The following is a 72089-nucleotide window of genomic DNA, read 5'->3' as shown; positions in this document are numbered from 1 at the left end:
ACTGTGAGAAAAGAGAGAGGGGAAATAGATTTGTGCATTTCTATAACCATGACTTCTCTTATCTGTGGTTAAATAAGAGGGTCAAAGGGCGAGCACGAGCACCGAAACCATTATTTTGCTTACTGTCTCTCTGTGTGGTCCTGCACACCATCTCTTTCCTCCTCTCCCTCCCCTACGCGTTCGTAGCTCAAAGCTGTGGACACAACAGTCTTATCTAGCGCTGCCTCGCTGTCAGCGAGAGTGGTCTATTTTGGGCTTTATCTTGAGCAGAGGCCGGGCCGGAGCCGTGGGTCTGAAGCCGAGCCGGTGCACCAGGAGATAAGGCAGACAGGGACACTGTAACCTGCGTGTCTGTGGTCAGGGTGGGAATGGATGGAGCCTGCTCCACAATCAAACAGCTTCCTCTTCGCGTCCGATGGATCGGATCAGGATCACACAGCTGTGGAGGCAGGCGTGCAAGCCTCTTTAAAGGCACAGATTGTTTGAGAGGCCAAGGGAAGGTTTTTCAGAGCCTGCAGGTATAGTCTACCAGAATAGTGTTACACTGTGTTGAGTAGCATCACAGATCTGGATGCAGGATTAATTCCTCCTCATATCTGGATGCAGTATTAACTAGTGCTGCATTCAAAGTTGTGCCTGTATTTCCCTGGAGCAGTCTTCAGGCTTGTAGTTGGACAATTATATAACACGATCTGTGCAAATGTATAAAATTCAAAATCAGGGAATATTTTAATTTTCATTGACTGGCCTCCCCCTTTCAGAATTGACCTTGCACTGCACCCCTTCCCTGGACAGTAATTGTCTGATCTAATCATAATCGCCAAGCTTTGGATTTCTCAGTACGCCAAAGTGGTTAGCATGGGGCTTGAGTAAGAGCGATAAAGGGTCACATTTGGCATACAAAGGGTTTGGGAGGTGCTGTTTCTTCTTAGTCTTTCCCAAATAAATCACATAAGAGCACGTGTTTAGCTTGAGCTGCAACCACGAGCATGTCCAGGTTACTAGCTAAATATTATTTTGGGAGGTTAGAGGTTATGTCTAAAAAAAAAGCCTGATCCAGGACTGTAACTTTCACTTGGTGTGTGATAGCTGGTCCTTGATGATACTCTATCAAAGTGCATAGGTACGTTCGCCAAACTCATTACTCAAGAAAGTTTCATTTTGCCAAACTCATCAGTCAGCCCTCATTGTAAAAGCCTTTTCGCTTGTAAAAGTTAAATACACTGTTTGGAAAATATGATGAAGGGTGACATTTAGCAACAAAGGGTTTGATTGGCGCTGTATTTCCTCAACGATTCCCAAATAAATCACATAAGAGCGAAAGCGTAATTAAACCATGTGTTTGGCGGCTCTAACGTGAGCTGCAAGCATTAGCATGCCCGGCTAAGGAGCTTAGTAGCTAATAAGAATATTTTTGAGGGTTACCGGTTTTGTGTAAAAAAGCCTGGTCCAGGACAGAAACTTTCACATGGTGTGTGAGAGCTCGTCCTTGAGAGTGTGTAGCTACGTTCGCCAAACTCATTACTCAAAAAAGTGTTATTCTGCCAAACTCATCAGTTCGCCCTCATTGTAAAAGCCTTTTCTCTTGTAAAACTTGCCAGCTAACCAGAAGCTAACAATATTATTTTGGGGGGGGTTATGGGTTTCATGTAAAAAAAAGCCTGGTCCAGGACTGTGACTGTGGTAATGTATAGCCCCATTGTTACTCAAGAAAGTGTTATTTTTTCTTGTTAAAGTGGAATATAGCTACAGTTTTAGAATATGAACAATGAAGTATAAATCTAACCCTTTTCTGACTTGTCCAAGTTTTGCCATCGTTATAAAGCAAATTAAAGAGGGTTACATTAGAATATTTTTCATGTTCGTTACCCTGCTGACTTTTTGCCAGAGACATGTAGTTATAAGCTTGATTTATACCTCTGCGTTGGTAGCATTGCATTTCCTGGCTTCTCCTCGGATGCTTAGTGGCGGTGCTAATACAGGGGATTGTGACTTGTAGTTTCCCCAGCAAACACTCCAACTTCTTCGGCTGTTGCAGTCCCTCCTGACCGGTCGACTGCTGTTCCTCTTAGGTTCTACTTCTCTTCTGGAGCTGCTCTTTGCTGCCAGAGTGTCACTGGGCTGGGAAGAGCGGACAGGCAGGGTAGCCAGCTGGCGCGCTGCTCGTGGATATCCGTCCTGTCCACTCCGCCTAGCTTAGAGTCACAGCTGTGAGCTGAGGATGTTGGTGTTGATGTTGGCAAGCTATCAAGTGCACGTTTATAACCCTTTCGCTGGGTTCTTGCCACAGACAGTTATCGACCAGCTCATTGAACAAGGAGCTACCGTTAGCTAGCTAGCCAGAGCTGATAAAATCACTGTTGCTTGCAACAAATAATTTTGTCTACCTTTTAAAAGAATATCTCGGAGTAAATCTGCCGCTATTTCAATTGTTAGGTGTGACATGTGAGAGCAGCAGCTTAGCAACAGTAAGGGCTTAGCACTTGGGCAGCCAAATAACTAAATACCAAAAGACCAAGTGAACAGCACAGATAACTCCATTTATATGGGACGGGCAACATATACCAGAATGCGGCAAGATCATAAGAAGCTAGACTTCTAGGTACCATGCAACATTAACAGAGCATTTGCGGTCTATTGCTTTGTGCTAATGAAGTACGGGCCAGCTTCTGGACTTGGCCTGACATCGGCGAGGCAGCCAACCAAGAAAAGAGAAAGTGAGGCCAAGTCAAAAGAGAAAAGTCTGCGGGGACACTCAGGCAGCCTCAGCTTATAGCTTGCACAACACAATGCAGTAAGACTGCAGATGAGAATATGTCTGTCTGAGGAGGGGGCGGGGGGTGGGGTAGGGTGGCAGCGCGAACGATAGAGAGGGAGAGAAACCAGACGAGACTAGTCAGAAATACTCAAGCTCTCTCACTGATCGACACACTACCTCAGCCTGACAGTTTCATTTTCAAAGCCATTGTGTGCCAATGTGCCAATGCGCATTATCAGCCACTGCCTGTTTGAGTATCAGCCCCTGCACTCCTAATGAAAACCCCAGCAGCAAATAAATAGAGTTCCATCCCTGAGGCTTTTTCAAATACACGTATTTACTTAAACACTCTTCTCCTTGCTTTGATAACCCTGTGCTTTGACTGCATTGTCACAAGCATAATTCAGTTCTGCTCCACACCATGTTTTGAGAGCCAGAGTTATCACTTCGTGAGCCAACATGACATCTCTCTTTGTCTATGCTCTGTGATAGCATTCACAGTTCCTCTGAGGATTTTTTTTCCCACTGAATTGGTAGTTGTTATTTCAGTCCAGATGACTCAATTATGCATGGGCTTTATTTTCGGTGTTTGCTCAGTGGGTTCGAGTAAGGGCAGACGGCTTACAACGAGAAAGGGTACAATGAACCGACAGCACTGATGCCTCATTGAACCACTTCAGTGGGGAAAGAAGTACCAAACAGAGGCAAGCAAGTGTAAACCGCCCTCGGAAGAATTCCCCCCCATTAAGCCCAAAGTTTATTATCTATGCTTTCAGCATACAATATACTGTACAATTACCACAACGCTTTGTAGTTCTTCATCTATCTTAAGGTTTTCTCAATTTATTAGACTGGCGGGGGAAAAACCAGCCCAGTGCATAAACCACAGACACACGCTCAAATGTGTACATGTCAAACGTATGATTTCAACATTACTACAATACGTGGTAGAGGGGATGGAGGCGACGTGACAACTGGGCGACATAGCTGCCAAGCGAGAGACCACTGTTCAAGATGCCATTTGTAAGTGTGAAACCACTGGATGCTTTTAACGAGACTTGGGGACATTTTCCAGACATGTTAATGGCAACAAAACCAGATGTTTTTGATGAGACATCATAAATAAAGCCAAATATTTTTTGAAGAGATGTCGGGACAATTTCCAGCCATGTTTGTTGTGACAGAACCCAAAACTTGATCTTTTCCTAACCCTGACAAAGTGTCTTTTGTGACCACACCTAATCAGACCAGAAGCACATCGTTGTTGACTTTGTAAGCGTGAAATCACTGATATTTTTAAAGAGATGTCAGGACAATTTCCCTCACACTAACCAGACCATGAGCTCAGGCTCGTCACAAAATAAAATTGAAAATTGAACTTAAAGAAACGTAAAACTTGCAGCATAAAGAAATGTACATTGCCAACATTTATTCTGGCTAACAACTAACCAAATGGACCCAATTTAAACCAATGCTGTAGCTGACAATGAAAACAGAATTTGAAGTTAGAAGTTACTCCCCATAATCAAAAACCTTTGTGAAACTTTTCATTTCATTTTCATGATAACATTGGCAAAGGAATGGAATTTTGTCTGCAGACAAAAAATACAGATATGAAGGCCACAGCTACCCAGACTAATCAGATTTAGGTCAGGGTTCATTATTTTCTTTATTTCCTCATAAAGCGCTCATTTTCACTCAAATCTTTCAGCATTTTCATCTCAATTTCAGGGAAAAAACCAGAAATATTTGCAAATTTGGGTCAAAATGACTTGATTTGTCCCAATATGTTTTTCTTTGCCTTCAGTTGAGGCTGATTTACCAAGGACATGCTTAATTTCAGCGATGCCATAGGCCATGCTAATGCACATCTATATCTGGAAGCTTCCCAATCGAGCTGCAGTTGTCTCTTATTAGCCACTGTGCAACACCGCTGAGACAATTAGGTTACACATCAACGGGGAACCGTCTCAGCACGCTGACCCCTTTATCTGTTTGCGATGAAAAGGACGTGCTGTTGTGCATTTCCAACAGTGCGTGGTGCTTTGAAGATAAAAATATTTCAAATTTCAGCAAAAAGATGGCACGCTTCAAACTGGTTTTTCAATTGTTGCTAAGCAACAACAAGAGTCAAGACGAGCGCTTCTCCTGTTTGGTGCTGTTAGCTTAAAAACAGGTCCCTTGTGGACAGAAACATCTTGTTGTGTTGCTTAAAAGAATATTAGTTTTAAAGGTCTAAACACACCTGCTTATTCACTTTTACCAACAATGTGTCCCCAGGGATTCAGGCTAGCAACTTCTCAGTCATAAGATGGTTATAAATCCTTGTCTAGTGAATAAATGAATGCACCAGAATCAGATGTTTTTCATCCTTTAGAGCTGATCTCAGATGCTATTTTTTTTTTCACGGCAACCACAGAGGGTTTATCTGCAGGACACTCCTACATTATTATGCATGTATTATCCAGTCACCTCCATGTCAGGGAACAATGAGATCAGAGCTCTGAATGAGTAGGTAATCATATCACTGACACGCCACAGCCCTCAGCTGCCAAGCAAAGCTGCTGATGGAACTGATTATATTAACACTACAATCCCCACAGTGTTTTATGTAATGTTTCCCAACTAATCTCATACATACTGCCGTCAAATTTTTTTTTTACACATCATCCTGTAGTGCTGCTACCTTATATAAAAACAAACAGCTGGAATACAGCACTTTTTCAAAGGCTAATAGTCTGCTAGCCAGTCTGCCTAAAGGCTGCTATACATGAATCAATTAGAGGGAATGAACACATTGCTAATGCTTCAAGCTAATTTGTGCAAGAAAGTTCTTATGGCCATATAATGCCTGTTTCAATACCACTTTGACACTTGGCCAAAGTACTGGATAGACAGATGCACCAAATGGCTAACAGTAACACTAATATGACACACAGTGTAATTAAAGGTGCGATATAGAACAATTAAAATAGTAGAAGTCAAATAAAAACTAACCAAAATTATCAACAGAATGTGAAGAAATAACAGTTTTGACATTACAATGTCAATGTGTCGTTTTGCAGAGATATCTGCTGCAGTTAGCATGCTAACCAGCTAGCCCCAGCCTGTCCCGCTCCAAAACTGCCTTGCTAGTGGTGCTCCGAGTGCACAGTCCGGACCGCTAGCTGCATGGCTAACTAATGCTAGCTAATGGCAGCTGCATTTAGCAACAATTAGCAGTTGCTCCGCCTTTTTTTTTTGTTTTTGAGTATGAACTCAACAGGTGACCAACTCAAGGCTAATTGTCTGATTTATTTTGGATGCGCAAGAAATCATCACTTTTTCCTTTTATCCATCCACACAGAGATCAATCTTCAGCTCTCTTCTAGTTTCACCAAAACGAATAGCACATTGCTTTTCGCCGGCTGCTTGTACTGACGTGACCCAGTGTTCATTGAAATAATTGGAGTGAGTGATCAGAATTTCTGATCTAATAGAGCCAGGGAGAGCTCTTGACCCTGGAGAAGTAGCGAGGCTGTGCCACTGCTTTGCACCCAGTGAGATGGCTCCGTTAACTGGTGAGGGAAGTGTCGATAAAAGAGCCTCTTGGAAGAAATACGACTGTATTATTATTTTTAAAATAGTTTGGCAGTCTTTATGAGATTCTACACCATGCTTCAAACTCACAAAGAGAAATTTTATATAATTTAGTGTTAAAATAGTGTCAGAATGTGTATCTTATTGTCCATCTCCACCACGTTTTAAGCGATATAAGATCAAAAATGAACCAAGAACAGCCTTAATAGAACAATTACCCCAGACACTGAAGATGACATGGTTCTGCTTTGATCTTTGTCAGAAGTCTCTGCTGTAAAGATTGGCAAAATTACCCATCATCCATAATGAAAAATGTATGGACTCAAGTTGTTAATGCACCATTTTGAACTAAGGAGAGCTGTGGAGAGGATGACAGTTATTCATCGTCTAGACTCCAACCTCCCTGACCCTGACATTAAGACTCTATTAGCCTGGCAGCATGTTCCTGATGAAATCGCATTTGGCGTGTTTTCACGGGTAAAATGGCAGGTGTTTGCAACCGAAAAGAAGGCTGTGTATTTTCAGTTTACTTGCATTGATTTGTATTAATTTTAGCATCATCGTTGCTTGTTTTTAGGGAGTTGCGTCTGGTCTTTCAATCGCTTCCAAATACTTAATCCTGCATGAATGCCAGCTAGTGAGTAATGTAGTAGTACTATAACACTAGTGGCATGGAGGATACTGATATTTGTTCACACCATAAGCAACAGCATTTATGGAGACCCAAAGTGTTCAAAGTAAAATACATAAAACAGTAAAAGCAAATAAATTGTCACATAGACAACATATCTGATGGTGGTGATGATGATGATGATGATGATGATCTATGAACTTGTGAAATAATCCAATAAATTAGAAAAACTCAGCTAATTATTATGTAATGTTTTCAAATCTTTTCCAGAAATAAACATTCATTGTAGCTCATTTTTATTCCCGTTTTAGGAAACCTCACTGATGTTTTTTTTCCCTTAAATAACTGTGAAAATGTTTTAAAACAACAACAACTATCATTAACGCGTCCCTTGTGAGTAGAGTGAAGCACATGAAGTGATACCTTAATGGAACAACAGGTCCTACATATTAAAAAGCTAAGTAACTGATTACCAAATGGAAAAACAAAATATCAGACACTAACATAGCCAGATCTGCGCTGTCAGAAGAGAAACATATTTACTTACTGCAATGAAAAGATAACACAAAAATGACACACAACAATTTATAATAATTGATATGCTACTAAATTAGTTGGATTCAGACCCATGTATTTGCTCAGCCCTTCTGAAAGCAAAACAGTGTTCTCATAGAAATATTGAGCATTTTTTGACATTTACATCTTAAAGGAGACCTATTTTGCCTTTTCCGTTTTTTGCTTTCCTTCAGTGTGTTATATGGATTCTTGTGCATGTAAAAGGTCTTGAAAGTTTATAAGTCGCCACCAATGGGAGCTCCTCTCTCTGACAGAAAACAGTCCTTTAATTCTGTGACTTCCTGACATCACACTAGGTCACCATGTCACACATATTCACAATTTATGCCTATATTCATGGTAAAAGTGAAGCTAACTGAAAGCTGAAATCATGACAGAGCCAACTCTGTTCAGGCTCAGGCGTGTGTGAGCTGACCAATCAGAGCATACCTCAGGAGAGGGGGGCCTTAAAGAGACAGGAGCTAAAACTGAGCGACAGCATGAGAAATCTGATGTGTTTTTTGAACATTAGAGCATGTAAACCTATTACAGTAATAATGCACAAAATTATGGACCTGAAAATGTGCATAATATATCTCCTTCAACATAATTACTTGAATACAGTTTCCTAAATAAACCTTTATGTCACTGAAATCCAGCTAGCTTCATTGCACGTCAGTTAATGGCTGAGGTGTGAATTAACATTCCTTAACTGATGACTTTATGGTGAGCAAAGAGAATTCATGACACATCCTGCATTAATTCATGCATTAAATCATCATTATACACACATTAGTCAAGCAGTACTCAGATATATGATTTGTAAGTGTTACTGACTCATGCAATGTTGAAGTAGATTCATCCATTGAGGTCAGCACGCTGCAGTCTGCCCCAACATACTGAATACCCAACAAAGTAATGTGCCTTTGTATATGCCAAAACCCAGCCAGGCATGCATGCCGCTGTAACACGGGTTATATAATACGTAATTAGAGAGCAAGCGATCTGATGCTTTCCCACCGTGGCAAACGGTTGCTATGCTAACTCATGTGGTAACCAGGAAGCTGTGAGCGACGACTTGTTTATGTGGTAAGCGGGGAAGAAAAACCCTTTTAGGAGTTGTTTCTAAGGCATCAAACTAAGTTCATAAAAGTCGCCGCACAAGTCTTCACAGAAAGGCTGCCTGGCTGGAGAGGATTTAGCTAGATTTGAACATTTGCTGTTTTCAGCTGCTTCGCTCCTGAGCTTGGGGCAAAATTGTGAAGTAACATCTTCTAAGAACCAATCTTAGACTGAAGAGGCAATGAGGGGGGAGAGACGAAGGTCCTTTTTCATCAGCTGCCAGGATGTTCATTTATTGTAATACCACAGCTCTGTGTCTTCATGCAAAATGCCATGTAAGGTTTATCTTTTTACACCGACAGACCAAAAAACGACCCCTTTTCGGTGTTTCTAGGTGACGTGTGGATTCGGGGAAGGCTCAGCGAGGAAACAGAATGTAATTTAAACTCAAGTGTATGATAGATTTGGTATAAAAACAAATCACAAGGGAGGTGACTTGCGGTTCACCGTACTTAAACCTTTAAAATCATGTTGATAAATGGACATTCCTCCCGGGGCAGCGAAGGTCAAAACAGATGACAGCTCATATCTGCCTGAATAGTGTCGCTGGGATTTTTAAACCATTTAAGCAGAGGGTTGTAGCGGCTCCACTTAGGATTTTTACGGGTCGCATTTACAACATTATCCAATTATAAGACAACATAATTAGAGAACCAGCAGTGTACAATAGAAAAATAAGAATAATAATCAGCATATTACATACAACAGACAGAACTGTGCATTGTATATTCAATTTCAGTATAAGCTGAATATTATTACAAGTGTTGTTTGCGCAAATATCGTGTTAACTACCATAGCGGGTCCAGCAGTAGCAGGTTTTTCTGTTGCATTACATGAAGTGTCTGAAAGCATTTTGCCCCCACAGAGACCTGGGACAGACCGAGTGGCTGCAGGAATGGCTGCAGTGATTCAGAGGGAAACTTTCACAGCAGCACTGCGCTTTGAGGGGCCATGTGCTGTTGTTGATGACTAATGATGATGGCTCTCTGCGCTTGCTTTCGCTCAGGGCCTTTTTTTTGCTGTTTCAAGACTGTTTCACTGCACCACACGAAGACGCAAAATGGATCGGGGACCGTTCAGTGCGCAGTGGGTAGGTGCATCTCATCACAATTAACATATGGTAGACATCGCCATCTCAGATACATCAGGGCATGTATAATGCAAATGAAGCACACACGCCATCAGAGGTAAATAAACCACGCTACAAAGCCTTGACTTATACGGCACAGCTTGCACTACGTGTGAACTGGAGTATGGTAAGCCTATAAATTGTGCAAATACCAACAGTGTAATCAGTCTCTGAGAAGAAAGCTATTATATCTATGGAGCAAATATACTTCTTCAAGAGGAAAATTGGACACAGAAGGTAGAAAATTACTTTTTCACTGCAGTGAGCGTGTTTACAGTAGAACGAAACATTTTTCTAGGCAAGCTCATGGGCAACTTTGTTCCGAAAACTTCACTTGAGAAGTTTTTGATTACAAGGAAAAAACATTTTAAAAAAGAAAAGAAAAACACTTTTAAACAAACTTCCCCACGCCATCTCCTTAAGGATGCAGCAGAGACTTAAAGATGATGTCTGCAGAGGTCCTGGTTAGTTAATAGGTAATAGGGTCCATATAAGATGCTGACGAACATTTATAAGACTATATAGGAATATATATACCTATTATATCATTGTTAAAACTTTACTAAGCTTTTTTGTTGCGTTATCGAGAATAATGCATACTTTATTTTTGGTGTGTAAATGATTCATACTTACCAAAAGTTTTGGGATCAGTCCAATAGTTTGCATCAGCTGCAATGTAATATTCTGGGGCAACTGTAACTGTCCAATAAAAGTGTTTGGTTTTGCCACTGACAGGGTGAGGTTGTTCTTCTGAGTGTCTGACAACATTACAGAAACAATTCCTCCAGAGAGAGACCTCTAAATAATAACACCCATCTTGTAACCAGAAACACAAGTCTCGTCTTCTTCCTGGCAGTTTCTCCCAGTGAACTCAGTTTCATGTCCCCAACTCTGACCCACGTTTCCCGCAACAACTCATCTCGCGTGATATTTCCGTGACTCCTCCTTAAGTGAGACTTGTGTTTCTGGAAACAAAACAGATCTTTTATTTAACTAAAAACCTCAGCCTGTCAGTGGCAAAAACAAGCACTTTTAGTGGACGTAACTCAGTCACAGTTGCCCCAAAGGATTGCGCTGCAGCTATGTTGCGGCTGCTAGCTGAAGCTATCTACTGGACTGATTCCAAAACTTTTGGTTAGTATGAATCATTTGCACACCAAAACATGTAAATATAGGGTCCAACATACCAGAATTCCTGTTAACTTATTAACTATGCTTTTAGCAGCAGCGAGAACAAAGCCTGGTTAGTGTTACAGTCTTATTAATCTCTAAAAGCCTCTGATAAGGCCAAATTACCTATTAACTAATGCTTATTACAAGGACCTTGATATAAACCAGATATGCAACCATACAAAGTTCATATGAGTCTAAAGGGGAATGAATGCTCGGCCTCGTTCTCTCTCTTGATCACAATGTTACTTGTGGAGGAAACAACAGCAAAGCAAAGGCAACAAATGAACCCGTTCAAATACCGGTTTAACATTCAGCTCGTGGCCTATAGTCAAGTTAAACCCTCATCCAACACGACAAAAGTCCTTATTGTTATTTTTCAGTGGTGCAGAACATGTTTGATTCGTTACAGCAGGTTATCTCTATAATTAGCACGAAAAAAGGGGCATGATTCATCCTTTTTTTCCCCACACGCACCAACAGATAACGGAAACATTGTCTGACTTCAATATACTCTCCTGCAAAACGATAGGGAGCGCAAAACGAGCGAAAGTGTCCGTCTCGACGAGCCATTAAATCCTGCATTCAGAGCCCAAACTCAGCCAGCAGGGTGATGTAAGTGTTTTGTTGTATAATTTGGTGTTTCCAAGGCAACTTAATTTAGCAGATTTCCCTGGAAGTGATCTGCCTCATTGGCGAGGAAAAAAAAAAAACTCTTCAAAGCAGTGACTGCATTCCGAACGTGGTAATTAGCCTGTCCTTTTGGAGCCACTGCTGATAAGAAAGGCGGAAAGAAAATAAATAAAATAAACGTACGTATGCGGGTAAAACAACGAATGGACGACAGAAGTGCAGGTGACACGGCCATCAGTCAAGTCAGGTATCATCAATCAACTCTGCCATCGGCCCCGCGCGACAAATTAAGATGGATGCCAAAAATGTGGTTGCATCATCACATTGATTCTGAGCGTAAATGCGGTTTCGAATTTGCAGTCTTAGGTTCGAAAACGCCGCCTGTCACCTTCTCAAGGCCCCTTTTCTGCCAGTTATTACATCGGTGTTCGCCAATACATCCATCCCGTTACCTGTCAGCTATGCAAACGGGGCGAATTAAAAATTCGCAAAGCGTTACTTCTTCCCTCGTGGCCCTCGGAGTTGTGCGTCCTCCTTGCTCTCCTCCTCCCTTCTCCTCTAATATCATAAACAGCAGAGACACGGGGCAGAGAGGAGGAGGAGGAGGCGACGAGAGAGCTCGCTAGACCGAGCCTTTGTGAGCATGACGGGCCTGACTCACGAGAATGAGATGTTTCCAAAAATAAAGGAGGGGAGTGAGTTAGAGAGAGGGAAGGGGGGGTTGGGGGTGGAGGAGGAGAGGGGGGGGGGGAATGTGCTGAACAGGCTGGAACACAAGAAAACGAGTGGATTAACTCTCCTCCCTCCCTCCGCCGCCCCCTCCGCCTCCTTTTTTTTTTTTTTTTTCTTTCCAAAAGCCCTTGGATTCATCACAAAACATGCCGAATTAGTGGGAACAAATCGGCTGTATAAACACCCCTAAACACTTTCCCCAATTGCCGCTAAAAAACTGGAAAAGTAAATAAATAAATAATGATCCTCAGAACAACATTATCGAGAGCCGGAGAGAGTAAAAGATCCAAAGCTTTATAAAGATAAATTCTGCATCGAAACTGCCTTCGACCTCTTTAATATTCATTTTTTTTGCTCCTCTGGGGGCAAATGTGTCTCTTCGCTGCGAGCAGATGTAAGCAGTTGGTTGCATGTTGTAAATAGGCACCATAATGTACATGTTTGGCTTTTTCATCATGACAGATTGCCCTCTGCATATGCAACGCTGTGAGAATATGGTCGTCTCAGCCTCCTTGCCACGAATCATAATACTCTGAAAGCCCCTATAAGCCAGATAGCAGCTCCTGAATATTTTAGTCTGTTAGGAAAATGTTTGCAGTGCCTGCTAGTTTTGTCAGTTTTATCCTACAAGCTTGGTCTAATTTGAGTACAATACGAGTGGAATCAAGAGGACGAGCCTGCTCAATGGTGGAGGAGCATTTTACCACCAAAAAACCATCACAAAACTCTCCAGTTTTCATGTGACCCAAATTTTTTCTTCTCCTTTCTGCTGACTACTGGAGGTACGTCATCCAGATCTCCTCATTTCAGACTCTGGGTGCATATGTGTGTGTGTGTGTAGCGGCTGGTGGATAAGATGATTATCTCAACACACTCGCAGAGAGACACAGACAGCGAGAGACCACTTGGCTCGCGATTGGTCAGCCTCCCCAAATCTAGAGTATTGAAGAATGCCCCGCACAAAGGCGACCCAAATCACACTCGTTATCAAGCAGACAACGGTGCTGTAGCAAAAGATGACAGAGATGACGACGGGGATAATTTGTCATCCGGCGCATTGATTTCCCATCAGGACTCGGACAGCGCGACGGGGTATCATGGGACCCTTTAATCTAGCATGAAAGACACGGGTAATCCTTGTCGGAGGATTACTCCCGACCAGTACTCTCTCTCTTCGCATATTCCAACTTTGGTGTACATGTGCTTAAGTACCAACCCACCAATCGTGATCTATCCGTGGCTCCGTCACTCATCCTGAGTCTTAGCGGCGAGAGGGGACATGTTTACTCTCGACTCCAACCGCAACCGAGAGGATTTAACAGTAATAAAAACAGAACCTATGCAAGCTTACATCCTGACCTGTTACTCCAAACACACTGCAGCAGCCGTTTCTGCTGCTGAACCCTCCATTCACACAGTAATAACATTATGCTACAACATTTACAGCCCATGAACAGCTCAGTTCTGCACAACACAATGGACCTATGGATATCAAAGCGTAAAACATTGTGGACTCATTTTTTACATTTCAATGCAACCATGATAACCACATTTGCAGGAATAATCATAAACATATAAGCAGCTTGGAGCCCTGCATGTGTCCTGCCTGCACAGTGCTGCCGCATCGTTCACAACAGAGTAACAACACTGCAGAAATCATATAAGAAGCAAGGATCCTTACAAAGTGTTGTTGTTTAACTTCATGAAACAGTTTAACTGTTAGGGAAACACGCTTATTGTCTCTCCTGCCGAGAGTTAGATGAGAAGATTGATAACACTGTTGTTGTGTGTATACAGTAAATGTATAGCTGGGGTCAGCAGCCGGTTAGCTTAGCTTAGCATTAAGACTGGAAACAGGAAACAGCTAGCCGGGCTCTGTCCAGGTAGCAAAACCCACCTTAGAGAACCTCTAAAGATCAATAATTAGCACTTTTGGTTAGCTTATCTTTCTAGGCTTAGCAGGGGGAAACAGTTAGCCTGGCTCTGTCCAAAGGTAACAAAACCCACTTGACAGAACCTCTCAAGCTTAGTAATTAATATTTTTGGACTATTATTGGCTGGGACTAGTTGCTAGGGTTTGCTTATCTTGGCATCAAGACTGGAAACAGGGGGAAACAACTAGCCTGACTCTGTCTAAAGGTAACAAAACACACCAAAGAGAACCCCTAAAGCTCAGTAGTTAACATTTTGGGGTTATTTATTGGCTTGGACTAGTTGCTAGGGTTAGTTTAGCTTGCCAGGGCTATCTTCGCTCAGCACCAAGACTGGAAACAGGGGAAAACAGCTAGCCTGGCTTTTTCTAAAGGTAACAAAACCAATCGAGAACCTCTGAAGAGAACCTCTAAACTCAGTATTTAACATTTTGGGGTTATTTATTGGCTTGGACTAGTTGCTAGGGCTATCTTAGCTTAGCACCAATACTGGAAACAGGGGAAAACAGCTTGGCTTTTTCCAAAGGTAACAAAACCCATCGAGAACCTCTCAAGAGAACCTCTAAACTCAGTATTTAACATTTTGGGGGTATTTATTGGCTTGGACTAGTTGCTAGGGCTATCTTAGCTTAGCACCAATACTGGAAACAGGGGAAAACAGCTTGGCTTTTTCCGAAGATAACAAAATCCACCAGAACCTCTCAAGAGAACCTCTAAAGCTCAGCAATTAATATTTTGGACTATTAATTGAGTGGGACTAGTTGCTAGAGAACCTGCAGAGACTCTTAACACACGGTCAAATGACACAGATATGACAAATGAGATACTTAATCAGCTTATAGGCAGAATTTGTTATCTTCCCATAGAGCCGGCAAGCTGTTTACCCCTATTTCCAGCCTTTGTGCTAAGCTAAGTAAGCCAACTGCTGGCAGTAGCCTCATATTTAGTGTACAGACATGAGAGTGGTATCAATCTAATCATCTCGTTTTCGGCAAGAAAGCAAAGGGTATTTCTCAGAATGGTTAACCATTGCTTTAAACAGAAAGTACAATCTTAAAAAGGTGCAGTCTTGCTCGTTGTACAGCAAAACAAACTCTCAAATGATGAAGGAAAAAGAAAGAAGTTGATCATCTGGTAGCCTTAATCTACCAATTCTACAAGGACAGCATCATCCTGAACGTACAGAGCATGTGAAGGAACCTGATTACAGCCCAGAGATACCTTCAAGTGCATACAGGTGTGACAGCAAAGTTAGAAAGACTTCAGACATCCTACTAAAAAAGTTGCTCCTTGCAAATTTTCAGAGAAACGATCCAACCACAGAATCGCACATTACAGGAGCGAGATAGAAAAAAAATACTGTTTAAATATGCAAGACGGAACCTTTGAAGCTCCATCCGCAATTTAATCAGTTAATATTTAAAGCAGGGATATTCTTTATATAAGGCATTTGCATGATGGGCTGCATGAGTTAGGAGGGAGGGTGCTGGAAATGAAGACATGAAGTCTGGGGTATTATGTGGAGGGGATCTTTATCCACTTGCAAATTTTTATCAGGCATCCCGTTGATCATTGGTATTCAGAGGCTGCGCTGCCTATAATAGCTTGTCAGACAATAAATGCAGCAACATTTTTTTCTTCCCATGGCCGCCCCCCCGGGGAATAGAAATCATCATTACGTTGAGTTTTATTGGCCCTTCTCTCCTCCTGCATCTTTACCTAACGACATCTTATTCTTCATTATCTTGGGCACACATTATCAGACGATATAATGCGGTAGGGGGCTCGCTCGAGTTCGGATTCAGATTTTGTTTACATGACCCGCAAACTCGTTCAATTCCGCAAATGTAAAACCTCTTTTTTTTTGAGGGGTCCGGCTTGTTTGTAAAGGGATTTGCTCGCATTGTTTCAGATGTTCTAGTGGCAGACACAGGCCTCTTGTTGTTCGATCTAACAGCTCTGGAAAATGACAGGCATTTGTTCGTGAAAAAGAAACAATGGAGCATAAATGGTTAGAGAGCAGGACAGAAAAAAAAAAACTCTTACAGCAGCCAAAAAAACAGACAAAATAAGTGAAATTTTAGGGAACACCTACACAGTCGCACACTGGTTATCCTCGCTTTATCGCTCGTTTGACCGTTACCAGTTTGCCGAGGCGAAGCCATGAGAATGAAAACTACCGCAGCTCGGCACTCTGCTGATCATTAACCATGTAGTCTGCAGCTGGAAAGAGGAACTACAGCCTGTTCTGATAGTGTGTTTGACCTGTGAGCGAGGACAAACATAAATGCATGAGAAACCTGCGGCGACAAAGTCCACACACACACACACACACTGTCACACGAAAAGCAGAAAACCAAACGTCATTTGACCAAACATCGCAAGAAAAACTCCACGAGACACGTCGAAAGTAAATGTCATTTCACAAAAAACAGAAATAAATGCCCCGGAGGAGTTATGCAAAGCATATTGAACCGTTATATTTCCAGCGGTCACACAATCACACAAATATGCAGAAGAGGCTGATGCCAAGACAGAAAGCAATTCTTCCTTTTTCTCCTGAGTAGCTTGTCAGAAGATTGAGTCGTCCACTCCATTCCATTCAAGGCTGCTTTTCATATCTGAGTGCTTCTCGGCACAGGCCCTTTACTGCACTTTAATTAAGGTTTTGTATGCATTATACAAATAGAAAATGTTTAAGAGTGCAGAAAGGCGCACATTAGATGGCCCCCATCTCCCTTTCAGGAAAAAAAACAACAATGTTTCTCAGTCAACAGATGGTATTTGCTCAAATTATAGACAGCAAATGAGGGCTATGGTGAGATGCTTTTTTTCCCCGAGCCCATTGGCAGTCCATTAAAAAAACCAGAGATTGTGAGCGCGAATCCACCGAGAGACGAGGAGAGTGACACGGAATTAGGGATGGTCGCGCTATTCATCGGCGGCCAAAATCCAATAGAGTTGGTCCTCTGATCGTTACATGAAAAGTATCTCCAGCAAAGCATTGTAATTGCCTCACACACGACCAAAAAAAGAGAGCTTTCTTCCGTGATCTAAACACAAGCGCAAAGAAGCCTTCCCAGTCAGATGGTACAGCGGACTACAGCCCCCTAATTGCTTTGATTCTGAACAATATGTTTCTCGACGTATCTTGGGAGAGACGGTTACCTCGGAGGGGAAAAGGGTTCAGCGTTCCGAGCGTGTCTGCCAGAATGAACCGCTTTCAAGCCGACCACCTCTGCCTGTCATCTTCCCTCAGACGCAGAGAGAAACAGAATTACTGGGGCACTCAGACGAACGCGCGAGGAAATGGGCCAGTGCTCAAAAGTGGCACCGTTTGTGATTTTTGCATATGCTGAATGAGGCTAAAATATACATAAGTGAGACATTAATTCCCGCTCCGGTCTCAAGTAGCACAGTTTCAGCCCCAGTTTTTCGAGATTACATCCCACGAAATCTCATTTTTTTCCCCGCCCCAGCTAGCTCTCCATCTCAAGACGCGTTGCACGGGGTTCATGACAGCATAATGGACAAAAAGCAAAAAAAGGGGACTATGTAAAGCAGAGCTAACCCTTCCTTTACGTTTCAATAGATGCTTTCACAACATCCGGCGAGGCCACACCGGAATGATCAATGTCCAAAATAAAACAGTAATTGCCAACCTTGTAATGAAAATGGATCCCTAATAGATATTTCTCATCAGCGGAACCTGCAGCCCGGCATGCAATTACCTGGAGTGTTTACAAGCCATTTCAGCATCATATTTTGTGTTTTCAGACACCTAGGCTAAGGTCATTACTTAATTAAATGATTATTCTGGGGGGAAATGAATACATGTTTGGGGGAAAAAAAAAAAAAAGGCAGGAAGCTACAGTGATGTCTGCATCATACAAAAATTGGCCAGTTAGAAATGCTTTCATCAGTTAGCGCTCTATTTTCGGAACATGCACACGTTAGCTTTCAGACATTGTCAACACGGCGTAATCACAGTCTTATACAGAGGAATACCACTCAATCTGAGAATAAACATGGCGCGATCCTGTGGACTTTTATTACCCACAGGCCTTGAACAAGCTGATGAAGCGTTTGCATGGAAGTTATGGAGAATATTTATGCATTCTTAACTTTTCAATTCCATTTTCATTTCCAGTGCAGCTGCACTTCAATGTGACCTTAGCAACGTGAGCGAACGGGACAAACCGCCGTGTCATTTGTGGCTACGGGGTATAGTCATTAATCCAGAGAGGTTTCTGCCACTATTCCACATGGGAGTCGCATACATTACATCTGAAATTCAGTGGTATTCCCCTTTAACACGGATTGAAAGACTCGCCAGGGTGAGTGTGCCCGTGGATATATTCATGGAGATTATTCCCATTAAATGTCAAACAAACTTCACATTCAATGACAAGGTTTAGCATACATTCTGTTTCGACGAGCCGTCCCAAGGACTCGAGTGACAGAACAGATTGTGTTCCAGAAAAAGACACATTTGAAAAGTTGTATCACTTTTCTCATACAACATAAATGACACACAAAATCCTTGTAGAAACCAGCATTAGCCATTTGAATACAACATATGGACATTATAACATCTCAGCAGAGAATTTTTTGGGATTGTTTTAAGTGTTTTGTCATGAATTCAGGTGAGGAACAGACATTTTTATGACCACGTGACCAAACATTTCAAAACACCACCCGTGACTGCACCAATTCTGAACGGAGGGGGGAGCTTTGCGGATGTTTCCCAGCTGCCACTACGGCCGCACGTGACGCGATCTCCGCCCAATGAGAGGGATAAAAACAAATGTTGTAAAATGGAAACTTTTTATTTTCAAAAAAAGCAACAGATTACACAGTTAACTTTCAGCAAATGCAATCCTAACTGAAACTGTACTCACATTCGGGACTTCAAAAATGAAAGACTCACATACTTACACACAATCTATCTATAATATACAAAAAAGAATACATAATAAATATTAAAATGGCCACAAGAGAAAAAAGTAAGTCATCGAAAACAATCAGTAGAGAGCAAATGTAGGGAAAGTAGAAACAAGACGGTGTGCCTTAAATGTCTTTTTTTTTTTTTGTTCTTTCTTCCTTTTTTTTTTTTGTTCTTTTACATTTTTTACAAATTGTGCAAGATTTCATACTAAGGCTCTGGTCTTGAAGTGACTGTTGTCTGATCCACGCAGCACGCACGCTCAGAAACGCACACACATGCACCCACCGATGCACGCACGCACGCACGCACGCACACACTCGCTCACACGCACGCACACACACACTCCCTGTGCTCTGAGCACTCTGTGGGGTGTAGCAAACCATTGCAGAATAAAAATGGGCTGCTCAGTGTATGGCCTGTGATGCTCATGGGAGTGGACCAGCTTTTAAAAAATGGACATGCACTTCACATTGATGTGATAAAGAAAAAGGAAAAAAAAACTCCCCTTGCATCTATAAAAAAACGACTTCTCAGGAGTGAATGGAATAAAAAATAATTTAAAAAATAATAATAACCCAACAACCAAGAAACATGACAATATCATAACCATTAAGGCAAGAACACCTGGAGTGGCATCAGCAATACTGTAACAATATGATAGTGTTTAGGTACATGGATATGATTAAACATTTAACTACTTCTTCAATGTCTTTTTTAAGCACAAGGTTGTTCTTAAAAGCAACGTCTTTTGAAAATCCAAACATCATTTCATCTTTTTTTCCTCTTTTTTTTTTTGTAAAAGGTGATCAGAAAAAGAACAATGCCAGACACTAGGGACATATGGGTCGTAAAACTACAAGAAATCATTTCTAGTTTTTAAGTTGCAACTTCAAAAAACCACACATTGTAAATCCCCCGTCGTTAAAGCCCCCGCCCCCGGTAAATGAAAAAGATATCACTTACATTAAAACCATTTTATCCTCTTGTGATGGTGTAATTCCAACAGTCACCAAGTTTTGCTTTACTTACAGCGATTGTGTAGTCTGTTGCAAATTAAAGCATTCATTGTTTAGTTTGGGGGAAGAAAAAAAAAAGGGAAAAAAAGAAAAGTTGTCCTTGCAATGCAACTGTTGACCAAAAAAAGCATCTTTACATCTTCTTTTTAGTGCAACTCTTAAAATGTAAAACATTTCCAGTGACTCCTTGAGAGGTATCATTTCTTTGTTTTTTGTTCTTTTTTTCGTTTTCTTTTCATATTTATGGATTTCACACCTCACAGAATAACGCATCTTCGAAAATATCCAAAGCAAGAGGTCTTGTTTTTATTGTTTTGTCAATTTCTTTTTTCTTTTTCTTATATATTTTTTTTTTTTCAACTTTTTGCTTCTCTGCATTGGCATGGCCTTCCACAACGTCTGTTTACTAGAACATAAACACAGGAGGGGCATCCAGACCTCCTGCGTGTATTCCCATTTCCCTTCAGCCTCCATGTTTGATACGTTTTTGTACTCAATCGCCCCGGCGGAGCCTCGTGATTGGCAGTCCACCTTCTACCTCTGAAAAGAAGGGTTAGGAGGAGGAGGAACAGGAGAAAAAACTGGAGGGTGAAGAGAAGAGAGATAGAAGAGAGAGTGCGCTGTACAATGGGAGCAGGCCCAGATCAAGATCAATCAGGGAAATAGAGACATAGATGAGAAAAAAAAAAAAAACCCACAGCAAAACCTTCATATAACGCAGTAGGGTTCCCTTGGTAACCTGGATTTTCTGCAGTAGAGGAGTGTGGTGCTGAAGCAGCGCCGGAGCTCCCTGTTGGAGAAGATGCAGATGAAAGGATTGACCCCAGCCTGGGCAAAGCTCATCCACACGGCTGCCGTCAGGTAGCCCCCAGGGACCACGGGGCCCCTTGCAAACACCCGCCAGTAGCAGGCGACCAGATAGGGCCCCCACAGTGCCAGGAAGAAAAACGTCATGATGTAGAACATCCTACTAATCCTCTTCTCTGTTTTGAATTCATCCAATACCAGTAGACGCCTGCGGCCCGCTGCGTTGCTGTTCTGCCGGATGCCCAGCAAAGTAGGCGGGGTGGGGCCTCGGCCGAATCCGGCCAGCCAGTTGGCCGCCGCCTGCCCGCTTGCGCCTGGCCCGTGGAAGGTCCAGTTCTGGCTGACAGCAGGCACGAACTGGACAGGCTTCATCTTTCGACGGTCGTGGACGAAGAAGATGAGCTTGAGGTAAACCAGCTGTGTGGCCAGGAGGATGAGAGCCAGCAGGAGCATGAAGCCCAGCGAATCATTCGCCCTGAAGGAACGGTGCTGGAACGTGCACTGGTCCTCCTCCCGGATGAAAGAGTACGTCCCTACGTCCAGCACCGGCGGGAACGCCATCGCCACGGACAACGTCCACACCATGCAGATGACAGCAAGGCAGGTCCAGAAGGTCAGCCTCTTGGTGTAGAAACGGTGATGTGCGATGGCAAGGTAGCGCGTGACGCTGACACAAAACAGCATAAACGCCGTGTGGAAACAGGAGAGCACACCCAGGAAGGCGATCACCTTGCAGGTCAGCGTGCCATAGGTCCAGGCAGATCCATTCTTGACCGAGGTGAAGACAAAGGGGAAGCAGATGGCGGAGCGCAGGATATCAGATGCGCACAGGTCCAGCAGGAAATAGTAGGGCGCTCGGTGCAGGCTCTTGTCTTTAACCAGCAGGATGGAGATCAGGAGGTTTCCGACCACACCGACTCCGATGATGAAACCCAGAGAGGTCAGTTTGAGGAACGTGGCGAGAGGAGAGACATTCTGCAAGATGGTGTGGTCCCCTGCATGGCTATAGTTCGCCATAGATGGAGGAGGGATCATAAAGATAGCGGAATAGCTTCAGCCAAGTATCATGATCTAGAGGTGGCAGGGGGAGGCGTTAGATCCATTTGGCGGCGTGTTTTGAAGAGGTTTCCAGGCATGTAGGCAACCTCTCCTCTAAGGCATCCTTTGTTCCTTTGTCTCATCACACCTAAAAAAAAATATCATCCACCCATCAGCATTCAGTCCCATACAACAGCTGCATTGTTTTCAACTGCACTTGCACAATCTAGACTAGTGATAAGCAATAATTTTCCCTCTGCCTGCCTGACATCCAGTTATTTATTTATTTTGCATTTTAACATTTAGAGTGGCACACTGAGCGAGGGGGAGCTCTGCTCCGCTCTCCTCTGCTTGAATACTTTTGTCTAGATACAAGCAGACAGACAGACAGACACATAGACAGACAGTGATGGAGCTTGATTGGATAAAAAAAAAAAAAATCTGTTATTAAGAATTCGGCATTTCCTGAACAAAAGCGCTGATGGCCAAGAGCACTCTCCGCCAGACTCCATTAAGAAAAGACGCATTTTTACAGAAACAGGGTTAGAGCGCAGAAAAGGGGGGCTCGGTTTGGGATTAATTTGGAGATTTTGAGCGCTGTGAGACATTAAGGGGAGTGCGGTCCAAAAATAAGCTCTTCTTCTTCTGCTGCTTGTTCTTGATCACACCCTACACCCTGCAGAACAGAGGACGGCTCCTCTGAAAGCGGCGGATGCCTCGAACAAACTCGCCCTGCCTTTATGCCATTGTGGCAAAAAAAAAAAAAAAAAAAAAAGATCGACGGCGGGCGCATACATAATAAAGCATCCGTGTTTTTGTCTGATTAAAGGTTAACTGGATTACGGCTCTTAGCGTTAATAAGCGGTGCTCTCATTAGGACGTTTTTTTTATTGAGCCAGCCTCCATTTTACCAGATCATGCTTTCAGACGAGTTATTAAGCAGAACACAGTTTAATTCTCACACTAAAGCCGCATTTCGACATCATTTCGCGTGTTAATGCGCGGGTGTGATTATCAAGCCAGGATGGAGGTTTGAAGTGACAATAACAAGCCTGCTGGTGGTAATATTATGGGATGTTCAAGCCGACACATAGTCTAGTTATATCTGATTTTAACAACACTGGTCGTTTGTGCCTACTTACGTGTTTGAAATGCGTCCTCCCCGATCGTCAGTCGAGTATTTCTTTCTTTCTTTCTCTCTCTCTTTCTTTTCTTTCTTTCTTTTCTTTTTTTTTTTTTTTTTTTTTACGCGCGACAGATTTCAGCAGAAAACACAGCGCGTCAAAACCATCGTCCTTCCATCCCGATCGGCCGGGCGAAGCACAACACTGTGGCGGATCCGTACGTCCATTAGACTAGAATCATTTCCAAGTCCCCGGCTATGAATTGCCCAGAATCGCAGCCACCACACAAGACAAGGCCAAAAAAAAAAAAAAAAAAAAAAAAAAAGAAAAGGAGAGAGAGAGACGGAGAGAGAGATAGAAAAGAGAGAGCGAGAGATAGAGAGAGAGACAGACAGACAGCCGATCACAAGATCAATCAAAAATCCATACCTGTTGATAATCCGATTTCGTTTCCCTCCCGGACCTTATTTACATTGCACAAGTCGGGGTTTTTGCTGTTTTTTGAAAAGCCTGATTTGTTGCCTGCCCCCTTTTTTCCTCCACGGTGAATATCCTACAGTAAACGGAGCCCAGTGCGCATGCGCCCTGCATCCCTATTTGTGATCCAAGACGCGTCTTGTCTCTTGTTGCAGCAGCAGCAGCAGCAGCAGCGGCTCCCTCTCTCTCACGGCAACATCTGCTCAACGGGGCCGCTGCTGGTCGTTACAGCAGTAGTTATCATCTGCCCCCCCCCCCTCTGGTAACGTGGAATGTAACGGATTACTTTTTAATGCGATTGATTTTATAGTCCCGATGGAAAGGCATGTTTATAATGATCAGATTGAGTTTAAGAAAATGTGTTTTAAATCACGAGCAGGCCGAGATAAAATCGAATCATGTTTAAATCAGACAAAATCTAAATGAGGTTCTGCACAGGCTGGCCGTATCTCCTTTATTACACGATTCTAGCCCCCTCCTTGCTCATGTTTCCCTCATCAGATGTATTTAGCAGCAGCATTTGTTACTGTCAACATTACTCATATACAATAGCTCCCCGCCTGCCTCTCATCATGCTCATACATGTTGCACTCCACAGAAATGTCGACCATTATGTACAAAGCGAGGGGTTAAATCAGGCAGCCTAGTTCACCTCAAGCTAGAACGACTTCCCCTGTACTGTATATGCATAATTGACGAGCACTTTGCGCACTGTTGTTCATTCTGCCCGAGCGGCATCATAAATTCATGGGATCTGATTTCTCAGCCATGTATGGAAAGCTGTGATGTCATGAGCAGTGTAACAAGTGAATGATGTACACACTGAGACGTTGCTTTTGTATCTACCTGGGCTGTAAAACATGAATATTCCTGATCACACATGTGGGAAGTGTGTCACCACTGTGTCACACAGCAGGGGACAGTGTGAGCCGAGAGTCAACAAGTGCAGTCAGATGTGGTGGCGCAGAGACTGAGTGATTGCTCCAAAAGAAAAGTGTTCCTGCCCTCCGGCTAAATTAAACTGAAAGGCCTTCGTGATTTTGTGCACGGCCAAATACTTCCTAATGAAACGCCACTCATTTTGGCGCAGACCTTGTAATTATTTTGATGTATCATCATCCCAAGGTTAATTAAAGATCTTTAATCATCAGTTCAATCATCAATCACAAGTAATAAAGTTGATCATTTTTCTGTAAAAGTGAGTTTTATTGAAAATAACGTTGGTTAAAAATAGTGAAAATCTCATCATATTCGCTCCACTGATGGGAAGTACTGCGCTGGAGTACATTTGTTAAAGTCCTCGTGCTTTACTTGAGTATTTGAATGAATTGCTGCTTACTTTTTGTGATGGAATGTAACTAAATACATTCAAGAACTGCACTTAAGGTTACTATTTACTCAAATACTTTTACACAGTTGAAATCTTGTGGTATTTGTACTTTACTTGAATATTTGAGTAAGTGTACATTTCCACTTCTTTAGCTACTTTGCAGATGACGATTCTACATGAAAAACATTATAAACTGATAAAACATAATGCCTTGCCAAAGATTAAACCAGCCATTCCTTCCTTTTTAGCTTGACTCCTTACAATACATCGGTGTGTGGTCGGGCCCTATAGTGATGGAATGTAACTAAGTACATCTACACAAGTACTTAGGTACAACATAGAGATATTGCATTTCAATTTACTTTATACCTCCACTCCACGACATTGTTTTTTTCACTTCACTACATCTATTTGATTACTTTTGATTAGTTACAAGATATTTTGTAGATTATATGCTGCGTCAGAGCCATATTTTTAAATGAATTTATTTAATCAGATTAAAGAAAACAAATAATCTGAAAGTTCAGTAGGCTATATACAGTACATACATGTAAATATATGTGTCATTTACTTTTACTCAAGTATGACTTTTGGGTATTTATTTTTTCGACATTGCTTACTTTTACTTCACATTTCAGAGATGAACACTGGACTTTTTACTCCATTACATTCATCTGACGGCTAGAGTAACTGGTTACTATGCAGAATTTGACATTAAACCAGTGGGTCCTTGTCGATTCTGGCTTGTGACCCCTTTACAGAAAGCAGTGTCTACAAGGGGTTCCACCTTGTCATGGCCTGTTAGGCGTCTAAAGAGACCAATCCTCTCTAAACTCCTCTTCTGGTTTGATTTAAATTAATCCCACAGAGTTAAAAGTGTCAAATACTTCAGGGAAAAAGTTAAGCTTACTAAATTGTCTGAAAAATTGCATAGAGTTTGGTGTAGCAGAACTTTTTTCTTCTCACCTGCCCCTACCTCGACCAACAAGAACTCAACAGTATTAACAATCAAATAACATCACACATCTATGTGTCAAAAGGGGGAATGTCCTACTTTTCATACTTGAAGTATATTTTCTGTATTTCTACACTGTTATATTGCAGTTTTTTAGGATCCAGTTACTTCTTAAACCACTGATTTGCTCTAGGTTCAACATTTCTGTCAAAAGTAAACAGCAATAATAATGTTAATTTGGCCCAAAGGTGAAGTATGTGTGTGGCTACCTACAAATCTGCATCACAGTCTGCAATTAAAACCTTCTCAAAGTATGAAAAGTCTCGTTTGAGCAAATCCGGAAGTTGATCTGTTCCACATGTGGGCATTAAGGCGCTCTGAATGACAGAAAAGTGTGATTATACAGCAGATTCTTGAAGTATCATGCACACTGGGACTTGTGAAGAGCATCAGATGAATCAATTTATTATGCCCAAAGCCGCTGTCACACATTCAAAACAGCAAAAATCGCAACAACAGCTCAACTCATTTCATGTAACCACACTTCTTTAGATTATTGTGCTTCAAACAATGGCGATGCTGTGCTGCACAGTGCAGACATAAAACACATAAGGGAATCACAGTGATCGCTCCAGAAAGCGTGGGGGGGGGGGAACAATATGCGCAATATGCGAAAATGCAAGCATCCTCAGGAGAATACAACTGAATGTAACCGCAGCAGTCTTTTCCATACAGAAGGCAAGCTGTGTTTGGTCTCTTGATCTCAGCAGTGCAACAAATAACAGTTCCTGGTTCTGGACTTCCTGGATGTTCCCAGTCCACGTGCTTCCCGTTGCGCATTATCCCCCGTAAGGCACGTCTCTTATCAGTCGCTCCGACACAAACCTTGTGCCAAAAGGTGCGTATCAGGATCATCCGAGAGGTAATAATGCGGCGGGTGACAACATGACGGGACGGTGAGAGTCTCTCGCCTCTCATCACAGCTGTCCGTTCCGCTTCCGTGCGTACCAGCCGAGGCAGGCGCAGAAGCCCACCACGGTCAGGATGGTGCCCAGCAGCAGGGCCAACGCGTCGCCCGCGTCGTACGCCTCCGCCGGGGCGACCAGAGAGAGCAGCAGCAGGCAGACGACGGCTGCGGCGCTCGGAAGTTCAAGTTTGGGAGCCATGTTGAGCTTTTCACGCTGTGGCTGTCGACTTTCGGGAAGCCGGGTGCGCCTGCGTCACAGTCAGATGACGGCCGGACTTCCTGGTGCGCTCAGCCAATGGCAGAGCAGCTTTATTCTAACCCTCCTGAATGCTTTTTTTTTTTTCTCTTAAAGTAGATTCACTTTTTATTCCAGCGGCACAGGAATAAATGCACAATTCTGTCTTTTTTTTTATTGAAAAAAAAAATTCAATCTGTTTCCTAGTCAGACTAATTATTCTGCAGCGAGCGGATGGGTGACACCGCTGCTGCGATCGGGCTGACAGGCCGTCACTGCTTCTTGTCTCTCCCGCCCCCGGGCCCTGCTATAAACAAAGGAGACTCTTTTACATCCGTCAGGCTCATCAACAGCTCCTGTCTGAGGCTTGATATCTCCTCTGAAGACAAACACGTGTTGACACGCGCAGGCTATTACTGTATGTTGCGTGTGAAACTTGTTGGTCAAGGTCAGATCATTGGAGGGGGAAAAAATGCCACGAGACAAGCGTTCTCCTCGTGGTTCGCGAACTTTCCTTGTCCACGATTTGCACAATGTTCCGCTCTCTTATCTCCGCTTCCGACCCGGCTGTGCCGTGCCTCGCTACGCCCCCGATCTCCTGAAACATGTTGAAATTGCCTGAAATCGGCGTCGACGCGATGACTAAACATCTCGGCTCGCGCTACAAAATGTTTGGCTTGCAGAGTTGTGTGTGTGTGAGCGTGAGGGCGGGGTTGTGTGCTCTCCTGGGGCACTTTGCCTGTAATTTAATTAGAGCGCACAAGCCAAAGTAAAATATTGACCTTGTAAGGCTGCCATACCTCTGTACCTGCCTGCTCCGAGCGAGGAGATAAATAGGCGCAGGTTCCCCCTCTCCGCTCGCTCTTTCTCGCTTTTCTCATCGTACACACTCTCTCTCCCGCTCCTGCTGTCTGTTTGGCAGTCGGTCTCACACAGACACAAGTTTTTTTGAGCCTTGCCTGATCTCTTTGGCGGCCCACATGTCCATTACCAGCGCCCCCGAAGAGCTTCCTGTTTAGAAGATAAATAATAAGACAGTAATTTCGTACTGATTCCCCAAACTAAAGTAAGTTTCAGCTCTTAATAGCATCATAAAAAATCCAACTCAATAGATGTTTTAGCCATCAGAAATGTCCCCCAGACTCACACTGTGGCAGCTACACCAGCAGATACACACAGCAGCATCAGCAGCACTTACCCTGGATCTCGGCGGTGGAGGTAATTGATCAGTGGGAGGATGAGAGAATATCCAGAAATGAGAGTGTTTGTCTAACAGGCCAGGACAGTGACATCAATCTTCCCTGCTTATGCGTTCTGCATCGTAATGCGCTGCTCGTCACCTGAACGTCCCTAAATTTGTACACCGAAGAGACAGAAAAAGGACTCATTCTGCCTGACGAACTTTATTTTCGAGACTTAATTTTAAAGTCGAAACCGACATTTGAATTCTTTTCATTCTTCTGTGAAAGGAAACAGTAATGATACTGCAGCTACCGCGCAGACTTTTCCTTTTCTCAAGGGGATAAAAAAACGTTTGTGGAAATATGACTTTACGGAGACATCGGTGGCTGCTGTGAGCGCCTTCCTTTCATTCATGCTGACGCTAATTACATCCTCTTAGCTTCCCTCATTAGAGCTAGCCAGCTAACTTTGTTTGGACCTTCTCAGGCTGAACCCCAGGCACGTGCACAGATGACTAGAACCCCTCTTGTGCCCTCTCGGCTGGTTTAATATAACTTTTTACTAATATAATGAGGAAAACAAACATTACTGTCAACAAAAACAGACGCATTATCAAAACGAGGTCACTCCGCCCCTCCTTGCAATTTTCATTTGTCAATAAAAAACAAGACTTGGACCACTTTTTGTGGACTAACTTAATTTGCCATTGTCGGGTGGACTCCACTTTTCATTTATCCCTGAGACATTTCTTCCCCTCAGTGCCACTTCCTGCCAGGAATGAGCGGCGCACCCGGCAAGGAAGGCGCGCCATAAAAATGTCCGTCTCAGCCTGTGCTTGAATCCAGCATCGATATATTAAATCTTGTGCACTGTGTGTGTGTGTGTCGGCATCATGTTTCTGTGACTGGTGGTTGTCTCACAAAAAAAGAAAAGCTGCGCTCCTTTCTGTTTAATCGAGACAGTCTTCAACAATTTCAGTATCCAGTACTTACAAGACTTTATCCGTCCTCAAATATTTTAAAGGCAGGATGAACCGCAGAGGCCAGTTTTTAGAGGCCTTGGTTTTGTAAAGCATCATCCATTCTCAATTACTTTCCACAACAGTGAGGACAGAGCTCCACCTTTACCAACCAGGCACAAAACATCTCCCCCTGAAGATTAATTATGTTCTGAAATTGGTTTCTCTGAAAACACAGAAAAGCTGACCCTTTAAAGCAATCGTGGCTTTTGTAGTGGTTCAGTGCACCATCCATAATGAATTGTACTGTGAGGGACATGACAAATGGATTTTCCTGTGTCTTTTGTGGCGGCGTTGGAGACGTTGAAATACTTAAGAGGCCCTGAATCAACACCGAAAAAAGAAAGAGAAGGGCAGCTTGGTCGTGTGTAACATAGTGTTGGACCACACTGACTCACACACTGTTAGGGACGTGGGATGAGCTTAAAAAAAAAAAAAATCACAAACCTGCAACAGATGAATGACGCAGTGTAATTATCTATTCATACTGGAAGCTGAGAGGGAGTCTGAGGGTGGATGCTCGACAATCACGCATCTGAGTGTTACGCTGACAGTTGCATAATGCTTTAAAGGGTAATCAATTCATCCTTGCGCTCGCTGCTTTGTTTTTGCGGAGACTCGGAAATTTGCTTGAGATAATTTGTCACAGTGAATATTTAGTCCTCTTTTGCTGTCGTTGTGACGTCGTTGCGCTCGGCGCGCAGCATTCGCCTTCACTCTCGGTGCGTTCGAGTGATATTTGAGAGAGCGGCAGTGCATTCAGAGGCTCGTTGTCAGAATATCAAAACCCAGAATAAACCACTGATGGTGCAGGAAAAGCTTATGTAAATGTTTTGGTTTTTTTTTCCTTGGCTGAATAAGGTCACTGTTGAGCTGCTGATTGCCAAGTCTTAGATGTCCCAGAAGCTAGAAGAAAGAGAAAACAGTACCTGCCAAAGATGTTTCCTTGCTGCGATTGATCTGTTTACTGAAATTAATGTTAAAGTGATGGCCGCCTGGAAATTAGGAAAGAAAAAAACAAGTACTTTCTGATCCGTCTGATATTTATTGTAGGCAGGCTCGTTTCAAACATCCTTTTCAAGCCGGAATTCAATTTGAAAAGTTATCGATGTTCCTTTGAAAACAGTCAGCGGTGATGTTTCTAAAGATCTGCAGTTTTATGGGCTGAGTCAACACGGTTCTGAAAAGCAGAAAGACCCAACACAACTGCATCACCCGACAGGGTTCGTATGGTAAAATGCGTCAGCTAACAACAGCTGACTTAAACATCGAGCCGACACCGAGCAGGATTCATTTCATTCGGAGGGGTGAGAGAAATATCTGGCTCTACAGCTGCTAAATACTCCCACCTTGCGTATAACAGCCTGGTAATGTCGTGTTGCTTTCCTGCTAGAGGTGGCGCCGCCTTGTTGTTTTTAATTTAGGATGGATGTGTAAGTTCATTAAAACGGAAAAGTTGGAGGCTGCAACCAGTGGAGTTGCCCCCTGCTGGCCATTAGAAACAATGCAGGTTCAAGGCACTTCTGCATTGGCATCCCTTTTCAGATACCGCTATGTCCATTTCTATAATTACAGTCTATGGAAAAACCAAAACAAATTCTTGTAAGATGCTAAAAAGCTCCATAAAGCTGAGGGGACCTGCACGGTCCTGAGATCATTTTCTGTCAGGCTTCTGTCGTAATAGTGGTCTCCTTGCGATTTCCCCAATGGAGTTTCTTACGGTAATGAGTAGAGGCATAATTAATGCCTGCAGCGTGTAGCAGCACAATTCTAAATCAGCGTTAAGCTTAACAGAGCAATGTGTCAAATATATTTCAAAAATAAAATAGCCTGAAACAATGTCTACCAGCTTATCAGAGTGATATATTACACAAAATGTGAAACTAATCATAAAAAAAACAAATTACCTTGGTTTACAAAATGATAACTATTCAACAGTCTGGGTCCTTCACATTTTTCACATTTCTAGTGATGAATCTCCCACAGTGTATTTTCTCTTTCTATAATAGATTGTGTTTTGCAGAACTGTTCAAATAGATTCAGCTCTTCAGCATCTGTTTTACTGATGAGCTTCTCCGAGACAAAATAGATGAACGCCTTGGAAATAGATGGAAAACTGCACTGTCCTGATTGACTCAAGGTGATCAAGTTTTCCTCAGCCGCACACTAATGTGTAGCCTGCGTCAAATATGGCCGACAGCTGAGTACATCACAGTTATTCATGGCATGTGTGCGTGTGTGCATATGTATATGTATATGCATGGGAGATTGATAGCTCATCACATTTCCTGTCATGGTGTAAATGTCACCTCTGTTGCTCGCGATGATGAACGCAATCATGTGGTTGGTTCATCATCTGCCGTGTTCATTTCTGTGGAAATACACACACACACAAACACACACACATTATAAAGAAAAGCCATAGGTGTCACAGGTTCGAAGACGGAGAGCGTGATTCATTGATTTGACGCTTCAGTGTCTGCTGTCCATTGGATGTTCTCGGAATGGGTTTTGGAAAATACACTCATCTGCCTTCTTGCCGAGGCCGAGATGAAAACGTTGATACCACTTTCAAATAAATATAAAGCCTTAGCCAGCAGAGGGCTAGATTATCTTAGCATTAAGACTGCAAGCGAAGAAAGACAAAGCTTGCTTCTAAAATTCTATACTAACATGCTAGGCTAATCTGTATGCTAAAACAGTATGCAAGATATTTTTGTCCAAAACATTAATATGAAACCAATGGGCTATTTGAAGGGAAATATTACATAGCCTTAATATTCCACAATGCATTGCCCAGTGACAACAACATAACAGACAATGGTGGAAAGTCAGCTTCGCGGTAGGCTAACGTCAATAACACTTGAATTTAAGTGCAAGAATAAGATTTCACTTTGCTAGCCTAATATCATTGTTTGGTCACACCATTGTATGTAGATATGTCGATACACTGTTGTGGTTGCAATGTTTACTACAGAGCTAGCTAACGTTGAGAGGCTAGCATTAGTAACGATATGTAATGTAATACAGAGGGGAAAGGGTATTTCAGGTATGTAGCTAACGTACCAAGCTAATGTCGGAGGTTACCTCTCTTCCTTTGTGTGCTGAATCTCAGGAAGAAAAAAAAAAGTTCACATATTGGGTATGTAGTGCATACTATACGTGTTTGTGGATTGGTTTGTCAGCAGGATTACACAAAGACTATGGATTACCCACAAAACTTGGATGAAGGATTGGTCTCGGCTCAGAATACACCCACCTCACTTTCGGTATGGATCCAGATGAATCCAGACATTTTTCTCACTTTCTTTTGCACTCCGAGTTAGGGCATTTTTTCTTAGGGAATAATGCATAGATCTTGTACAAAAGTACAGAAGGGGACTGCCCCTGCTCTGCTGAGTGCCATTGTAGTTTGATATTTAAAACACAGATACCAGATGGATACAGGAGAGTGGTAGCCTATCAATCTTTTCGCCTATCTCTCAAACTATTCCTTAATCGCTGCATAGTAATGGCCACAGTGGTGCTTTTTGATTCTGACAAAACAAACAACACCAGAAAAGATGGAAAAGGCATACCAATTATTAGTACAACAATTCGCACGGTGCAGTTTAACCTCGTCATTGATTTCTACTCTGATTAGCAAGCACACACTAATTTGTTGTTACTGTGATTGTTGATTGTCAGAAAAGAGTCCTTGAAAATTCCAGTGCAAGAGGTGTAAAAAGGGTGTGAACAGTTTGATTAAGGTCAAGCTAATGCTGCTTTATCAGGGCTGGAGTGACTGATGTGATCCGATTCATTTGGCAGCTCTAAAACACTTTTATCATTAGAAATACATTTGTGAGGTTGTCACATAAAAAACATTAATAGTCATTGTAGGCTGGCGAAAATAAATGAACAAGTTGCAACAAAATGAGTTTTGTGTTGCGCTTTTCTATGATCAGTCTACTTGTGATTCAGATTTTCTCAGTTTTTCTGGCTTTTGTCGGTGTGTTCTTCCTTTTTAAACATATATGCTGAATGAAAAACGGCATGAAAGAATGCAGCCAATCAATGAAAGGAAAAACATTTCTGGTACCCCGTTAGTGGATGCACCTCTCTCGCCCATTTAAAGTGCATGGCTGTTGATAAGTGCATTATCAAACAGGCTCATGCTCACTGCCCTTGGCTGTTGCCCTTCGACAGCTGAGGGAAGAACGAAATAAAAGACAAACCATTCCGAGCATAATATTTTGTTACTATTACTTTACACTCACACAACTTTTTCAGACAAATAAAAAGAGCGTATCCAACTATTGGACGTATCATTACATTTTTAGCCACACTAGCAGCTCCATCATCAAATTTCCAAATTTCATTTTTTTCCAGTAAACATTAGCCTCAGCTCTACTCAGTGTTTAGTGTTCATTCGCAAATGTTAGCATGCTAACACGATAATATGAAATAGTGATCATGGTAAACATTATACCTGCTAAACATCCGCATGTTGACATAGTCACTGTCAGCGTGTTAGCATGCTGATGTTATCATTTAGCTCAAAGCTCCATGTTAGTGTCCCGCCTTACAGAGAAGTTATAGCATGCCGTACATAGGTCCTAAGTCTTGTGTCAAAATAATCATCACCATCAGTGTGCCCATTGTTCCGTTTGCACATTATTTGGAAAATCCAACAATCGAAATAATATTCGGATTGATCATCCCAATGCCCCTCTGACTGGCTAGTGTTCGTTGATTGGTTGGGGTTTGGGTTAGATGGTTATCATCAGGGTCGGAGCCAATCAGATGCAGAGTAGTTAGTAAAACATAACCCAAGGAATCAGAACAATGGCTCGTCGAAATAATGGCATGGTACCATTTATGCAAAGAGTCTCAAGAAGTCTACCATGAGTGCATAGCCTACATTTCTAAGGCAGTATGAATGGTGGGAATTATATACTGTGTAGCTCTGACTGTGTTAATGTTATGTTATGCTCTGTGCAGACCTTAGATTCTTTTGTTTGCTGCCATTGGCTGTGTCCTTTTCATTCTGGATTTCAAAAACTGTGTGCGAGGACGGACACAAAATAGCCGCAGTGAAAGAACTGCACTCTGAGATCAGGTGAAAGTGGAGGAGAAAAGAAAAATGAATAACCTGGAATGAGGGAGTTATTACAGCACAGTGAAGGAGAGAAAATAACCTCAATGTGAACAGATGCCGCAGCATTCATTATGATTCTGAAACATTTCTAAAGGTGCGCCCACGTCAGATACAAACTTGTTCTGCCAAAAATATGCGCCCCATGCAAGGTATATTTAGAAGAAAAATGCTCCACTTGATTTTTTTCTTATTCTGTATTTTAGCTGTTAGACCTGTGCCACAGCGCCGCTTGAGCTTGACCCCCGTGCCGCCTGTTCTCTCATGCATCATGTCGAATCACAGCCGTAAACAACCTATTTAGTGACCTATTTATCTGGGCCAATTCTGCTGGCTCACTCACCCCAATTACTTTGCCGGTGGAATGTCTATTCTGGACCACTTCACATTGGTTTACACTTAAATCGATACTTCTGCAGAACCAGAAAGTGCTTCCATGTGGCAGCCCTCTCAGCATCCCCTCTCATGGCACTTTAAACATGTTATATAAGATAAGGGCTGTGCAGGGAGAGTATGTGGCTGCGTATTCTTAAGGGGCAGGGAGAGGAATTCATGTTACCTATTTTATCTTTTTCGTTTTTGCTTTATTGCTTTAATGAGACTTGTCAAAGACAGTAATTCGTCAGGAGCGTGTATCTCAATGACTGCCAGACAGAACAGAACATTGTGTGTAACTGTGTGTCCTCATGTGTTCATAATATTATGCACTTTTCCGAGTGCAGCCTCCCTGGCTGAAGAATGCTTCAGGACGTCAGTTCCATTTACTTATGAAGTTGTACCAGTGCATTTTCTGCAATTGAGCCGTCAGCGGCTGTCAGTCAGGGGAAATTAACGAGTCTGCTGATTGCACTGCTGGTAATTACAGAGTGCAGCTGGAGCAGTGCTGTGTCAAGCCTGGGAGATATTTTAAGCTTACGTCTGTCCTTTCTCCCAACAGCCAGGTCAAGTAATGCTCTACAGAGGATCAGCTCCTCACTGACCGCAGGCGATATCTGTAACCAACAGGAGTGCCCATAGTGGCAGAGAGACACGACGCTATAACCAGAGAGACACAGGTTAATTTCTGAACCTGTGAGTGTCCTTCGGTGAGACGCTGCACTCTTACCTGCCACTACAAGTCACTCTTGATAATCTTAAGTTTGAAGCTTGTAATGATAGATAGCTAATAATAGTGGGATAAAGTAAGTGTGCAATTTATTGATCCCTGAAGGGGAGCAGGAAGCTCAGAACATAGAATCAGTGCAGAAAATGAATGGTCAAGAATACTTAAAGGTCATATTGATGACATTTCTGTATTTCTGTAAAGAGACTTTGCTGTTGCTGTATTTTTTGCCCATATGAGCAACCACAAGCTGAGTTCCCTCTAGTTCCATTATAATAAAGAGAAGGCAAACATCTCTACGGCCAATATATCTTCAGAAACTCAGCAACTCACACCAAAACAATCTAGCTTGTTGCTTTGATTTCGGGGTGAACTGTCCCTTTAAGATGCATATTCCTCTCTTTAATTCAGATTTCACGTGAACGCTGCACGTGCGATCTTCCCGGTCAGTCTAAAGAACGAGGCCGTGTCATTGACTGATTAAAGTTTTAGTGTTCTCACCGCAGTCTATAAAAGCTGTGTGCAGCAAATGACCCTGCCACTTGGCCTCCATTGTGGCTTTTAACAGGGCTATCTGGCAGAGAGAGGCAACAAGGGGACAATGTAACTGTCCTCAGCAGGTCTATTTATTAGTCCGCACACATGGATTTTTACACAGTCCAGGCACACACTCTGCACATCCTCTGTCCAAAGGCCTGTGGCTGGGAAACACACAGAAAGTCTAGATAGCATCATTTACATACTGCTGGAGAAATCACTTGTGAGTGCTCAGCAAAGTAATCTAGCAATCTAATGTAGCTACAGTAAGATGCTTGTCATGGCAACAGGCATCACCTAAGACCTAAGATCACCTCAGCTCTTCCCAACGTTCCTGATCATCACCTGCCTACAACCTACCCTCATTCCCCAAATGATCCACTCAGTGTAGACCTGCCCACCTACACACTTACCTCTCCTGACTGTTAACCTGTTGCTGACCTTTTTAAAAAGAATAGTTTGACACTTTGAGTGGTAGTTTGAGCTTATTTGCTCTCTTGCCAAGACTGTGCTTGGTAGCACTCTTCTAAACTAACTATTGGCAAGAAAGTATATTTCCCAAAATGTGAGACCAAGTGTACATCCAGAACTGTCACGATGCGAGTTGCTGGTTGAACACGGTGATCGAAGACACTGCAGCTTTCATATTTCGCCAGTCATCGGTGATGTAATTCATGATGACAAGCAAAGGTCAAAAACATTTCAACATTTGTCTGACCTCTCCCACCACCCACATCTCCCGAAAAGTGAGTCAGACAACCTGAGGCAAAACTAAACCGTGCACTTCTGTGCCAGTGCAGTGAATCTATCTGGATATTGTATGCGTCGCAGTGCCTCAGATCTACAGTATTTTCTCTAAGCGTAGCAAGGACACATTGAGATGTACTTGAACCCCGCACTGGTCTGTGTCGGGTGGTCCTTGGGATTGGTTCCGTTTTCTTGAAAGGAAAGATTATGTGAGTCTATTCATACCCTTGTACTAGTCCAGTTGCATAATTTTGATTCATATTTGAGGTTTACCAGTTTGAAGTTGCACTTGATACCCAATGAGAATACAGCAATGTGAAGGCAATGCGCCTCTTACCTTGCTGCACCCATCATCAACAAAGTGACTATATTTTTGCTTGATTTATCCGATGCATTATACAAGAACATGCTTTTAATTTGGAAAGGTCTACCAGTGAGCAAGTCCAAAATCTCTTTTCCAATTTTAATCCCTTTGAACCTGTTTTGTTCCCGTTGCCCCTCAGAACAGAGTTACAAGGGGGGAGAGGTTAAAATCTACCTGTGGGAAACGGGACAACCCTTCAAGACCGCCGTATGTCATTAGCTGTCGTCGATTGCTTTTATGTAAACACGACCGCAACCGGACATTTCCAATATGCCGTCTTCAGCTGTGGAGATTTCTCTGGTGTTACTGTCGCAATTCTGGTATTTGCCATTTACATGATGGAGACAGAAAGACATGGATGCTCGCAGTTCATTCACAGCTTCACACTACCGGTCAAGTTATTGAATTAAAAGAACACAGCTTCGTTACCTGGCCATTAGCAGTGCTTTATAGGCTAACCTGCACTGTCTGAAAAGCAGCACAGAAATACATCATCACTTGATTAGAAGTGTACCTCTGAAAACACTCGATTTAGAGGGCCATGTCGCCCTACCCCTGTATCCCAGCAAGAATCGGGACACCCTACCCCTAGGCGTGAATGTGCGAAACGGAGGGGAAGGGCGAAGTGGTAGGGGCAAGGGGAGTATTGGGATTGCCCTAAATATCTTCTTCGCCTCTGGCGTGAGTGGCCATGTTTAGAACCTATCCAAGCCAATCACTTTGACTCAGAAAAGGTGTGCCAGCTAGCATAGTGAGAGAGGAACCAAGCTGCCTCTTTCCTCCCAGCAAAACACACCCGCATGTGCACACATACACACGTTTATCTTTGAACGTCTGCACCTGAGGCAGCTATGCTCTTGAGATTGGAAAGAGTGTGTTGAGAGATACAAGAGGGATGACTCATCCCATTCAAACTGAAAATCGGGATGTCGTTTGTAACTATTCAGAAAACTTTTTTTTTAAGTCGGCACTCAAGCTGGAGGTCACGGCAGCGCAACCATCCCTCCCCCACAAACCAAACCAAAAAATGAACTTTGATATTTTATCCAAAAAGTCTGAAATAACCAATCCAGCAGGGCAAAGACGCAACATAAAACAGCGTAACACTCCCTGATGAAGTCCAAATCTCCCCTTTAAACTTGCAGTGACTGGCCTGAATAGAACAGGTATGAGTTGGAGGGATGAAAGGACGAGTGTATTGGTTGGAGTATATTTTTTTGGATCGTTTCACTGTGACTCAGCTGTGCATGCATTAGTCACAGCTCTCAAATCAGTTACCCTTAGGAGGCTCTCTGGTCAAGACCGTGTAAATAATATTATAGTCGGACTAACTATAGTATTTTGCAAATAGGCTCAGTGGTAGTTGTCTTTTGTTGGTGTCTGAAGTGAAATTCTTAAATCCTTAATTTCTAAAGGCACCTGGAAATTTGGGATTTTAGTTTGTTTAGTCATTGTGTGTGTTTGTGTGTGTGCACGGTTTCTGCTCTCTCAATTTAATCATTTAGCAAGAGAGTGCTAAAAATCCGTCTGGCATTATTTGTGGGTCCAAATGTCTGAGAAAACAAAGGAAGCAATTGGCACGTATTTCAGAATTCTTGTTTCTCCCTGAATGTCATTTTATATCATACACCAAATTACTCTGCTATTACCATGGGCTGCCAATGCCTTCATAGTTAAGCATGATGCAGCATGTTAAGTAAGAATGTTGCATCATTCAATCAACTATTTAATCCAAAATGTGCCATGTTAAAGTGTTTTAAACAACACACTCTCACTCCCAACCCGTCAAATACGGCAGCTTGGTCAGTGGCCTGAAGCTGCAAACCGTCTGGCATCAGTTGAGCGCATGAATGGCCCAGCAGTCAAGTTAGCAGTAATACAGACAATGCTACGTCCAGTTAGGCTTCCAAAACAAAGCTTGCTGATAAGCAGTTCACATATATCACATATTTTGGATTAATATTAACATGGTCAAACAGTCATGGTTTGGTAAGGTTTAGGCACCAAAACTACTTCATCAGGTTTAGGCAAAGATCATAAATTTAGGTTAAAATAACTACGTTCAGTCCCGTAGCTTACGTAGTGTCAGTTACATAAGGCACCAAAACTACTTGGTTAGGTTGAGTCTCTGAAACTACTTGGTTGGGTTTAGGAAAAGACCATAAATTTAGGTTAAAAGAGCTACATTTAGTACCATATCTTACGTAATGTCAGTTATTTAAGTACGTAACATCACAAGTAATGTCATTTTGGTACATTAATACTTACTCACATAACATAAGTTAATATCAAATCAACAGAACGCATGACGCTTGGTGACAAAAGGGATGCAAATCCAAATCTCCGTAGGCAGTGGGGTGCTTCAAGAAGTGATGCTAGAGGGGTACCTATAGCGCCGAACCCAGAAGCGTAGGGCCACTGACCAGGCTATGCATTAGATGTGTTTGGAGTGAGAATGGGCTGGTTTTAACAATGACCTCCATCTCTAGATGTACAGTAGGCATCCTAAAACTGGTTAGAAAAGAAAAAGAAAGACCTATTATCTGACTCAAATGGCTGGAAAAACGTAGCAAAATATTTCCAACAGCAAAATTTCCAACGCTCTTTTCACACTGAAATCATCAAGCAAACACTAGTGACTTTCTTGGAAAATGAGCCATTGGCTGACGGTCACTGCTTCAATTGAGCTGAAACCTTTCATCCAGGGGCAAAGCATTACATAATTCTTTCTCTATCCTCTGCCTCACATTGGACAGGCCAGGGTCGCCCAGCTGTCTGTGTCTGCACTTGGTGTTGTGCTCATGTACGTGCTGGTGTGCTTGTTTGGCTGTGTGCGCGCCTGCTTGTGTGTTTATCAAGGCTACATGAGGTTTCCTAAGATGGTGCCAGGAACACACACAGAGAGAGGCGATGTCAGGGATTTCATAACATAATCCCTACAACCTCATCACAACAGCAGGGGAGATGTCTTTGCAGGCTAACGTAAAAACAACGCAGAAATCCAGCCACACTATTTCTTCCCCTCGCTTTCTTCAGTTAATTAATTTTCCCCTGCCGTGCCTTCATTTGTATGGCGTTGCCATCTCTGCCTGGAAGAAATATTTACAATGCAAAGAAATAATAGCTCCTGCTTTCTGTTGTCTGGTTTTTTTTGTAAGCGCTTTTGCTCCAATCTATAAAAACATGATTCTGCACACACGGCTTACAAAGATTTTTTGCAGAGTCCTGGCATTGATTGGAGATGCAATTTGCCAACCTCTGAAATCCTTCAGGCCAATTTCCATATACTTCTTGGTCCAATAACAAACAATGCAAACAACGAGTGGGGAATGGAATAGTATATTTTAACAATGCCGTGCAGCATTTCTTTGTGGACAGAAATGAAGTCTGCATTAACTTCGTCTTAAATTAAGGACCATAACAAAGCTGCTGTAGCGTCTCTTACCGTATCGCTATATGTCTTCATATAAGCGGCATTCAAGCAAATGTCATCGTTTTTTTTCTGCAGTGACTTTTCAATCAAATAATACAAGGCTACTTGTGGGGTTTAAAAGGGGAATGCTGTGATTAAAGTTGAAAGTAGACCTTATTAAACATTGTTGAGCTCGGGTGAATTATGCAGACAAACAGCCTTATCGCATAAGTCATTATACAGCCGGAATGCCTGCAACCTTTTGATGGCAAGTGTTTGTGTTATGTAAAATCACAAGGCAGGCGTGCGTTCACAGAGTGGCATTTTCCTTCTAAGAGTCATCCATTTTACACAGAACAATGACACTGTCGTGCATTTCGGTCTTCTCACATGTCGGGGCCTCGCTCGCACGGCAGGCAAAATGAACACAGAGAACGTTCCTCGCCAACAGCTGTTGACCCTCCATCTGACCTGGGAGACTTGCGGGAACCTCTGGCACTTGGCCGAGTCAGCGCGCACACACACACAACACACATCCGTGCTTTGCACTTTGCAGGGGGAGATATCAGCCTGACAGAACGTTATTGAGACCCAGAGGACTACATGCGCTCAGGCATGCACGCACACACACATACACACACGCATCAGAGGTAGCTAGCGGAGTAGGACGCAACCTTGAAAAAGCTCGTTCCCTGGGGAATTTCACTGAATGGCCTGTTTGCAAGAGCAGAACAATTGCTCGTTCGCTCCATCTCTTCATCCCTCCCTCCATCCTTCCATCTATCCAGGGAAAAGAACCAGTGAAACCTTGATTCATGAGCCATGGGTTCAGTGGACAGATGTTTTCCTGGGACACTTCACTGGGACACTCCAGCACGCTGAGATTAATCCTCTGTGTATAATTATAAAAATAAATGTAAACGCAGAGTTGTTTTCGAACATAAACTCAACGTTATGGGATGTTGTGACACACATTGACATTGTTGCTCATTTTCCAGATACAACCCCCGAGGTGTCCAGACAAACCAGTAGGAAGTGCAATTGCATCGACAAGGATACGACTGGCTTCCCATTCATTAATGCTGCGCAATTCACTGTTCGCTAAACAGCTGCCCCTGAGGGCCATTGTCCACTTGTAGCTTAGCAGATAGCGCCTGTAAAGCATAGAATTTCTCCATATGTTGAAGTTTATCATATATGTAGTTATCACGTGCACATTTAAGACCCTTACTAGCTTGGGTTCCTAACTCAAAGCATTACCTTAAAAAGCCAGCTGGAGAGCAAGGTTTTTCTCTTTACCATCCATACTCTCTGTTTTGGTTGAGTCATAATCTATCACACAAGCGTTTATTTTTAAGTGTTTAACAAGCTTTACAACATGACGGCAAAATACACTGATTAGGACTCAAGCACCATAGTGTTTTGTCTTATAAGCCTATGTGACGCCTAAAACTTGGCAAGGAGAGAAACCGAGAGGAGGATTTACTTTAGATGATGACGCCCACCAGCATCGATATCTTCTCTGCATTCACGTTCTTAAGCTCCTTTGTAGAAGGTTCATCTGAAAAAGTCGTGCGAGGTTATCTCCACCAAGGTGCAATCCAGCAATGATGAGGCTCACACACTGAGCAGAATAATAAAAGGGTGGGATGCTAAGCTGTGCCCTCAGTTGACAGTAAATCAGTTCGCCACGTTAAGTGATGTCTCGCTTAAGAAGGTTGTTTTATTCTCATATCATTCGGTAAGACATTGGAGGGGGATGCTATAGCGACTGAGATTAGATCTGACCAGTCAAATGTTGCCGTGATTCCATGTCACAACATAATATATGGTATATTATCTACTGTAAGCCTTTGAGGCGATGAGGGGTCCTATTCTCGGCTCGCCTCTGCTAGCTTTTGTATTACCTGCATGATTTTTCTGTTTTACCTTTTCTCCACTGTCATGTTGATTTAGAGCACATTCATGCTTCAGCTGAATCGGACCACAGCAGAATGAATAGGCGCACAGCCGCTCTGTAATATGTTCTCCTCTCTCTCTCTCTCTCCGTACTCTTTTTTCCCTCACTGGCTCGGGCTAGGTTCTGTCCTTGGCTCAACCTGCCCCCAAAACGAGTATACATTTGCATGCATTAGGGCTCTCCCGTGGCTTGCCTTCTACCCGCTGTGCCGTCGAGTCTGATTAATGATCCGAGTGTGCCACTTCTCACAGCAGCCGAGCAGACCGCATGCCTGCTCCCACATCAAACATCCAAATGCAGGCGAAAATGTAGAATTTAATTTGCTACGACCAAAACAAAAAACATATGCCTGCCTACGTGCATAGAAACACACAAGAATACAACATCTAAAGTTATGCATGGACTCGTGTGTGTGTGCACATGTACGGCTAGTGTACACACACTCACATTTATGCATAATGGCACGTTCCTGTATGTGGTGCAGGTACATGCAGTACAGTCACAGCTTGCAGATTTTGTCCCTGAGCTTTGTCCAAGAGAAACTAATGAATGAACACTTTCTCTATGAATGAACACACACTCAAGGTTATGGGATTTAGCTTTATTGTCATTAAATAATACAGGATCGCACAACGAAATGCAGCTGTGCCCAACAGAATAGGCAATAAAACAGAGGAAAGGAAGCAATAAAAAGCGGAAACAGTCTTCCTTAACGGAAAAACGGCTGTATAGGTTCACTGTGAGAGCAGCCTATTACGACCCATATTGACGTTTGTTGTTAGGCAGTTTCTAGGGGCTGTGGTTATTATTACAGCAGCCAGGGAGGGATGGGGATGGACAGGACTTTCACCCTGTACACCACTGTTTGTGTCCAGTGTGAAAGTGAAAATCAATGGTGAGTTATTTTTATTTAATTGAAGTTGGGTATGCAAAAAAGGTATGTTCATATATTAGTAAGGCAGTTATTTTGAGCCAAATCATGCTGTTTTCCTAAACTTAACAAAGTAGTGCCATAACTTTTCCTAACTGCGAGCACCTGTTGCTGGTATTCTGTTGTTTGGGGAATGGTCATATATGTCACGACCCATTCAGTCGTTTAGGTATGAAGGCTGATTTATGGTCCCATGAAAGGCAGCATTTATAAATGTGCGCTGGTTACTTTACTGGCGTTGATAAGCAGATTGACTGCGGAAGTAGCTGTACCAGCTAAACACCCCGACATCTTCGGCTCACAGCTGTGTGTCTGTACAGAGTGTCTCCAGGGAGGACTGCCTGGCAAGCTGGCTTATGGAGGGGGCAGCCCTGCCTGTCCGATCTCTATAGCCCAGAGACACCCCTGTAGTAAAAAGTGGCTCTGGAGGAAGAACCCAAGAAGACCAGCTGGTCATGAGGGAGTGCAGCAGAATAGTGTGGTGTGTTTACTGGGGAAACTACATGTTACAATCCCTGGTGTTACCACTGCCGTTAAGCACCGGAAAAGAAGCCAGCAAATGCGATTCTACCAATCGTGGTCTGATCCAACACATTATAGACGATAGAACGTTTTCCATCAGGAGCAGACTCTTCACCATGTTTAATGATTGCATTTGCACCTGGTGACATTGCTAAAGTCGTACCACATCCTCGTGGTGAGGTGCCAGCACAACCTCAGCTGCACTGCAGGAGAGCAGTGCTGGACATATTGTACACTGGACCGAAGCCTGTAGTCTACGTGTCATTTTATAAAAACACATTGAGTGTTAAATCACTTTGATTCAGGACACTTGGCTTTGAGAGAGTGTGCAGCTGGAGAGTGAGGTGGTGGCGATTGTCCAACAGTGCGTTGGACTGCTGTGCCATGACACAGCGTAACTGAGTAGAGTGACATTTAAAGGACCTTTTTATTCGTATTTACTCCTCTATGTAAATTGACTTTGATTTGATTAAATAATGCACATTGTAGACACATTTTTTCATGATTGTTGCATGAAGATACGCTTTTTTTTAACACTGTATTCTACTATATGACAAAACCGGTTCATCCGACGTTATGTAGCTTTACTATCCTGAAGCTTGAAGGGTATTGTGCTCCATTGGGAACAAAACAAACACACAAATGAATCTTCCGCAGACGTGACATCAATCATAGGGAGTGTGTAATCTGCCTTATTAAGCATATCTGTGTGTATCCACGCATGTGTGACTGCCTTACATCTGTAGCTGCGTGGGTGAATCCTGACAAATTGTCCAACTATGGCGGTCATTTGGAACAGCCTCATGCACTGCTGTGTTTATTAGCTGTTTGACATTTATTCCAAGGCAGAGGAGAGGAGGATGGAAGAGGAGAGAGAGAGAGGGAGGAGGGTGGGGGGTGAGGGGAGTGTGATGGCAAGGACTGATGTTGAGGAAGGTTGGGGGTAGCCGTGGAAACCCTCCGTGCGTCGGCCCGTGCGTGAGCTGCCATTGGCGGAACGCTCGCCGTGTTCCTGCTAAGGATTGCATCGTCTGGTGCATGGAAGACACCTCTCACGTTCTCTCCTTCACTCGCTCGCTCTCTTCTTTTTTTTTCCCTCCTCTGAGTCAAGCCGTCTCCCACAAGCGATGCAGAGGCTCGCTTGTTCAAATGGAATCCCCACCCCCAAAATGAGGGCAGAGAGAAAGAGAGGACAAGGGAGGGATGGAGGGAGGGAGGAAGACAGATTTGAGAACACAAGTCACATAAATACATGTTTATTTATTTTCCACTCTCTCACTTGCCAGTCTGCAGCTGTGTTTGTGGGCTCATCGCAGAGGTAAATGAGTGTTCTGTTAGTGTCACTGCCACGGTGGTCACATCTCATTTCCCCTGTGTTTACATACAGTGCACTCAGCCTGCCACGCTCGCGATCACTCTCACCCATCTCCTGTGTCACAGATACCGCCTGGTAAGCTTGAACTCAATTGAACCCTTTGTGATGGCGGTGAATGTGCCATCTGTGGATTCTCGTGTACGTGTGTTATGACGCTTTGTGTGCAAATGTTCAGCCCTGTTACGTTTTTATATAACTAATTGGCAATAGCGATTATGGAAGGCAATGCCCACCAAATTACATTGTTTATTAACATAATGATGAATTGTTGTTAATTAACTTACCTGGCAAAATGCTCAAATTGAAAAGCTGGGGTTGGTGAGACTGTAGAAACCAACAAAAGCAAGCTTCATTTTGAGAGTACGACCAAACGACCAAGCACTGCCTGACTACATTGTGAAAGACTGCCCTGTAGCTCTCAGCTGGGAGATAATTAGCGGCTAGTTCGCTACGTTCAACACGCTCTCCTTGCTTTTTTGACTAATAAATACGTAGACAAATGTCACAATCGTGTAAACACAAGCAAAATAGCCGTCATGAACATACCTCACTCTGAAAGATCTAACCAGTTCGATAGTTACTTTAGGTGTGGGCCAATGCTAACGTTAGCCGCTACATAAGTGTGCTGCTGGATGGGCTTATTAGAGGCCTGCAACAGCCACAATTACCCTATTTTTCTCTTTTATTGTTTAAGGTTGCTGTCAGCATGTTGAGAGACTTTCTACAAATATAACAGAAAATCCAAACTTAGGCAAAACCTTCAAAACACTATCCACTTGTACTGACTGCAGCGTCATTCGACTTTTTTACTGATATTTTTCTGCACCAGCAGCACTTGGTTCACCTTAACCAAAGTGCTTTTGTTGCCTAAATCTATCGACAGACAGTGTTTGGACTATCTTTTTGGTGTTTTACTCAAATCACTGTATCACTGCTTCTATATCAAATCCATTCTGCTTCCTCATTGAGGGAATGTCCAAATCTATGAAATTGCACACCACATTTTCACTGCTATCTTACGCCCAGGCTTCTTCATAGTAGCAGAAATGAATGGAACGTGAATGTAGTTTAGAGAGGAATGCATGGGGGCACTTCAAATATGTGATCTGCGGTAAAACACCTCTGAAAGAAATTACAAAATGTACCCGTTATTTTCCAGACAAATCCAGACAGAAGCACCAAACCACCTGTTAAAAGGCACCAGATTACAGGAAATGACCCCTCATTTGTGGACATAATTTAGATTGTATGTTAGATTTATCCCACCCACATTCCTGAGCCCATGGATAATGATGTCACAGTGCTGCAATTTCACCATCCACCCTGGCCACTTCCATGCGACTCCGGCACTTAAATGTAGTGTTTCATTCACTCAAAAAACCCCTTTCACATTGGACAAGAAAACCCCATGAATACCCACTTACAGGCTTTTATCTTCAATGGCAAGCAAACTCCCACACACTGTTCTGTACTAGACCTTCATCGGGCAAATAGTCACAGTGAGAAGCCATCTGAAATAGTTAGTACCTGCAGTGACTTGAGGTCAAGCTCTAGTACCAAACAACACAAATAAGTGCAAGTTAGACTATGTGGAAGTTTGCTTGCAGCTTTTGGTCTACTCTAGGTATTTTTCTGTGTTATCCTCTTGCGAAAGGGTACAAGTGGCATTCATTCCCAGGTCAAATGATTTTGAAGTAGTCACAGGTATTTATTGGCTTTAGCTGCAATCTCCGGTAATGAAAACATGACACTCAGGTGGGCACGCTAATTTACACCCCTTTCCGGGCGCAATGCTATTATCCCTGTTTAATTTCCGGACGTGTTTTTTCATCCGTCTCCATTCAAGCAAGAAGTTAACGATGAACGTGACACACAAGAAAAGAAAACAGAGAAGAGAACGCATCTCCTGGCAATGGGAAAGGAGGCGATCGTCTATTCTGGCGGGTTTACTTGTGTTTAAAAAACCTGCATGCGCGCTAATTTTGGTGTAAAAATGGCAGAGGAAATGCCTCTGAACATAATCCTCAAAGCGATTACGTTGAAACTACAAAGTAATCATAAAAAAACTTGGTTATGTACAAACAATTTCTAGGAGACAGGGTGGAAATGTTCATACAAATAAATTTTTTACATTTACAATCCATCCAGTTATATTGGTATTTCTTTTTTTATTATTTGATTTCAACTGACTAAAATGGTCATCTGGCGCTCTTCAGGTGGTTTTAGTCGAATGTTACACAACATTGTCATGGAAATAGGCAGAGGTACAGTGCACGAGACTCCGAAACGGACCTGTTACCATGGCAAAGGCTTCATTTAGCCAGTCGTCGTCGTGTTAATCATGAAACGCTCTGAAGTGTGTGCCTCATAGCGCTGTTCACACATAAAACACACTCATTCCCAGCGATCAAGCATCTGCTACAGAATAATCATCGTGATCCTGCACCCGGGCTCCTTTCTGTCCATTCTAATTCCACGAGACGAACCTGCTAATCTATCGCCATCCGTCTTATTTTTGCATCAAAGGCATATTTGATCAAAGGATAATTGGAATGACACATCATACAAGACTTTACACTTTTATCATTATCTACTCATCAGAAAAAGAATGAAAAAGGAGGTGTTTGTAGCGCGGCGAATGAAAGGGAACCTGAGGTCTTTGTTGATTCTGATGCAAGGCTTTGAGACTCGACCTGCCAATCCTCAAAGGCGACCTGAGGAGAAGTCAAAAGTCGTTGCCACCTTCACATTCCTTCATCGCCATTCTGTACATATCAGCTGCATGTGTCTTGTGATCTATTTTTATGCCTCTCTCCTTGGATCCCACAGATGGAGAGCTGGATGGTGGTAAGGGAAGGAAAAACGGAAAAAGACCCCTGTTAATTCCTCAAAAATGTGTTCATGCCGCTGTGTCTGAGCTTATCGGGTGTGTGTTTTTTTTTCCAAGTACTCGTGTGCGTGTCAGTGTCTACACATCACAGACGCCGAGACGGAGCGTCAAAGCCGGCGGAAAGAAAAGAAATAAAGTAGGACTGGAAGAAAGAAAGCAGGGGAAGTGTGCGAAATCCAAGCATCTCTTTTCCATCGATTCAATGCAAAGACAGTCGCCATGGCAACACAGCAGTCCTGCTGTAAGCGGCTTTCACTCTCCGCCCCCTCTTGCTCTGCTCGCCGACAAGGTATACAGGCACCCGCCGACGCTGAACGATTATGATATGTTGTCTCTGATGGGGTGTTGACAGACGGGGCCCTACAGCTTTTCACTCATTTCCACAAGTTTGTCTGTATTTCCGACACAGCTTTTAATAAACCGTGTCTGTGTCTGTCCTCTTATTAAAGTGTCCTCTTCCTAAACCTAACCGGATGCCCGATGACAGAGGAGGAAATAGTTCACGGAAGGTTATGAGGAAGTGAAGTACAGCTGGGGGGCTCGGAGGTGTGTCCAAGTGTTTTTATTGTCTGCGCGCTGGTGAGGATGATGGAGTGTGTGTGTGTGTGTGTGTGTAGGGGCAGGAAAAGAAAGGAAGGGATGTCAGGAGGAGAGAGAGAGAGAGAGAGAGAGAGAGAGAGAGTGGAGAGGCAGTTATTCACATAAGCTGACAGCAGCAGGCTGAGGTGCTGTTTCCTCTCGCCTGCCACTCAAGCTAAAATCAATTGGTGTAAAAAGCAATGAGGGAAACTGGACTCTCTCACTCTCTCTCCCTTGCAAACACACACCCCAGCACACACACACACACACACACACAGCCACACATTACATTCATTCCAACCCTCCTTTCTCTATTTCTTTCACTGTACGATCACACATACTTACAGTAGCTACACCACACACACACTCATCCTCTCACATTTCACTAGCCTCGTAGCTGGTGAACCATAACAGGCCTGTCTCCCCTTACCTCCTGCTTGTTAGCAGAGAGAGAGGGAGGGAGAAAGAATGGGGAGAGAGTTAAAGAGCAAACTAGTGTTCATTTTTGAGAGAGGAAGACCAGGAACAGAGTCTGCATACGCTCCTGTGTGCATGTGAGTTAATGCGCCCTCAAGGAGAAGGATAATAGCTGCTTCCATGAAACGTACATTTCAACTCACTGAAGAGAGACTTGATTTACTTTAAAGGGGCACTATGTAGTTTTGGAGAAGAAATTCAAACTCAGAAATATTAATTTTTTCCATAACTGAATAAACAAGCTGTTCTCAGAGGAAAATAAGGTCTCCAGAACACTGTTTGAAGCTAGATAGGTGGCGGGGTCCGCCACATAAAAAAAATGTATTCCCCAAAACCACATAGAGCACCTTTAAGTGATATCACTCCTGAATCTTCATGCATTCAGTGCACATTGTCTGTCTGTTCACAACAAGGTTTGCACACACATCACACAATCCTCTTGGCACATGTGTTACTATGGTAACTATAGGGTTACTGTACAGCAAAACTAATGTCAGCCCACAAAATACAGATTATGGCGGAAACCTATCTGCCATTAAGTTTCCTCACCCCTGTTGCAGATTTGCCAGATCATTTTTGTGAATGTGAATAATTCATGAAACTGACAAAACAGATAAAGGAAATGTTATCAGGGTTATTCGCACCATGTGTTACAACAGGCAAGAAGTGTACGGCAACACAGTGCTATCTACTCAACCTGTAAGCGTGCGTATGATGAAAAGTGTGTGTAACACTGATTAGAATCTCTCTGGGTTTCTCTCTCCTCATCTCTTGCACGTCAGACAGTCCATCCGGGGCTTCGGTCCAGATCAGGACGTCTCGACACTGACAAGCTTCAATTTTGACTTAAATATTTACATCCAGAGAATGATTGCTGGTGATTTATCCATCCCCCTGAACCTTTCGTCTATCGCCACTGTGAAGTAATATTTCCCCGCGGCCATCCCTGCAAGACAAAGTATCTCAACAAGACTATAAGCCTTTGCTAGCAGCTTTCGTGCTAAACTGCTCACAATGACTTAAATTTAGCAGGTAACGTTCACCATTTTGATTAAAGGTATAATTTGTAGAATATGGCTAAATTCAAAGTTAGCTTCAAAACCGTAGGGGGCAGCGTATCACCAGAGAAACCACCAACTACTGCTCTTTGCCAGCTATCCTTGGCTGGCTACCATTAGCTAATTAGCTCATGCTAGGAAGAGTATTTAATTTCTTGACTTTTAATGAGTTTATTTTGTTTCATGAGGATTCATCCTCTGGGGACCATAAATGTCCTTATTTCATGGCAATGGCTATCATAATTTTAGTCTGGACTAAAGTGGTGGTGGAGCGACATCGCCATCCTGATAGCATGGCTAAAATCTATTGCACATTTTCATAAAATTCATGTCAGTTATCATGGTCCCCAGAGGATTGTTTTTCGGTGATCCTTCGACTCTTTTTTCCAGCAACAATGAAATCAGATCTAGCATTACTGGGCCCCTTTCTTTGGCATCATTGGGCTACAGGAGCTCTCCAAGCTGGTAAAATAATTAGATTTTCATGACTGCAAGGCCTTTTCTGCAGCATCACAAACCTGTCCTTCCTATTCTATTATTCAAATCTGTTTATTTTAATCAGAAGCATGTTGCTTATCGTGTCAAGTACTTTCATCAAGGGTGTTTTACATATTTTGCTTCTCTCCCTTACAACCTGCCCTCGAGCTGCTATCATAACAATCTGAGATATTTTAAAATGCCAGGGAAGAAAACGTTAGCTTTGAGGAAAGCAAATACAGAGCCAAATGTCATGGTAAAAACTAGCGTTCAACCCCTTTTCAATACCCACACACGAAGAAAATTTCATTTTGGCTGGGATTGTTCCACGGCGAGAAAATTATACATCATTTTAGGAGACAAACTATTCACAGATGAGCTTAAAAAGTGAACAGGATGATGAGGTTCTCAGAGATGTTGGCTTCTCTCGGTGCGTTGGAGCATCTTCAAAAGTACGGCTTGGATCTTGAGCGCCTGTGTGTAATTGTACACTAAATCATTTTCACTAAACTGAAACACCATCCAATGACCTGTGATGAACTCCGGTACACGTAGCAGCGGAGAAATTGCTTTTTGAAGAAAATAATTTAGAGAAAAACAGTAACTTTATTACCTGGTGGTCTGTAATAGGACACTATATTATTTTTATGTGCTTTTTGAAAGTATGGTGCCATCACTCCCTCTCACACACACACTCACAGCCACTGATGGGGTAACATACGACTGTATAGAAAATGCCCTTTCCTATCACCTTGTTAACTCTGGAGGCAGGTACATTATTAGCAGCTCTCATGCTGTACTCTCAGTATGTGGAAACGTGTGTGTGCATAAACCAAAGCGGAGCAGCGTATATATGAGTGTGTGCTGTGTCAGTGATCTCCCATTGGGAGGCCTGTAGAGAGAGCATTAATCAGACCCAGGGGACCCTGGGCTCAGACAGGGCCTTCTACAAGACGTGTGTGCCTGGGTGTGAGTGTGTGTGTGTGCGTGAAGCGGGTTAGGGGGCAGTGTTAAAATGAATGCTTTCGACAGACATCCGATGAGCGCGGAAAACACAGCAAGAAAAGCACGATCGGGATGAAAGTGTGCGATACAAGCCTGTTATATAAGCGTGTTGTCACAACGTATTTGTGAAATAATCATGGTATGAGCAAAAGATTTCTTTCAGGGAGTGACTCTTGCTTTCACTGTATTTCATTGAATATGTTTAAACGCACAAAACATTGCCAAGCTGTTAATATGGCTAATACAAATATTCAATTAATATCATAGTGTGGTAAATACTGGTTGTCCTCATCAGAGAAACGACCAATTACAGTATGTTGAAAATGAAAGCAGCTTATTACAAAGCCTTACTATTGTGTGACTTCAGTCTGGACCGCTAGCTGCACGGCTAACTGAGCTAACTAGCTAACCAAAGCTACAGCCAGCAGCAGTTAGCATGTACGATATGATGCCTCCTGGCTGATTTGAGTATGAATTCAATAGGTATGTATAGACTGTATACAAGTTCAAAGAATGCTCCTAAAACCTGAATGATATCAGCATACCACGTGTGTTGATTGGAAAATGCTACATTCATAATAAGGCCCAATTCTGAATATCCAAACAAAAATTGCTGTTTACATGGCCCATATCAAATTCTGAATATTGTCATATATGAAATAAAGTGAAAAGTGAAAGATTAATGTATGTGTAAATATAGCCAGTAATACACAAAATTGAGCTAAATGCTAAAAATCAGCATGCTAACATGCTCACAGCGACAAAGCTAACATGATGATAGATGCGAGCATCTGCCTAACATGTTCAGTACGCCGTCAAATTTAGCTTGTTAGCATGCTAACATTGGCTAAGTAGCAGTATAAAAAGTATAGCTGAGAATGAGGGGGTTTTCATGAGTTTTGACCAGATGAAGGAGATGAAAAGTCTGCGGATCAAAGTATTAGAATGTATCCTCTAGGGACCTTGTATATCTCTGGTAAATAGAGTTGAGCGAGGTGAAAACTGAGGTAAGAATTTTGTCATGATTTTGTTCACTGCTTCTCTTCTCTTTGTTCTTGCACCCAGGGACTTGTATCACCATTAACCGACATTTCCATTCTTCCCACTAGGTTTGAATTAGAGGTGAGTGCTTATGTGGGCAGGATTTATGTGTGTGTACAGTCCACACAGTGCACTGGGGACATTGACCAGGTGATTTAGGTCACACACAGTCGTGTGCACCAAACATATTTTCACACAAATACACCCACCTACAGACCCACAGACACAAACTTACGCTCATGATTTACGATAGCAGAGCTGAAAAAAATCGATCAGATTCAGGGTCAGCTCATACACAGCTGCAATATACACATCTCATCCCTCTTACTGTCTTATCCTCCTTTCTTTACATCCCTTAGAATCCCTCTTTCCTGCCATCCATCTGTTCAACACTGCATATCTCCCGTCCATTCAGTTTTATCTTTCAGTCAGCTTTTTCCATTCATCTCTCTTTCCTATCTTTCCCAAAACCTGCCTCTTCTTCACCACGTTTCCACTTGGCTTGCAGCCCCTCATAAATTATGTCTGCCTTTGCATCCTTCTGTCACAGTCCTCTATCCCCTGCCCTCTTAATCCCTCTCCTCAACCCCTGGAAGTCCATTCCATCTGTGTCTTACTCTCATCAATTCTACACCGTTAACCTCACATTGCGTGTGTGTCTGCGAGTGTGGTTGTTTACAGTAGGTATTGTGGTCTTGTGTGGCAAGTCAAGAGGATTGCTGCTGGGCATATCAGTGGGAGAAAAGGAAGGTTGGAAGAGAAATAGTGTAGCTGAGGACAGAGGGCGGCGAGGTGAGGTGAAATAGGAACACAGGCAGGGAAATGAGAGGAAGTGGCTGGCAGCAAGAGCACCAAAGACATGATTGGTGGTCGAGTTCTGCTAACTATATTCTAACTACAATGCCTGACACTGAAAAAAGAAAATAAAAACTGTAAAAACGACTGTAGGTTGTCTGTGCCAGCAGCTTATTACGAGTCATAGTTACATTTATTGTTAGGGGCGACATCTACTGGCCATAGTTATTATTACGGGAGCAAAGGAGGTAGGCAATTTTCGACAGCAGTCTGCGTAGGTAGGAGGTTGTGGTGGATTAAAGATATAATATGTAGGAATTCTGCATTAAAATATTGAAAGTCAATAAGACCTTTGTTATAAAGTATATTTAGAGTTGAGTTTTGTACTCAAGATCATTAAGTTACAGGGAATGTTTACTAATTGGGAAGATGTTGGCGAGAGGTCAGCATTTGGTTGACGTCTTGCCAATTAGCAAACTTTCCCCGTACTACGTCTTCCCAACGTAACTCGCGCTGAGTGTGGTATTCAGGAATGTTCAAACCCATAGAAATCCTTAAGTTTACCCAAGGTAAGCGTTCGTTTCATTTGGTCACCTGCCTAAGTCATGTCAGATAGAGTTTCATGTGCAATGGTTGTTGTTTAATGGTGTGTTCGCTAGCAGGTAAGCAAGTTCAACTGCAGGATCATTTGTGTTTATTCACGTTACTCAGGCAGTGTTTGTCCGCCGCAAACAGCCAGAGTATGTTACTGTACATCAGCCATAAGCTAACATTAGTGAGAAATGGCACACAGGTCAACTCTCACTGAATTCAGCACGCTCCAGTCATATAGGTCTTTTATGTAAAGGTTGTATGTGTCGTTTTGGGGTCATTGTTAAATGACCTATTCTGTCATTTAGGTCCGAGGACGTGATGGAAAATGAGTGGCTTCTGAGCCACATGAAATATATTTGGAGTCTTTGTTACTTCGACCAAATGATGTGATTCAGTGCTACGAAAAATAGCCTGTGAAGATCAGTGCAGGGAAAATGCAAGGGTGATATTGGGTGAAAGAAAAAAAAAGCCACTAGCAACAGAGGAGAAAAAAAACACAAGTTGAAATGAGGAAAAAGGCAGAAGCCGAATCAAAGTAGAAAGACAGATCCTGCTCAATGTATGACCTTTTCCTCAAAAAGAGAGACAGATAGAGTGAGAGAGGGAGAAGGCTTCGTGATGAAACCCGTTTGTGTGAGCCTGGCTGCCAACAGTATGTTGATTCTCAATATGGTGCACTCTTTGTGTAATCCTGACTGCCCACACACAGCCATATAATACAATACACAAGCACACATAGAAGAAACACACGTACTCTACACATTCTGCAGCATTTCACACGCCCATACCCTAACACGCCCGCACCTGCGAAGGCATCGTTACGGGCATGGACACACATGAAGTGAGGCTTCATCCATACACACACACACACACAGGGGGATGCACTGAAACACACATGCGTACGGCACGCAGGCACGAAACATGACACAGTTTACCTTGGCTCCAGACTCACTGAATGAATCACCCAGAAATCTGTCCCTTCTGTCCAAAACTCTTAGCCTCAAAATCCCATTCTGCTGTAAAAAGCAGGCAACAAAATCAGTGGGTAATGTTGCTTCATGTCTCTCTGACTTGTCATACAAAGGACAAGGGCATTATACAACAAGCGCCGAGAAAAAAAAATCCCTTTTTCAACAAATAACAAATGTGTTTTGCCAGTTTGGCTGTCAGATTTTCTTCTCTTTTTTCTTTTTTCTACAATAAAATATGACCGAAATAAAAGTTGGAAATGGTGTTTTGATAGGAGTGTGTATGTTCTTAAGAGGCTCAGCAGACATACAAGAGAATGTCAATAGCTCTGCAGACCCGTCCCCATTCAATACCTGTTTAACTAGTCTTATGGGAGCCCGAGGGCCTTTGAAATGAACGGACACCGTGAGCTGTGTCTGAGTGATTTAACCCTTTTTGTAAGACCACCATCGCAGTGGGAACGAGAACGGATCCAGTGAGGTAGGGAGAGGGAGAGTGAAGGAGAGTTATATGCTTCTGTCAAATGTTGCTCTGACATTTAGGTCAGGCCAACGCTCTAAATGGCATGCAGACAGATTTACTGAGGGCTTTCAGAGAGGCCGACTGCTTGTCTTCTGACTGTCACACACTCGGGGCCTGCTGGTCATTGCTTAAGCTTTTCTTAACTCTTTGCTTCGTTTTGCCTACATGTCAGTGTAATCCTTCAACATGTCTTCTTGTTCTTGACATATACAAATGCATTGTTTCACTAAAATTTTCAATTTTATTTAAGCTCTGTACAGCTTTTGATGACATGATTTTTTTTCTCACATAATACAAGTCCCCTTTTCATTTTGCCCGTACACCGTATTCACATGGCGGCCATTTTCCTTTGACATCACACTCGGGGTGGGAAGCTCAAATGTCATAATGCTGTGTTGGAAAATTGCCATTTAACTGCCTCCTGATTGATCAGTTACTGGAAACACAATGAATGTTCAAAATGAACATTCAGAGGGACATCGGGCCGTATTTCAACATACTTGATAGCCCGTTAGCCTCCTAGCTTTCGACCACATCCTAGCTAACATTAACATTTGACACATTTTATACGATACGATAGGAAAGATGTAAAGACACATTTATCTAAACCTGGAAGTGAAATGCACTGGATGTAATCAAACAGTGATGTTAGCTAGGAAGTGGTTGAATTGCTAACGTTAGCCAAACGGTTATCCAAAAATGTGTTTGACCGTGTAAAAAATGCTCAGTGTCACTCCAGATTTTCACTGTCTAGCATTTTTTCAGTTGCTGATCAATCAGCAAGTGTTGAAATGATGATGATTTGTCAGTTTCAATGTGTTTAGCTTCCCACCCAGAGCTTGACGCCAGAGGAAAATGGCCACCGTGTGAATATGGTCTATTGTTCCTACACAACAGCAGCCAGTTATTGTTATACTTAAATGTCCACTTTGTAAGAAAGTTGATTTCGTTCCCATCTCGTCAAATACTGATGCTTTGAGACGGCAGCTGCACCGACCTACAATCCCTAAGCGGCAGTGTTTGACGAGTTGGGTGTGAGACTCAAAAACCAACTTTCTGACAAAGCTGACCTTTGAAAGTTAAATACTGCCTTCACTACACTTCCTAAGTGCAGTTAACAATTCAAAGAGAAATATCTGTTCTTCAATTCATGTTGTTTATTGGAGTAAGCTTCCACTCCAGTTCATCAGACAGTACATTAGCATTAAGTCATCAGTCATGATGCTGTTGACAGCAGGCCTTTTTTTTGTCAGAAATTCATTGCTATGGAAACAGCTTTGGCTTAATTTACTTGCTGCCAGCTGTAAAACACTGCAACTTGGACAGAAACTTAGAATCGTTTATAATGTTTGAGTTTGAAGTTGTGGTCTGTGGACTCGACTAGCCAAAGCGCATGAAGTAGGCCTAGATGAGAGAGTGCTTAGTGTGTGTTGGTGTCTGAACTTTTCCACTGACTGACTCAAGATATCTGAGACATACAAGGAATAAGGATGTCATCTATAATAGCCTTTGTCACCTCCCTCTTTATCTTCTCCTTTCTTTTCGCGCATCACAATTTATTGATCATTTTACTAAAGCAAGAAGACATCAAATGTATATTTCTGTTATTTTAATAAGTGATGTTGGTCAAAATGAGATTTGGTTTAACACTGCTTGTATATTAGGATGAACATGAGTGTTGCTGGCTGGTGAGATGTCAGTACTTCGGAAGCATGTATCTGAAAAATCTTTCCATGTACGGATATGATAGGCGTATGCGTTGCCCACCACGTGTTCCCATATTGTTTTATAATATAAAAATGTGTTTCTGGCCTTGAAAACATGTCTGAACAATGGCTCGTGGCTGAGATGCTCGCGGAGAACAAAGAACTGACTAGCGCTGTTGTTTTTCTAGGTTCAGAAAGGGCCGCCAAAGGGACATTTTCTCAGGAATGGCATGTCTCCTTGTATTAGTTGGCCAACTTGCAGGACAGCACAGAGAAAAACAGCTCATCATGATTCACTCTGCACTGCAAAAAATGTCCTCCTTTACGAGCCGCTTCGCCTCGCACTTGTGCTATTTTTCAAGTAAAATGAGGTGAGATTATTTTGGGGGAACAAAGCAAAACAAAACCGTCATCCACTGCAGCCATCCTGAGCCATGTGAGGGTATACATAAAGAGCACTCACTGAACCCTCCATCACCCCTTTCTCTTTACGTCTGTACGTTTATTAAGGCCACTATTCTTTTCTTCTTGATTAATTCAAACTGGCTATCAAAAGGAGCTCACCTATGCATTCCTTAAGCTCTCCCTCCTTGTCACTCTCTTCCTATTTACTGCCAAATCGTGACTACATCTGACCGGGAGCTCATGTTACAGTTACAGTTATACAGCATTCCTTATGAGTGAAATATCTGCCCCTCCTCCTCCTCCTCTGCTGTTCATCGTCCTCCTCTTCCTTTTCTCACACCTCCTCGTTGTGATGAAACAAACCCAGCCGACGGCACTAAAGATGACAAACAGCTCTGTCATCTCATGGTAATGCTGCTCATGAAAGCAAAGGAAATAGGAGTGCTCTAATGAGCGCTATAAAAGCATGAGATATGTTGGTGAGCGCGTCCTCTTAAAGTGGAATTTATGTTTAAAATGCAACAAAAAACACAGACTGGTTCCAAGTAGACTTTTTTTTTTTTTTTTTTTCATTTTGAAATAATAGGGAATGCTGCAGGAATGAGGCTGCACAACTAAAAATGTTTGAGTTATTCACATATTTTTGCATTCTGGTTCCATCGTCTCAAAATCATTTTTTTTTTTTTAATGGGTTTTTGGTTAGATGCCTAGAGATTTTTTCTTTCTTTATTCTACAACATAAAATACAGTAGAGACCATCTTACCATGGGATCACAACAACCGCGACGCCTCACGTTCAGACCAATTATAAGAAAGTAGTCATTACTATATGACCGCCGCGCAGAAAGTTGGGATAGCAAGTCATTTTCTTCAGTGAAAGAGAACCTGAGAGGGCACTTTATCACGTTTTGTTACCTGGGTGGGCACGTTAGAGGTCAGTTTATCGTGTTTTATCCATCGGGGCATCCAAGAAGGAACCATTGCAGGGTTCTTCAAATCCCTCTGGGTCCACCACTGTTGTCGTACTCACTGTTAAACAAACACCCTTGCTGATGAAAATCTATCACACATAAGGTTATTTAAATCTTTTTTTAATTCACTTTATATTTAGTCACATTCGCTGACTTCCTTCCTCACGCTCTGAAATCTCTCGTTACAGACAGAATGAATTATACCTTAATTGAAAATACGGATTTCATGGCTGGAAACATTCGGCATCGTGTAAGTACATAACTTTAGACATTTAAATGCAGAAATGATACATATTATATGAGTCATGCAACCATGGCCCGTAATTTGTAGCCAAGCTAACATTAGCTCTCTACTTCCGACAGCTGGAATAACGCATCAAAGATTATCTTGCTGAACCGAACGTGCGTGTATCATAAACTTTTTGTAATTAGCTTTATTTCCGCTCTAACACAAAATCCAATGGAAAATCCCATTGGCTTTTTTGTTAAGGGAGCGACCAACTTATATGGCAGCCTGCATGAATACGTCTCCCCTGTGGCAGTCTATGAACAAAACCATGGTGACATGACTACAGATTGATGGTATGTGGGCCCCCATCAATAGCTTGCACTCACTTCTTCCTTTAATCTAATAACAAACACATAAAAATGTTAGGAAGCAACCTTTAGCCTTCTGGTACCACTCCACTACTTTATTCTCCGATGAATCCTCCAGCAGTCAGTATACTGCAATTAGTGTTGAATGGGAGGCGACGGTGTCCCACGCACGCACAGCTTTCAAATGCCAAGTGACAACAGCAGAAAGCCTGGCTGTCTCAGTGATGCAAGAGCCGGCAGACATCTGGGAATGTCGAGTTGCTAAGGGTAGTCGGAGAAGGAGGCGAGGGGTTGGGGAAGGGCGGGCGGGCAGGGAGGCACGTAGCCTTGGTGGGAAAGAGAGAAGCCGAGATGGCAACGGGGGGGGGGAGATGAAGCTGGCAAGGTTGAAGGTTGAGGGAGGGGAGCGCAGGGCGTCGACAGGGAGGCTGCAAAGGCGGAATGGAGGGACGGGTGTATAAAAAGTGGTTCCCCAGACAGGGAGAGTGTGGACGATGCAGTCTGTCAGGTCTCCATTCTGTCAGCAGAGTGCCTCTGTTCCCCTCAGGCTGCACAACACGGCCCTGCCTCATTTTGCGCTCTCATCCACTCACATACCATGTCCTCACGCACCCTCTTGTCCCCCCGCCAGTGCACTTGACTGCACAGTGGTTTTCTGCCACAGGGATAAAAAATGGATTGTTATGCGTTTGTCGCTTTCATGCAAAATTGCATCTGAGGTTTAGGATTATGCAGATGGCGCCAAACGTTTGCTTGAGGTGATCACACAATTCCTATATTATTTTAGTATCAACCACAACCATTGGCCATGGTTTTGGTTGCTTAGACTGACTGAGCATGTAGTGGAGTCTTTGAAAAGTGGAGCTGCATTGTCATCTGCTGGGAGAAATGTAGCATTGCACCTTGGTTTGTAGAAAAATGGGTGTTTTTCCCATTGTAAGCTGTTGGCGTACACTAATCCAAAGTGTATGATGGTATCATGACAAGATACATTTTTTTAATCATGGGTAGCGTTAGCTGTAGTAGTAGTATTGTCTGCATATGGAGCATGACCAAAAAGAGTTGCAGAGGGACCTTAAAGACAACCTTTCTTCCTTTTTTTTTTTTCAAAATAAACAATAAATTCTTTAGTCTCTTTGAAGGGGCACTGTGTAGTTTTGGAGAAGAAATCCAAACTCAGAAAAATGTATTTTCTCCATGATTGAATAAACAAGCTGTTCTCAGCGGAAAATAATGTCCCCAGAGCACTGTCTGAAGCTAGAAAGGAAGCAGGGTCCGCCACGGTCAGTCACAAAACAAAGAGTTGGTTTATTTTGTTTGTTTAGGCATAAACAAAATCAGCCAAGGAAGAACTTTCTCTTCTGATCAAAATGTCTCTCCCCAAACTACATAGTGCACCTTTAAACCTTGGAACCTTGTGTCCTCAGGACAGCCCCCCTGAGATTATCCCTCACATGACAGTGCAATCCTTATTATAGTTTGCCTGTCTGTGCTCACATACCCACGTACACAGTTATGCATACCGACAGACACAGTCCTGTATACAGGCTGTAATGTGAGAATGAGGAGAGCATCACTCCAGATGATTGGCTCTCATTTTAGTCAGGGCTTGTATCACACGGTTCAGGCAGTGATCCAGAGAGTAAATTAAGTTGTCTTCCTCCGCTACCTCAGTGACCCTCAGCGACCTCATATACATTGCGGTACAAGCTCTCCCAGGCCTTCTAAATTCTTTATTCTCAATCCAAATCAACTCTTTAGATTTAGCAACCTTTTTATCTTTATAAAAAAGTGAATGAAAAATTGTCTAGGTGAGATTATTCAAGTTTCTTAAAGGTGCAATATGTAAGAATCGGCTGCCTGTTAGAGTTCGTGCTCCAAACAAATAGGAGGCAGCACTATGACCAGAGCAACCGCTAACTGCTAACTGTAGCTGCCATTGGCTACTTAGCTCAGCTAGCTGTGCAGATAGCGCTCCTATTAGCTGACTCTAACCAGCTTTAGAAACAACTTTGACTGGGAGCTCGGAGTACAGGAAGAGTGTTGGCGTTGTTTACTATCGAGCTGTCACTAGCTAGCTAGGGGCTAGCTGGCTAGCATGCTGAATTCAGTAGATATCTCTGCAACACAACACGTAGACGTCTTTGACATGATGTCAAAACTGATACTTCTTCACATTCTGTTAGTGTTTTGAACCAAAATTCTTACATATTGCACCTTTAATACTAAAGAACAACTTTCAGTAAATGAACTGACATAATATTCATACAATGAGGTATCTCTGACCTTTTTAAATGTGCCATTGATAATTTCGTTTTGAAATGTTTAATATTGTTCAACAGGTAAAAATGCAGATAGAGTAGATTGTCGTTACATGACCTGTCTCCTAACAGCTACCTCTCACTACCGTCTGCATTTGTAAACGTGCAACCCTCTACCTCCACCTACCACTGATTTATAATCCTTCTATGTTAGCCTGTGAGTTCGTCAATAATATAACAGGTAGCCTTGCACCTCAGGGTAACCTCAGCTCATCAACATTCTGTCCCTGCTCCTCGCTCTCTTCCCGTCACTGCTACTTTTCGTCTGCGTGCACTCTGGCAAGCTTTGCCAGGTTTGGTAGTGTGCCTCCTCAGAGCAGTGCCCTGTGAAGAGGAGCCCTCCACTGTGCCAACATTGGCTTTCGGCCAGTTTGTTAAAGGTGCCGGCGTGGGATTGGAGCCAGCTTACAAAAGGTCAACATACCCCAGACGGGATCGAGTGACTTCTCCTGAACTGCAGTGTCACTTTATCGCGCACACTGTCACACAGTCAGACTTCCCTGCTTGTGATGGACTAGCAGATAATATGTAGAGTGATACGACAGCACTTTAAGTATAGTACCAGAATGGGATGTGAGACAATGTCTGATGTCATTATTCATTGTGAGGTAACCTATGAAGTAATATCCATTTAGCCTGAACGTGCTCAAAGCCTATTTTAATAGAGTGCTGCAGGAATGAGTTAGCATTTTCACACTTACACTTCTTTCTTGAGGTCAATGGGTTTTTTTGAATGAGTTTTCCCATACATGGCTATAACAACACAAGCAGAAGAGATTTTCATGGTTTGTTCGACAACATTAAATACCCCACTTGTACCCCACTTTACGTGTCATTATAAAGGTGGCTGCTAACAAGTGGATAAATGATATGGGGGTTGTTGGGAACATTAAATGTCATCATGCCAAACAGGGAGGTTCACTTGTCCATCTTTACAGCCGGACTTTCCGACTTTCCAACATGTAGATTGATCAATTTATAGTAAGCGGGGTTAGCTACATTAGCTTTTTACTTCTTGCGATTTCATTTATGCTTCAAAAATCATTAAAGTGGTGTTACTTTGTAAAGATTATCTTGCCGAACAATACTTGTAAGTATGATAAACTTGTGTTTGCATCACAGAGCTTATTTTCTGTAATGATACATAATCAAATGGGAAAATCCCAGAATGCATCATCCCTGCTGCTCCCTATTATCATGTTTTGTCTGTTTTGATGCTTCTTTAGGGATGGACATCTCGAGGGATTTAATTTTTGACATTAAATAAAAAACGGTACATATAAAGGGTCTTTCAAATGGCGTTTATCCATTTAATAAAGAAGAAGTAATTTTATCCTATAGTATTCTTAAATGTGCACTATGTAGTTTTTGGGATGAAATTTTAAAATCTTTATTAAATGATTTTCATGCTTTATCAAACTAAATAAAAAAACTCTCTTTGTTTTCGTGAATAAACAAACTGACCTTAAAGGACAACACGATTTTATACTGTATTACTTTGTTTATATTTGGCGGACCCTGCCACCTTTCTAGCTTCAAACGGTGTTGGGACCTCATTTTCCTGTAAAGACGGCTCATTAATTCAGTTTTGTAAATAATAAATACTTCTGAGTTTGTATTATTACCTTATTTATAATGTAAATATCACTTTATCTGAGTTTCTGAATTTCTTTTCAAAAACTACATAGTGCCCCTCTGACCTCATAGCTGTTAGGAACAGGGATAAAATGGTCTGTTTGCCATGTGAGTTTGACTTGATTCCAACTCCTGTCAGCAGGCACTAAAATTGAAATGTTAAATGACTCCTTAGAGAGAGGCAAAGATTAGAGCACGGTTTTCACTTTAAAGACCAACTGCAGCGGTTCAAAGACTTGATTTATCTGATTATCAACATGTAATTCTGCTGAAACTTTCTAAGATTATGTACTTCAAACATCATCATAACTCTGACCTTTTTCTTAATGCTGCAGCTTCTTCAAAATGACCAAATTAACTTTATAGCAATCTTCAAATCCAAGAACAAAGAACTGCTGACTGCTTCTTCGGTCTGAGAAGGGTGTCATCTGCGGGTCAGCGAGCTATCTTTTGAGTTATATTGGAAGATTATGTGGCTGTTAATACACAGTCTGCAAACGATTGCCAAGAAGGATTACAATCTTTTTCTAGATTTGTACCGACTAGATTCATTTTTTTCATTAATCTAAGGTATGTGGTCTTAAAACACCATTATATAACTTGTTTCCACTCCACCTTGTTGCGAAGTACTGAAGGATGAAACTTCACATCGGCGTAATTTAGGTGACACTTTTGTCCAGTGAAATTCACAATGACTGATAGGACAGATAGGAGTTCAGTGTATGCTGTTTTGAAGACAACAAGCATGATTGTAATTAATGCAGGGTTAGATACAGAAGAAGTCATTAGGCTTATACAGTAGAAGAGGTCAGCTCTATTCGGGGAATTGGTATTTTTCCAAAGAACTATTAAATGCTTAAAAAAGGAGATAATTAAAAATGAATAAGGGGAAGATGCATAAAATACTGTATGGATACATCAAATAGAGCAATTTAACAAATGAAATCTGACCAAATCCGAAAGTAGACCCTAAAAAAGGACAAAACGCTATCTGTGTATATGAACTTAGGGTATTGGTTATAAGTAGATCTAGGGTACTTTCATTCATCTATGAACATATTGATGTGAAGCCAGACAAAACGAATCAACTTTTTCAACAAAAACTTTGTTGTGCAATTGTAAAAGACACAAAAAAGTTGTTTCTTCAATCATATGACTTTCTTTTATTGAAGAAAAGCAAGGAAAGAGAAAAGTTTCAAATCTCAAATGCCCCACTATTGCACCCTTTACCTACATGAATCAAACACATCCTCACTTTTGTTCCATTTAGTACATTGTAAAGTGATTTTGGGCCCATAAAACACAGCAAATAGTCACACATCATACACACGTGTTTGCAGACATTCAACAACAGGTGAATTTTCATAGAAATTTCTAAAACCCAAAAAAAAAAAATCCAATGCTTTTATTTCAATTTTGCTCAAATTAAATTCAAGATCATTTTCAAAAGATACATGTGTTTGTTGATTTGATTAATAAAGCCAAATCTCTCCTGATTCCAACACACCACACGGGGTCACAAGAAAAAAAGGGCCACGAGACATAGTATGAGGAATAAAGTGAAATGTTTATTTTCTCACACTCTCCTCTAATCAGTTAAATAGTAAACATAAAAATGAATAAATAAAAACACTCTTTGGTTGAACTGGCTGTGACTGGTAGACATATGCAACTGGTACACATTGCTTTGTTTTAAAGGTCCACTTTGTAAGAAAGTTGACTTTTAAGTCTCATTCCCAAATCGTCAGATACTCAAGAGACTCAAAAAACCACTATATTACAAACTGGACCTTTAAAGGGTCACAAGCCATAAAGGTGGGGGAACCACTGCACCAACTTTCCTTAAAAATGGAAAACAAACAACCAGATATACTGCAAATACACACTACCAAACACACTACCAGTGCTCTGTGCAGGATTTAATTGTATTGCACCATTTTGTAGTTTCCAATCATCTTCACAATGGTCTGAATGTACAAGATATTGAAGACTTTACAGTTAATTTGATTGTGATGTACTTGTGATGTGCTCTCCCTATCCCACCATCCCCTTGTTTGTCGTCGCTCGATGCCTCTTCCACTTATAAAACCACCAGCACAATGAAAATACGTAGAGCGCAGAGAATGCAGGGAAATCCCACATGAAACCGACGAAGAAGAATCCAGCGACTAAGAAGGCGCAGATTACAAGTCTGATGACGTGACTGAGGATGTATAACACACTCCACCAAACAAGACTATCGGACTCTTTTAATTTCTCAGAGGGGGATCTCTCTCGGGGAACTGATCGATTAAATCTCTCCTTGTGGGCGACTACGCTCTCTTCTATTTGTCTTCCTGCCTCCTGACGGGTGACTGATCGTGCTTTTATTTGAGTGTAGTTTCCCTGATCGCTCGGAGAGCTTTGGGCAGATTCGGTCAACCTACTCTGAGCTGCTGAGATGAAATCTTGACTGAGATGAGCACTTGAGTTCGAATCAGTCTGAGCTTCTGAGAGAAAGTGAGTTTGTTCTATTGTGAAGAGTGACTGACTTATTTCTTTTGGGGAGTATTCGTTGCTCTCAGTCTCTAAGGTTTGCTCTAGGCCTTGACAGAGACTTGAATTTGGATCAGGTGGTAGTTCTGTCAAGGAAAATACACCTGAATCAAAAGCATCATCAAAGTCTTTCTCAAAAAGAAGATGGCGATCTTGTGTGATATCAGCTGTGTCTACGAGCTTGTCCACCATTCCATCAACAATGTTTGCGTCTCTATCAGAGGCCTTCAGATCAAACACCTCTTCCCAAATCCCCCTGACCAAATCTTCTCCAAATCTTTCTATGAACATCTCCTCCACTCCAGACTCTATCACTTCAAGTGGTGCGATATTTTCTGCTGTAAGAGGGTCTTTTGTTCCCTCTGACAATTTTTTACATTCATCACGTGGAGAGCTCTCGACTTCTGCTGACAACTCTTGTTCTTTCAATTGAGCTGGTGCACTCCTCCTCTCCCCCTGAGGGTTTCCCACATTACCCATCAACTCCCCCGGTGCTTCTATTTCTAGCTTTCCAATACTCACCCTCTCATCTTTGTCTCTCTGACTCATATCTTCCTCTATTCTTTCTAACGTCTCCGCTTGGCGTTGAAGTTCTGTTGAAGTGTCTTTCTTCGCACTGATCTCCTTCGCCGTAACTTCTTCAGGGCTTATTTCGTGACCTACGTCCTCTTTCTGATCCTTCAGATCGTCCTGTGGATGAGTTTGTCTCATTTCCACCATCTCCACTGGGTCTGGGTTACATTTATCTGTTGGAAATGTATCATGGTCACTTCGGAAGACCTTTGTGTGTCTCGTCTGTGTTGGAAGGTTTATTTCCTGTTTTTCGTCAATTATTCTTTCAGAACTTGAGTAATTTCCTTCCTCTGTCTGATTTGAGACTAATACATGTTCACCTGTTTCAGATTTTAGTCCAACGTTCTCCTGCACTTCCCCTGCTTGGATTGGCCTCATCTGTTTATCATGTGCTTCGTCATTACGCTGCCATGCTTCCTCATTTAACACCTGAATAATTCCCACTTCTGCACCAACTTGTCTCTTTGTTTCTTCACTTGTTGTACAGTAGGAAGGCTCCACCTGTGCCTTTTTGTACACTTCCAAGTCTTCCTTTTTGGATGCGGCGTCGTCATTCTCTGATTCCTCCAATTTAAATTTGCATGCCATTATTTGGCTTTGCCCGAATATCTCGTCACAAGTCTGGTTCGGATTGAATTCATCTGTGTGTGACTGTGCAGGTCTTGTTTCATTTTCATCGCTCTCATTCTCCTCTAATGGATTTTCACTGTTTCGGTTCAGCCTGAATTCCTCACGATGCTTTTCATCTGCATACCTCTGGGAGATTTCACACTCCTCTGTTTTCTGTGGCCTAAATATCTCTTCTCCTGTAACTACTTCATTTTCTGTGCAGCTCTTTGCCATCCCTTCCTCCGCTCCTTGTCTGGATGTGGAAAAGACAAACCTCTCCCCATCCTTTGTCCCATGTCTGATTGTCCCCCTAAATGCCAGCGTGTCATCCGTCGCATTGTGCGAGGTACCTGTACCCTGCCCTTCCCTGCTGGAAGAAAGACCCTCAGCCAGCCTTGCTCCCTGTGAGATCCTATCAACGGCGCTGGCATTCTGAGGCTCTGGCTTTGCTGTCATGTCTGTTGTCTCCAACTCCCCTGAGCTTGTTACGAAGTCAGCTGTGTGTGGTGTGAAGGGCTCATCCTGTCCTATTCCTTCTGCTCCTTCTATTATTCCATCTCTTTCTCGTTCCCACATCGCTTGCTTGTGACACTCAGTTGAACTGTCAACAGAGCCCTTGGACACAGGCGTTGCCCCCTCGAGGCTAAATTCCTGCAAAGTGTCTGTTACGGAGTTTGTCTCTGACCTTTGGGAGGCATCTTGTGTCGTCGTGATGTCATCTCGTGGGCTGCTGACACGTGCCTCTGCTGGCTGGTGGTCTGCAGTGTTCACGGCGACATTAGCCAGCGATGTTTCGCAAGTTTCTGACAGCAGCTGACATGCTGATGAGGTGTGCTCATGTAAGGTGGTGGGTGTATCCGTGCCCACCTGAAATTCATGCTCTTGACTGCTTGCCGCATATTTGGTCTTGGCCCCGTTATCGTTTGAGGGAGACACCGACGCTGCTGTCTGCAGCCATTCTGACTCTGGAACACCAGAGTGATTCGTACAGCTTGGCCCATTAAGAAATGCCTGCCACGCGTCGCATACCGAGGTTTCTTTACCAGCGATATCATCTGTACCGTTAAGAAAGGCCTCCCACATATCATTAACAGAAGGTGTATCTTCTACATTTTCCACTGACGCTTTCGACAGGGTCATTTTAGCTTTCCCAGTCCAGATGTCATCCACGTTAGCAGACCCCCACCGATGGGCTTTGTCATTGTTCCAGTCCAGTGTAAGCAGAGGAATCTCATGGTATGTGAGCACCTGTGGACTCTCGTTGGATGGTTTCTTTTGGCGTTTATGGAGAACGCTGGCAGGGTCACCCCACAGTGCTGGCAAAGGCTGAGAAACTTTCTGGCCGTTGCCTGAGTCATGTGAATCAGACTCTGGTATGTGCTGCCTCCTTTGGGAGAAGTAGTCCTGCACACGTGCCAAACGTGTTGCTCTGCGTCCACTTTTTATGCTATCCACCTGTCAAAAAAGCCAAAGGTCAACGGTCAAGCTTAGTGTTAATGCTTGAACTGCTAACCACAGGCTCCCACCTCAAAACTTTGTTAGTCGTTAGAGTCATCATCCACTTTCAACCCTGGCAAGATGACAAAAACTGAATGAAATGGCCCAGCGGTTGAGTATTCTTTGATATTTAACATTAACGTGATTGATGATGCAATGTTGCGCAACACCGCTGAAACCCTCAGCACATTTTTGCTTACATCATCAACTTTACCGCACGTTAACAGGCAGGTTTCATTAATTATTAATAGTCTGCACGTGAGTGATTTTAGACATGCTCTCAAGTGTCAGGTTAGCTGACTTTTCATATCCTTCTGGGACACACTGAGCAACTAGCAGCATGACATGCATCTTGGCTCAGCTATCACATCTTTGCAGATGCAATCTCTCACTCTGTAACTACAGTTTATGTCAGCAGCTCGAGAAAAACAAAACAAGCTGTTTTGTTGCAGGCAGACTTCAAGAAGAGTCTGTTAGTCCGAAAGATAATAAATAAACCTCACCGAAGGTTTGTGTTCTTTGCGGTGTAGTAGTGATTGTATATCTGTGCTGTTCATTGTCTTCCTGTCGGTCTCTTCTGCTTTATCTGTGGCCAGCGCTTTTGCAAAAAAAAAAAAAATACAAAGACAAGGGTCAAGGTTTGCTTACACACTTAGTGTATACACGCACTCATGTATGTATGCATGCAGACACATATAAACATAAAGTTTACACACCTGCAACAACTGTTGATGTGTTACTGGTGTCTCTGGTCTTTTCCTCTGCACTTCCCCTCCTGTGGTTCATAGTAAGGTAAGAATAATAAAGCTCACAGATGTTTTACAGCTGTTTAAACAGATTCCTTCCAAAATGCCAAATTTGTTTCAATGATTACTTGAGAAAATGTTGCAAAAATGACTTGTTATAATGTCTACTGATACAATTTCTTTGTCAGTGTTTGTACCATCTGCTGTATTATCACATTTCAAAAACTTTAACACTGCAGCAAGTCAGAACAGATCATGCTAAGACACATGAAGAAACCTTCGCCCCTAAAGCAGAAAACAGCAACTTGTGAATTGGTGTTAAGGAGGATAAAATGAGGGTGTCTGTCTTCCCCCTGCCATGCTGAGACGTCATGGAATCCTGGACAGACAACCGACCTTAAATGGGCTTTACATGTACTGAAAAGTTACATAACAGCGTACTGTAAACACAAAACGGCCCAGCCAGCAGGCAACGGAAGCTTGTGCTTCCACCTGATGAGAAGAGCAGTTTAAAGGGGCAGTTCACCCCAAATCAAAATGACATATTTTCACTCTTACTTGTAGTGATATTTTTCCATCTCGATTGTTTTGGTGTGAGTTGCCTAATTTGTGAGATATTGGCTGTAGAGATGTCTGCCTTCTCTTGAATATTATGGAACTAGATGGCACCAGGCTTGTAGTGTTCAAGGCGCCCAAAAAATACATTCGAGAGGCTCATGCGGGTAGAAAACATTAATGGCTGAGCTGCAATGTTAGCTAGCTTAGTTAGCCAGCCTCTCATCTACAAGTAGATGTATTGACATCTATTGATGTACAAGGGTGATGTGACTTCCTTCACCAAAGATATATTTAAAAAATTATTCAGGTTCTCTCACCTGAAAGCTTTCAGACAGCTCCTCGTGCTCCTGTAGCTGGCACTCTCCCCTTGTACTTGAGGCCCATGCTCATGTACATGTCCCCTCTGGTGGCAGAACAGCACATAGTTCATGTCGTTGTTATTAGCCCAAAATGTTCCCACTGAGGTCTCATAACGCAGACAGATGTCCAGTCTGGTCCCCTCTCTCCCAAAGGGAGGAACCAGGGTATACTTAAAGGTAAACCTGTCTGTTTTCCTATCACTAGACCCAGGCACGTACTTGGCCGACAGGTCAAAGAAGCTCGCCCAGCGATCCAGGCTCATTCGGGCGTAAACAGACTTACTGAAGCAGAGGTTGACCACCCTGATGATGCCGCGGATTGTGGTGGTTCCAGGAAGGAGCTCGATGCTTTCCAGCTCAACCATCTGTGCCTGCAGCCTCTGGTCCAGCTCCTCCGGGGACGAGGGGACTGTAAACAGACAGGACATGTAGAACTCCTCCAAAGGAAGGGTTGCCTCCCTCTCAGGGGGCAGGCTGACATCTGACTCTGTCTCCTCAGCATTGTTAAACTCTTTAACTGACACCAGGTTAAGGCCAAATGCATCTGCGAATGACACCTTCCTCCGAACAACCAGTGGGGGCTCTGGTTCCGAGTCCTCGTCTGTTTCCTCTTCTGTCGTGGAACCCGTCCTGGATGAGGCCTCCATTCCAACCTCTTCCAGCTCCCCACTTTTTTCCCTTCCCTCTGCCTTCAACAGCACCCCGTCCTCTTCCCAGGGTTTGATGTACATAGCCTCCATAATGTGCTGTGGTCTGAGAGGCAGCTGTCTGCCCGTCCTGCCGTCTGTCTGGCTTGGAGGGTGGCACAGACCAGAGTGCCCCTAGCCTGGCTGCAGTGATACTGTAGAGGGGAGAGCAGGGAGAGGACGTGACCAAGCAGATGGATTCGGTTACAGCTGAACATTGTGCGTCTGAGCCAGGCCTATTAATAGGACACATATAACTAGACCAGGGCTGGCCATTTATCCTCTCAGTTATCCTCACACAATATGTTTGCTAGTAACGAAATACATACATGAAAATTATAGCTTCTACAACACACTTAAAACTAGTGTCGAAACAAGTCTACACATTAAAGGGAAACAGAGAACATCTGACCCCCAACCATTACCAAGCGGTATTATTTTTGGCGCTGCTGTTGCCAAAGACACCCTTATCGCTCTCCCTCTTCCTTGTGGTAGCCACTACCAATGACACAGGACAAAATGTGAGTTTATTTATGTATTTGGTCTATAATGTAGACGTGAAAGCAGATTGAAATGGTGCCATGACTGGAACAACAGTCAGTCTCCTTTTTCTCAGTGGATTTTGTGCCCAGTGGCAGACAAAAATGCATAGTGAAAGGTTTAAAGTGAACCAGTCTAAACGCTGATGGTGTCATTTTTCTATAAACATAACATTGTCCAATCCAATTAAAGCAAAACTGGCAATAGACAACTTTTTTGCTTTAACTTATCATCCTGGAGTGAATACTGATTGCAGAGTGTAAGGGCTGTTATTAAATGATGCCATCCGTGTATAGATTGGTTCCCTATAAACCTCACTTTCATGATGCTATTTGGGAGCACGTCTGCATTGCGCAACCAAAACAGGAAGTGCCATTGTTTTTCCAGGTAACGGTGGAGCAAGTGGAATAACTGTGAAAACTCTGCACTGCACAAGACAAAGAATCCCTCTGATGGAGGATGCAAAGAAGGCAAAGAGGAAGAGTGATAGAAACTGAGGTAAAACAAGAGTGAACAGATG

General features: G+C 42.7%; 2 protein-coding genes across 4 annotated transcripts; both read right to left on the bottom strand.

Moving 5' to 3' along the window:
- Positions 1-19048: 19048 nt before the first annotated feature.
- On the bottom strand, positions 19049-23824 carry gpr85 (G protein-coupled receptor 85). 2 transcript variants are annotated; one of them, XM_084346530.1, is made up of 2 exons: positions 23603-23824; positions 19049-22197 (listed from the first exon to the last, which is right to left on the bottom strand). In XM_084346530.1, exon 2 carries the CDS (start codon positions 22044-22046, stop codon positions 20913-20915), a length of 1134 nt encoding a protein of 377 aa, XP_084202656.1. In that variant the 5' UTR covers positions 22047-22197; positions 23603-23824; the 3' UTR covers positions 19049-20912. The 2 variants fall into 2 exon arrangements, with proteins under 2 accessions (XP_084202656.1, XP_084202657.1); XM_084346531.1 differs by lacking the exon at positions 23603-23824 and adding an exon at positions 23192-23579.
- A 40825-nt stretch (positions 23825-64649) lies between these two features.
- Positions 64650-71156, bottom strand: ppp1r3aa (protein phosphatase 1, regulatory subunit 3Aa). 2 transcript variants are annotated; one of them, XM_084345928.1, is made up of 5 exons: positions 70627-70840; positions 70302-70387; positions 69397-69455; positions 69184-69278; positions 64651-68638 (listed from the first exon to the last, which is right to left on the bottom strand). In XM_084345928.1, exons 1-5 carry the CDS (start codon positions 70822-70824, stop codon positions 65501-65503), a joined length of 3576 nt encoding a protein of 1191 aa, XP_084202054.1. In that variant the 5' UTR covers positions 70825-70840; the 3' UTR covers positions 64651-65500. The 2 variants fall into 2 exon arrangements, with proteins under 2 accessions (XP_084202053.1, XP_084202054.1); XM_084345927.1 differs by having other exon boundaries at positions 64650-68638; positions 70302-71156.
- Positions 71157-72089: the final 933 nt, after the last annotated feature.

This window comes from Pagrus pagrus, assembly GCF_965226575.1.
Source record: "Pagrus pagrus genome assembly, chromosome: 23".
Taxonomy (NCBI): domain Eukaryota; kingdom Metazoa; phylum Chordata; class Actinopteri; order Spariformes; family Sparidae; genus Pagrus; species Pagrus pagrus.
The sequence above is the reverse complement of the archived record's forward strand: the minus strand, read 5'-3'. Positions and strand labels throughout refer to the sequence as shown.

Coding starts and splice junctions, on each gene's coding strand:
- gpr85 (XM_084346530.1), bottom strand. CDS start 22,046: ATGATCCCTCCTCCATCTATGGCGAACTATAGCCATGCAGGGGACCAC.
- ppp1r3aa (XM_084345927.1), bottom strand. CDS start 71,083: ATGGAGGCTATGTACATCAAACCCTGGGAAGAGGACGGGGTGCTGTTG. Junction 69,456..70,301: donor AGCTGTCTGAAAGCTTTCAG/GTGAGAGAACCT, acceptor TATGAACCACAG/GAGGGGAAGTGCAGAGGAAA. Junction 68,639..69,183: donor GCAAAGAACACAAACCTTCG/GTGAGGTTTATT, acceptor CTTTTTTGACAG/GTGGATAGCATAAAAAGTGG.